General features: G+C 40.4%; 1 protein-coding gene across 1 annotated transcript; it reads left to right on the top strand.

Annotated features, from left to right (window-relative positions):
* Nucleotides 1-40,611: 40,611 nt before the first annotated feature.
* On the top strand, nt 40,612-44,214 carry irx6a (iroquois homeobox 6a). Its single transcript, XM_059993465.1, has 6 exons — nt 40,612-40,677; nt 41,554-41,817; nt 41,962-42,071; nt 42,220-42,530; nt 42,874-43,443; nt 44,102-44,214. The coding sequence occupies exons 1-6, from the start codon at nt 40,612-40,614 to the stop codon at nt 44,212-44,214; spliced, it is 1,434 nt and encodes a 477-aa protein (XP_059849448.1).
* Nucleotides 44,215-72,089: the final 27,875 nt, after the last annotated feature.

Here is a 72,089-nt window from a genome sequence, read left to right as displayed (position 1 = left end):
CTCTTTAACCAGATGTGTTATATGTACATATCAACTCTTTTTTGTTGGACTTCACCAATCCTTATAAAGAGAATTATTATACAATTCAAATTGTTTCTGGTTTCCTAAAATATATAATCCCCTCTAATTTGATGTTTTATTTTTGTTCTCAGGTCAGGTAGTGGAGGTTCAAAGAAAATCATTATTTTCTGCTGCTAGTCATTGAATCATGGAGTCAAACTGCAGAGAAAAGGGCATTTTAGTTCCAGAGTACTTGCCAAACACTAAGCAGGCAAGTACACTCATACTCACTCCACCTTCCTACCATCTCTCTCGGCCACTACCCATCCATCTCTTGTTTACTATGGAACTATTTGAGCCATCAGTGATGATACAAAGTTGTAAGTGCCCTGTACTCATAATAAATGCAAGGATTTTCTGATAATACTTCAGTTATAGCCTCTTAGAATAAGTTTATTGCATCAACAAAATATACAGAATTTAGATATTATTGTTAGAGCTTTTGGAAGCAGAATAGTTTATTAAGCAGTCTTTGCATGTTAGCATGATGCTTTACACTACATTTGAGAAATATTTCAAAGCTTTGCAGTTCACAATAACCTGAAGCATAAGTCAACGCATACAGAAATATTGTCCATCAACCACTCATTGTACATTCATTGGTCCCATATTAGAATCACAGAACAATACAACAGGGATTTAGGCCTTTCAGCCCATTAAATCCATGTTAACCGAAGTGCCACTAATGTCTAATGTCCTGCCATCAGTCCATATCCCTTTAATCTCTAAATCTCTATGTACCTATCCAATTACTTCTTAAATTATACTTTTGTACCTGCCCCAGCCACTTCCTCTGGCAGCTCATTCCATATGCTCACTTATCTCTTCACATAAAAGTGGCCCCTCAGATCCCTTTTAAAACTCTGGTCCTTTTAAATCTTTCCCCTCTCACCCTAAAGCTATGACCCCCAGTTTCAATCGCCCCTACTCTGGGGATAAGACTGTTACCATCCACTTAATCGATGCTTCTTATAAACTTAAACATTTCCATTGGTTCCACCCTCGTTTTTGTATAATCCAAGAAATAAAGAACCAGCCTGGCCAACCTCTCCCCATAACTCAGGACATTCAGTCCTGGCGACATCCTCATATATATTTTCATAACTCTTTCCAGTTTACCGACATCCTTCCTACACAGTGTGACAAAAACTGTATAAAGTACTCCAAGTGCAGCCTCACCAACAACTTGTGCAAGTACAGTATGATGTCCCAGCTCCCACATTCAGTGCTGTGACAAATGAAGACCAGTGTGCCAAATGCCTTTTCACCATCCTGTCTACCTGTGATATACTTGTACTAAATTTCTCTGGTCCATCTGCAATTTATAATACAGATCCTACACCGCTTTGACTTTCTGAGATGTACCACCTCACACTTATCTATAATGAAATCCATTTGCCACTCCTTGGTCCATCTCCCGAACTGATGACGATCCCCTTCTTTACCATCAACAGCACCTTCTCATTTTGTGTCATAAGCAAACATACTTATTAAGTTCTATACGTTTGCTTTCAAATGATTTACTGTATATAATTAGCAAATAACAAGGGTCCCAACACTAACTCCTGTGGCATACCACTAGCCACCCACACCCATTCCAGGAAACAACATTCAATATCACCTACCTCAAGCCACTTTTAAATCCACATAGTTAGCTCTCTCTAGATTCCTTGGGACCTAACCTTCAGGAGCAGCCTGCCACGTGGTACCTTGCTTAAGATCTTGCCGAAGTCTAAATAAACGACATCACGACCCTACCCTCATCTACCTTATTGGTTATTCCTCAACTAACTCTAAAAGTTCTGTCAAGCACTACTTCTCAGGCACAAAACCATGCTGACTCCTCCTAATCAAACTCTGTTTATCCAAATGCTGGTAGATATTAATTCTTAGAAGTCTCTCCAGTAACTTCCCCAGAATTGATGACAAGCTGACAGTCTGGTAATTCCCTGGCTTATCCTTGTTACCCTTCTTAACAGAATAATATTAACTGCCTTCCAGCCATTGGGAATTTCAGCAGTGCCAATGATAATGAAGCAGAGAATGAACCAATAATCATAAATATGCAAGGATCATAAAAATCAATTTTTATGTGATAAAACAGTTTCATTTTCTATGGAAGTTGTGAGAAAGGGACTGTGATCTGTTGGTCCAACGTCAATAAACACTAATTGCTCATTAGGCTCTTCTGCATAGTCACCTTTATATTATATGGTTATCTCAGCCATCACACACAGAATATTATATTTTCTTATTTTCATGAACTTATTCTTCACACCAAAGCCATGTTATGTTATAATTTCAAACTGTTGATGCTGAATGTGGCTTTCAAATATATTTTTATGTGCAGCAATGCCTTACCATGTGGCCATGCACAATTCAGGCCTTTGATGAATAGCTGCTAATGCTGGACAAGTAGACTACAAGGAGGAGAAAGGCATGTAACCCTTCAAGCCTGCTAGGCTATCTAAAAGTTATAACTTACCTTGTGCCTCAAATCTACTTGGCCAGCTATAAACCTCTTATCTCACAAATCATTTTGTTCGGAAATCTATCAAACTTAAGCTTGAACATATTCGACATCTGAGCTCCATCATTCCTCTTAGATTTATAAACCCCTGTGTAAGCAACTCTCTCTTTTTAAAATTTTGGTCAACATACTGTCAGCCTTGCTCAATCTCTCCCTTGGACAACACCCTCAACCTGCAAGGGTATAAGGAGCAATGACCATCTTTACTTAAAATGTCAGAAGCTTGATATTTCTTTAAATCTCCTACTCAGGTCTCTTATTCCAATGAAAAATCATGAACTAATTTGACACTCTAGTCACACTAATGGACTTCTGAATTTGGACTTAATTCTAAGTGTTGTGAAGTTATCATACAGTAATGTTATATTGCAGCATTAAATGCAAAGTCTTGCTTCATTTATCTTGGCTCACAGCTGTGAATTATAACACTTTAACAGGTCAGAAGTAAAGATATTCAGCACGCCACAGATTCTGGGAAATATTTGCTTGTGTAGCAGGAGAGAGATTTCAAAAGAAGCGAGTGAGGTCAGTCGAGACATTCTTTGCACCACATTTCCCAAGGCAATGTTTGACTGTGCATAGTTAGGCACTTAGCAGATACATCGAGTATGCTCCATCATTTCATCATGGCTGGTCCATTTATCCTCTCAATCCCAATTTCCTGCCTCCCGACACCACCCACCCCACCATGTCCCACTGTGCCCTGACCAATCAAGAATCTATCAACCTCTGACTTAAATACATATAAAGACTCGGCCTCCACAGCTGCCTATAGCAAGGAATTCCACAGATTCATTACTCTCTGGTTAAAGAAATTCCTTCTCATCTCCATTTTAAAAGGATGCCTCTCTATTCTGAGGCTGCGTCCTTTGATCTTGGACTCACCCACCCTAGGAAACATCCTCTCCACATCCACTCTATCAAGGCATTTCACCGTCCAACAGATTTCAATGAGGTGACCCCTCATTCTTCTGAATTCCAATGAATACAGGCTCAGTGCCATCAAATTGTTTTCATATGGCAAGCTATTTAATCCTGCAATTATTTTCATGAACATCCTTTGAACCCCCTCTGGTTTCAGTATATCCTTTCTAAGATAAGGGGTCCAAAACTGCTCACAGTACTCCAAGTGAAGCCTCACCAATGCTTTATAAAGTCTCAACATTACATCCTTGTTTATATATACTAGTCCTCCTGATATGAATACTATCATCCAATTTGCATTCTTCACTGCAGACTCAACCTGTAAATGATCCTTTTGGAAATCTGGAACAAGGACTCCTGAATCCCTTTGCACCAACAATTTTTTGTATCTTCTCTCCATTTAGAAAATATTCGACCCTTTAACTTCTTCTACCAAAGTGCATGACCATACACTTCCTGACACTGTATTCCATCTGCCACTTCTGTGCCCATTCTCCCAATCTGTCCAAGTCCTTTTGTAGCCTCTCTATTTCCTCAAAACTACCTGCCACTCCATATCATCTGCAAACTTTGCTTCAAAGCCATCAATTCCATCACTCAAATCATTGACATATAATGTAAAAAGTATCTGTCCCAATACACACCCCTGAAGAACACTACTAATCACTGGCAGCCAACCAGAAAAAGCTCCCTTTATTCCCCCTCTTTGCCTCCTGCCAATCACCCACTGCCTTGTCAATGCTAGAATCTTTCCTATAACACCATGGGCTAATAGCTTATTAAAGCAGCTTCCTGTGTGTTACCTTGTCAAATGCCTTCTGAAAATCCAAGTAAACAACATCAACCAAATCTACTTTGTCTATCCTGCTTGTTATTTCTTCAAAAAATTCCAACAGATTTGTCAGGCAAGAATTTCCCTTGAGAAAACCATGCTGACCACGGAATATTTTATCATGTGTCTCCAAGTACCCCAAAACCACATTCTTAGCAATTAACTCCAACATCATCCCAACCACTGAGGTCAGATGAACTGGCCTATAGTTTCCTTTCTTCTGCCTCTCTCTCTTCTTGAAGCGTGGAGTGTTATTTGTAATTTTCCAGTTTTCCAGAACTATTCCAGAATCTAGTGATTCTTGAAAGATCAATACTAATGCTTCCACAGTCTCCTTCAGAACCCTGGGCTGTGCACCATCTGGTCCAGGTGGCTTAGCTACCTTCAGAACAATCAACCTCCCAATAGCCTTCTCCCTTTTAATGGTAACTTCACACACTTCATGCCCCCTGACACCTAGAACTTTCACCATACTGCTAATGTCTTCCACAGTGAAGTCTGATGCAAAACACTTATTCAGTTCATCCTCCATTTACTTGTCCCCCATTACTACCTCTCCAGCATCATTTTCCAGTGGTCCAATATCCACTTTTGCCTCTCTTTTACACTTTATGTATCTGAAGAAACTTTTGGTATCCTCTTTAATACTATTGTCTAGCTTACTTTCAGATTTCATCTTTACCTTCTGAATGAATTGTTAGTTGCCTTCCATTGGTATTTAAAAGCTCCCCAATTCTCTAACTTCCCACTAATTTTTGTTCTATTATATGTCCTCTGGCTTTTAGATTGGCTTTGACTGCTCTTGTTAACCATGGACTTCTCTTTAGAATACTTCTTCCTCTTTAGGATGTATACATCCTGCGCCTTCTACATTGCTTCTGTAAATTCCAACCATTGCTGCTCTGCCGTCATCCCTGCCAGTGTTCTTTACCAATCAATTCTGGCTATCTCTTCTTTCATGCCTCTGTAACCTTGTTTACTCCACTGTAATACTGATACGTCTGACTTTAACTTCTCCTTCTCAAATTTCAGGGTATATTTGATTATATTATGATCACTTTTCCCTAAGGGTTTTTTTACCTTAAACTCCTCAATCAATTCTGGCTCATAACACCCAATCCAGAATAGCTGATCCCCTAGTGGGCTCAACCATGAGCTGCTCTAAAAAACCATCTCATAGGCATTCTAGGGAGTTCCTCTCTTGGAATCTCGTTCCAATCTGATTTTTCCAATCTACCTGAGTATTGAAATCCCTCATGACTATTGTAACATTGCCCTTTTGGCATGCATTGTCTACTTCCCATTATAACTTGTAGACTAAATCCTTACTGCTGTTTGGGGGTCTATATACAACTCCCATCAGGATCTTTTTACCCTTACAGTTCCTTAGATCTATCCACAATGATTCAACACCTTCTGACCCTATGTCACCTCTTTCTAATGATTTAATTTATATTTTTACCAATAGAGCCACACCACCCCCTCTGCCTTCCTGCCTTTCTTTTCTAAACAATGTTTACCCTTGGACATTAAGTTCCCAGCTATAATGTTCTTTCAGCCATGACTCAGTGATGACTACAACATCATACTTGTTAATCTGTGGTGCAACAAGTTCATTGACCTTATTGGCACTTGGCAAGGGCCAATAAAAAGAAGATAGGTTTAAGTAGAGCTGCAATTGTGTGACTGGGCCCATGTTAGAGACCGGAATTCAGGAGAAGTAGAGGCTACAGGTAGATTTCTTCTCTCATTTTTTTCTTTCTTTCTTTATTGAACAATTACAGCAGTGAAGATACCAGGCTGGATAGTGGAATGCTCCTCTTGCAGGATGTGGGAATGCAGGAGCGCCACAAGGCTGTGTGCTTAGACCCCTGCTCTACTGAATTTACAGTTACGATTGTGCGGCTAAGCACAGCTCCTATGCCCTAATTAATTTTTCTGATGGCACCACTGTTGTAGTTGTATCAAAGGTGGTGATGAATCAGCAAATAGGAACGGAGATTGAAAATCTGGCTGAGTGGTGCCACAACAACAACCTTCTACTCAATATCAGCAAGACTAAGGAGCTGATTATTGACTTCAGGAGGAGAAAATTGGAGGTCCATGAGCCAGTCCTCATCAGGGGATCAGAGGTGGAGAGGGTCAGCAAGTTTAAATTCCTTGGTGCTATAATTTCAGAGGACATTTTCTGGGCCCAGTAGGTATGTGCAATTACAAAGAAAAGCACGGCAGCGCCTCTACTTCTTTAGAAGTTTGAGAAGACATGGTGAAATTCTATAGATGTGTGATAGAGAGCATATTGACAGGCTGCATCACAGTCCGGTATGGAAACACCAATGTATTTGGACAGAATACCCTACAAGAAGTAGGAACAATGGCCTGGTCCATCATGGGTAAAGCCCCTCCCTACCACTGAGCACATTACTTGGAGTACTGTCACAGGAAAGCAGCGTCTATCATAAGGGATCCCCACCACCTAGGCCATGCTCTCATCTCACTGCTGCCACCAGGAATAAGGTAGAGGGGATTCAGGTCTCACAGCACCTAACTTCAGGAACAATTATTACCCCTTCACCATCAGACTCTTGAACCAGAAGGGATACCTTCACTCAACTTCACTTGCCCCATCATTGAACTGTTCACATATCCCATGGATTCACTTTCAAGGATTCTTCATTTCATGTTCTCAAAATGTATTGCTTATTTATTTACTATTATTATTTTTTTCATTTTGTATTTACACAATATGTTGTCTTTCACATACTGGTTGGCCACCCTGTTGCTGCAGTCTTTCATTGAGGTTATGTTGCAACTTCATAAAACTCAGGTTGGGCCACATCTGGAATATTGCTTACAGTTCTGATCACTTCACTATAGGAAGGACGTTGAGGCTTTGGGGAGGGGAGAAGAGGTTGCAGAAGTGGGTGCAGAAGAGGTTTACCTGGATGCTGCCTGGTTCGGAAGGCATGTACTATCATGAGACAAACTTAGTATGTTTTCTTTGGAGAGGTGGAGGCTGAGGGGAGATCTGACAGAAGTTTATAAGGTTATGACAGCATAGGTAGAGTGGACTGAGAGGATCTTTTTTCCAGTGTGGAAATGTTTAATACCGGAGGGCATGCTTGAAGCTGAGAGAGGGTAGGTTTAAAGGGGATGTGATGGGTAATTTTTTTACTCAGAGAGTGGCAGATGCTTGGAATGTGCTGCCTGGTACGGTGGCAGAGGCAAACACATTAGAGGCTTTTAGAGATGTTTAGATAGGCACATGGATGTGAGGAAGATGGAAAGACATGGACTTTGTAGGAGTGATTAGTTTTGGGTTATTTTTATTTACTTTTCAGCTGGTTCAGCACAACATTGTGGGCTGAAGGGCCTGTTCCTGTGCTGTGCTGTTCTGTGTTTTATGTTCGATGTTCTATTTTGGTTATTGGATTTATTGAGTTTGACTGCAAGAAACTAAATCTCAGGGTTGTATACTAAGATGTGTTCTTTGATAATAAATTTACTTTAAACTTTGATCTTTGAGGGAGACTGACTGTGTCCCTGATGACTACACCCGCCAAAAAACTGCATCCAGCTGCATCTTCTTTCAGATTGCATTAAAGAATGGAAGCTGAAGCTAGATGGACTCCATATCATTCGTTAGGCTGAAGGGTTGAGGAGTAGGGAGGGAGTTACACCATTGGTGCAGGACACAGGTAAAGGAAAGGGGATAGGCAGGAAGTGCAGAATACCCCTGCGGCCATTCCCGTCAACAGTTTATGATACTATTCAGAGGGATGACCTGGCTCCGTGGCTCAGAAAGGAAGTGGGGAGAAGAGGATTCGATAGTTAGGGGAACAGACAGGAGCTACTGTAGATGAGAACAAGATTCCTGAATGATACTTTGACTCCCAGGTGCCTGGGTCAGGAACATTTCCAATCGGGTCTACAGCATTCTTAAGTGGGAGGGTGAGGTCGTGGTCCATGTCAGACCCAATGGCGCGCGTAGAAAGTGTGACAAAGTCGGAGTTAAGGGAGTAGGTGCTAAGTAAAAGGACAGGACCTCCAGGGTTGTGAATTCAGGATTAGTACCTTTGCCATGGGCTTGTGAGGCCAGAAATAGGAAGATTATACAGTTTAACATGGGGCTAAGGAGATGGAATAGCAGGGTGGGCTTCAGATTTTTGGATCATTGGACTCTCTTCCAGGGAAGGTTGGACTTGGACAGAAGTGACAATTAGCAAATTAGGGTGGACAAATCCCTATGTTCCCTTGGACCCTGAATAGAGGTATTCAAAATTATGAGGGGTATCGACGGGGTAAATGCAAACACGCCTTTTCTACTTAATTTGGGTGAGGCTAGAACTAGAAGTCATGAGTTAAGGGTAAAAGGTGAAATGTTTAATGGGAACATGAGGGGGAGCTTCTTCACTCAGAGGCTGTAAGAGTGTGGAACCAGCTAACAGCCGAAGTGGTGAATGCAGGTTCAATATCAACACCTGAGAGAAATTTGGGTAGGTATAATACACGGATGGGAGGGTGTAGTAGGCTATGGTCCAGGTGGGAGTCAATGGGACTAGGCAGATTAACAGTTCAGTATGGACTAGATGGAACAAAGGTCCTGTTTCTGTGCTGTAGTGTTCTGTGACTCTGGGGTGTTGTGGGAGGTTGAAGAAGTACCAGTGAGTAGGCTGAACTCAGTACCATCCTGAAGGTGTGCAGAATTCTTGTCTTTGGTGATGAAGTACCAATCATCACATCGTGTCTGATGTAGATGGTCTTCGTTAAACTCAGACAGCTAAATGGATAGATGGGCTGGGACATCTACCCACTGATAATCAGGAAGTCTTACAGCTTGTCTTCCTCCTCCAACTCTACCTCCCATAGGAGCAACTACCAGGCAAAGACAACTCTTTAATAATAGGTTGAAGAGTACCTTTCTGATGCACAACACTTCTCTGAGCTGCACAAACATACTGAGTTGACATTGTATACATTACATTGGATTAACAGTAACCTATCTTCATTTTGTAATCTCATAAAGATTGAAGATATTTCTGAGCAGCATCATGATTGCCTTCACTTGCAAAGATGTTTTCTATGTTTCACTGCATTGTATGAACGTAGTATGAGGCCTTAAGCCCACATGCCTAGATACCTCCACTCTACCCAACCATTTCCACTGAAGGCCACATCAACCTGATTTAAACAAATGTACTACCTAGTGACTGAACTCAGAGAATTCCAGTTCTGTCAAAACATCGCCAACCAGCTGAGGTAACCAGAACTTCCATTGATGTGGTCTGACCAGCAAGTAGTTTGATAGAGTTATGGTTTTATTTCAGTTATCCTCCACATGCAGATTTCTGCATGTGGTGCTTTCCTAATGGGGAAACTATAAGAGAGAATAGGCTTAACTTTAACCTACCCAATATGGATTAAAAAGGGTTGGTTTGGATTCATTTAATTCTTGCCAATTTTAGCTTATCCCCTTTGATGTTGACAGAAAGCGAATTGTGTGCTGAACCCATCAGAAATCGAGGTTTCTTGCAAAGTGAAAGAGTTGAAAATTGTCATGTGCGAAGTAACAGTCTGACACTCAACTTCCCTTCATCATCTCTCTTCACTTCCTGCCACTCTTCCACCACTGTGTTGTTTGGTTCTTTGTTCTTGTGCACCAAAAGATATTATGGCGCCAATCCCAGGAGTAAACAAGAATAAATGGCTTTCCTCTAGAAGTGTTTCTGAAGTTACAGTGCCACCTCTGGGCCAAGTAGAAGTATTCTAAATAGAAGCAGTGGTACTATTCCCATTACAGTTACACATTACTCTTTCATTTTAGTCTGAAGTAGCAAGGCATCACCATCTAGGAGATTTCAAATATATCAGCTAATATCCTATGATGATTCACCATGGTGCTTCTTTCTTCAATGCATCCATATCGCTGTGTTCCGTCTGTCTCCATCCTGCATATTTCCTTTGTCTGCCTCATAGTTCAGCATCATTTCATTAATGGATGGTGCGAAAAGCTACCTTCAATTGGTTCAGGTCACAGAAAGACATGGATCTTATTGTCCCCTCTACATCTCCTGGCTCATATTCTAAAAGCTTTGACTGACTCTTAGTTCCTATCACATACATATTCTTGGCATTTCCACCTCCTGCTCGTGCTTACTACCTTATAATCTCTCAAGTATCCAATTATCCCCCTCCAGAATCTCCAATGCAAAATTCCAAAAATAGAGTTTCTCTTAACTGTAAGCACTACTTCAGCATTTCCCCATCTGATTTATTTTGTTCTTTCAAAGTGACTTCATGAACTTAAAAGAATTTTCAGGGTATCAGTACAGGGTAGGAAACCATCTGCTGATTTTCATTTCTATATTTCCATTGCCCTTCCTCTCACTGAAATTATAACTTGTGGTAACAAGTATTAACTTTTAACCTTTAGCAAGGCAACTAGCTGGCTTTAAAATTCACTTTTTGAATTGTAAAGCAATAGCACGTGAATTAAACAGTTAAAGTTGCCATTAATATTTCTGTTAAGAAAATGCTTCTAGGTATTAAATATTTTCAGTTACAAAGAAAAACTAAATCTTACCATGGATCATTTCTAATTTCTTTTTTCAACCAGATATGGGTATAATTTCTGGTACTATTTATTCATTTAAAGATTTTAGATTCTATGAATTTTGTTCCTCAAGAGCTTCTTTGTCAAATTTTATTTCTGTATTTACAAATTGAATATTGGACTATTCTGTTATAATTATCTATGATTTTTCTTATGTTTATCAACAAATCCAAGGATATATTATTGCTTCAACTAGAATAAATGATGACTTTCATCTCTTTCACTTTGCAAGAAGCCCCCTGGTTGCTGATGAGTTCTGCACATAATTCACTCTAAGTCATACATAGAGTATGATTGTTACCTTGTAACTGCAGTTATCAATTTTCAATAATGTGATAATAGGAATAAGACTGGATCGACTAGACTTATACTCGTTGGAATTTAGAAGATTGAGGGGGGGATCTTATTGAAACGTATAAAATTCTAAAGGGATTGGACAGGCTAGATGCAGGAAGATTGTTTCCAATGTTGGGGAAATCCAGAACGAGGGGTCACAGTTTAAGGATAAAGGGGAAGCCTTTTAGGACCGAAATGAGGAAAAACTTCTTCACACAGAGAGTGGTGAATCTGTGGAATTCTCTGCCACAGGAAACAGTTGAGGTTGGTTCATTGGCTATATTTAAGAGGAAGTTAGATATAGCCCTTGTGGCTAAAGGGATCGGGGGTATGGAGAGAAAGCAGGTACAGGGTTCTGAGTTGGATGATCAGCCATGATCATACTGAATCACGGTGCAGGCTCAAAGGGCCGAATGGCCTACTCCTGCACCTATTTTCTATGTTTCTGTGTTTACACATTTATGGGTAAGACAAATTTAAGCAATGCTTTAGTTTAAGGAAGACATAGTAAGTTAACACAATATATTCTGTTGCTGTTATTGTCCCTTTGCTGATACATGTCTCCTTCTAACCATTTTCCTTTCTACCAATTTTTTGGACTCTTTTTATAGGACTCATCCCAGATGTTCTGTGTTAATTGATTGATTATGATGAATCAAGTCAGCTACATTCAAAGTTCTGATGAAGGGTCGAGCACACAGCTGCTGACTGTTCATTTCCCTCTATTGATGCTGTTGGACCTGTTGAGTTTCTCCTTCATTTTATGTGTGTTGCTCAAGATTTCCTACATCTGCAGAATTTCTTGTGTGTACCCATGGAAACCACCAGTGATACCTGCCTCTGATGCAGAGCTCTAATCTTGCTTCCACACCTCACCCTCAGGTCCAGTAACAAGGACTCAGTGACAGCTTGACCCCGGGCAATATTGTGCCTTAACTCTCCAATTGGCTTTGACAGAAAGCAAAACTGGGGACAGAGTTTTTGTCCATGCCAAAGCCTGCAATTTATGTTAACATCTTTTACATGCTTCTGACATTCTGAGACATTTTAAAATCTAGTCTAATAAATAAATAATGCAATTAACTCATCAGATTTGCTGCAAGTTTTGTTGAACAGCTGAGAATGCAAAAAGCAAGTCAAACCTACTTTCTGATATATTTCAAAGGACAGTTTTATTAAAAGCAGAAGCAAAGAGAATGTAGCTTATAATACCAAATGCAGTTTCAAATGTAAAGCAGTAAGCGAAGATAGTCATTTACTAATATTCTTGGTAAAACTGATCCTGCAATAAAGTCACAATGATAACTTTGTGTGGCATTTTTGAAGTTGAATCGCATGTTGTTAATTGTCACCCTTACTGTTGCCGAAGAGCTGGTGAACTGGTAGCAATCTAATTGAGATACAGCCTGGTATCCTTTGAATGACCAACAGGAACAAAGGAAATCAAATGTGCCTCTTTCAAAATTAAAGAAAGCTGTCAATCATGCATATTATTAAAGATACAGACATCCCATTCACAGTTCCGGAGACGACCATATGGCAGCATAGTGACTGAGTACTTGGGCTAATAGCTAGAGGCCCAGATGATTGATCTGGAAGTACAAGTTGAATCCAAGCATGACAGCTGGGAAATTTAAAACCTGGAATGAAAAAGAAAGATCATATTAGTAATGGTAAACACAAAAATCACCAGCTTGAGATTAAAAATCCATTTGATTTTGGGAAGAAAATTTGCTATCTTCTCCAGTCTAGCCTACCTGTAACAACAGATTCAGGAAACAGGGAGAGCTTAATTGTCTTTGAAAGAGCCCAGCACCTTCCTCTGCTCAGGCATATTTAGGGATAAATATTAAATGTCAATAAATAGGACCTCCATGAAGCATTGAAAATGTTTGTTCCAACCAGTTGCAAGAGGGTTCCGTTCACTTGAACTGTTCATAACCTGAATTGCTTGTAAGTCAGAAATGAACTTACACAGATCACAGGAACGGCTGTGACAGGAGGGCGAACAGACATGGGAAGAATAGCCGCCTGCTGTCCCTACTGTCTCAGTGAGTGAGTGGGTCTGCTCAGTGTTCCTGGCCGCTCGTTGTTGCTGCTTAGGTGGGGGGGAGGGGCGTGAGGATGGGGGTGTGGGGTGAGGGTGGGGGAAAGAGAAGGCACGCAGAAGTGTTTCTTTCCCACTTGACAATAGATGCCTGCAGCTCCACTGCAACCAGCAAATCCATCTTCATTCATCCCAGTCTTCTCTCATACATGAGTGTCCATAAGCTATGGAGGCCTTAAAGTCCTTACTCTACCATTTCCATCAAATCAAAGGGTGCTATCGAAAAGTATTTGAGAACATTGGGCACAACAATAGTGTGAACTAGCAACAACACAGTGGCAGTGAAGACATGCAGCGTAGAACTAAACTGCAACTCAGGTCATCATGTTCCAGTACAATTACAACCGTGAAATTTATCCCAAAGTGTCAGTTCCACAAAAAGCAGCAAACTACTGCCCGAACAGTCTGATCTTCATCTACATAAAAGCAATTGAAGGTATTACCCACAGTGTTACTGTACAACACTTCTTCTCAAGTAATCAAGCTTCGCAGATTGACAAAGAATACACTCACTGGGAATGCAGCTTCTACACCACTCAGAGTGGAATACAATCCTGAACAATGTAGCCTGCTTGATTAGTGCCAGAACCTCCAGCGTAAACATTTCTTCCTCCACAATTGACACACTGCACCTACAGTGCGCATCATCATCACCCTGACTCCTCTGACACTCCCAACCTGTCAAGTAGGACAAGGGCAGCAGGAGTTTGGGAAGACTATGAATTACCCATTCACCTCCTAATTGCAAGCTAGTTGATTTGGAAGTACTTTGCCATTCCTTTATCATCCTTGAACATTCTCACTTCACCATTTCCATCAAGCCAGAGGCCCAAAAACGTGTGCAATCAAAACATGGTTAAGAACACTCAGTAAGCTATTGCCATGCAAACCAGCCACACCCAGCAGCACAGCTGGACACGTGTACTGTATTTGCCAATGTCTGTTCAGAAGCAGCAGTGTTTGGGTTTGATCATGTAGCATCATTTTCCTTTATGATCAGCAGACATCACTGGATGTACAGTATATCTGCCATTGATTTGGACTCCCCACATACAATTCCTGTTTAGATGTCGAAAGCAGTCAGTCCCATTTTGTCTAGAATTCAGCTTGGTGGTCCATATTGAAATGAGGATTGCATTGTGATTTAGTCCTGAGTAATCTTGGCAACAGCTTCTGAGCACATCAGATAATGTGTTGGTGTTCTGAAGTTCAAGTTAAGTGCCAACACCATGGTCTTCCATCCAAATATTATAAGGTCTCACATTGAACAATGTCAATTCCTGCTTGATCTCCTCTTAAGAATATTGCTATCATTAATGAATTTTAATCTCCCTCTCTTGCTGTCTCCACAGATACTTCCTAGGGCTCGGTGCCGGCTTCCACTCTAGTCCATCGTCATGCCAATAATATAACTATCACCTGAGCTTCTTCACCTACTCTCAGATTACCTTCTCTCATGGCACAGTTTTATCAATCTGAAATTAGCAAATTATTTGATCTTGTTCTTGAAATGATCAATTAAAAAATAATTCTTCTATATTTCAGCAAAACATTCTTAAAACGCCTTTGAGGACTGAAAAGCAGATGGCACGTCTTTAATCACTTCCTTTTTTTTTAGCTTTGCAAATGGACTTCCATTAGTCTCAGTTCCATTGATTCTCTTATCTCACCTCTACAGCATATGCTACTCTTCTTGTCTCCATTTCTAGTTCTCTTCATTGCATCTTGTCTTTCTCTGTTATGCCAACATCATTATCGTTTATTAGCACTGCAATTCCATCCATTAATCTCCCAAGCTTCAATACAAAGTTGTCTGTAACATACTTCTCTTTCTTGTTCCATTTTTACCACATTGAAAACCAGAGGAACTAATCCAAGTTAGTTGCTGACACCAAACAGGTTTGAGGGAATTTGCTGTTGATTGTACTTATCACAGATATGAACTCCTCACACAATCTATCACCCCTCCATCCCCATTTCCAGCCCTTTCCAATTCAATTGTCCCGGAATTTCATATATGTAGCTCCCATGAATTAATTTAATTAAATAGAAGGTTGGACTTTCAAAGAGGCAGCCCTTCATGAGAGGTAGGTAAAGTGATCCTGTTCAAAGGTACTAGCAGAAGCACTAGCTATACCAGTTTGAAAGTTAAGCTCTCATTTTAATATAATGGCCACACTGCACATGTTGAGCAACTGACTCATATTTAGCTCAAACTTTGGGCAATGGGGTGGATGAGAAGGAGGTAAGGCAAGATATTGATTAGTTGACTTGGTTAGTCAGGGTGTCAAAGGTTACAGGGAGGAGGCAGGGAAATGGAGTTGAGAAGGATAGAAAGTCAGCCATGATGGAATGGCAAAGGGGACTCGATGGGCCAAGTGGCCTAAGCCTGCTCTTGTGGCTTATGGTCTTATGGTCTAATAAAATAACTTATTGAAAAACTGGAATTGGAAATTACTTCTTAAGATAATGGGAACACGTACACTATATTAGAGTCCCATAATCAACAATCATCTTCAATGCTTTGCCTGAAGTTACTGGCTACCAATTTCAATATTTGCTTTAAAATCCAATAAGATCAGCTTTGGGTGACCAGTGAGCAGAAGCTTTGTTTAAATAAAACACAAACTTATTTATCTATCACTTATGCTATTCTCTGTTGAGAATGAGACAGCAAACCAAAGAAATAAAATCTAACGCAGCTCTAATTGACAGTTTTAAAAATTCCTGCCTTGTCATCAATTTACAGTCTGCATCATATTAAGCCTCACCTTCTATTGAACTGAAAACATGAATTAAACAATTGAAAAATAATGTTAAATCTAAAAGATGGTTTTAAGAAGAATGTGATTGATTGCGCAAGATTTTAGCACATACAGCATTGAAAGTAATGTTTTTGTTAGATGTTACACAGCAGAAATATTTTCAAATGCTGGACTTGCCAGCCATTATCAGAATTAATTACTTCATTGGCAGGTCTCATGTGAATCAAATAAGCAGTAAGCCACTTTTAATAGAGCTTTGTTTTTGAGTTAGAAGATTCTGGTTTCAGTTCCACTTGTGAATCAGAAGACATATTTTAAAGATACCATTGTGCATTGACTATATCATACCACTAGAACCGCTGGTTTGAGATGAATGGGTAAATTACTGGCTCATCTGCAAGTTCATAGACGAATGAAATTATGATCAGATAATTCTACATTTATCTCTCAATCCATATTAGTAAAGCAAGTTATTCCACCTTCAAATTAATTGTTCTTTCTGGAACTGTGCTAAGCTTGATAGACTTGTGGTTCTCATATTAATAAAGTAATTCTTTATTAAATTAAAGAACAAGTTATGAATTGATAAAGCATAACTTAAATGGTAAATCTTCCATTCCATTTGATGTTTCAGCAACACAGCTTTAAACATTTACAGCATTAAACAATACAAGTAAAAATTTTAATTTCCAATGAATTCTGTTGTGCACAGATTCCAAGTAGTGATTGTGTTGAGATTGCTTCTCCTGTTTCACTTGAAAGCTTCTATAACTAATGGAGACTTGCTTTCAATCACCAGGCTGACTGAAATTTGAAGCCAGAAACCAAAGTGAAAGGACATTTCATCATCTCTAATTTGTCTGGACAAAATAATACAGAAGAAAAGTTGAGGAAAATGAGCCTTGCTTTTCATTTTACAGAAGCATTTATTATGTATAAATCAAGATTTTGTTTTGCACATTGTTTCAGTATTATTGTGTCAAGAGAAAATGTAATATATTATCTACCACTTCATTATTCTCTCTATACATGTTTAATTTAATCACCAAAACTTTAAATAAAATATGAAATAAATCATCTGTGGCATATAATCATTATGAGTCTTTCAATAACATTCTCAAGCTTCCTATAACTCAACATATGTTAGTTTATAGTCCTTAGCACATTTTAATTATGCAGTGTCCTATTGTATTTTCTTAAATGTTATTTTCAAATGGCTGTCAGATGGCCCTAAACTTTGCACTGAGCTACTGTGCAGAATGTACCAAGGAGAACATATTCTGTTCAGAATTCCCAAGATGTGAAAAAAAATGAAAGGAAAAAATGATTGTGGAAACATTCTTGTCACTGAAGCACAACATAATGATAAAGGAAAACTTCTGTATAAAATCTCCAAGGATTCTCTAATCCATGCTTCTCCACTATAAGATGTCATAGGAGAAAACAACCAAGCAATAACAGTAAATGTGATGAGACATCAGGGAGCAAACTGTGTAGAGTTCCCACTTGGTCTTCTCTTCAGTATAATAAATGTGATAATACCCCTCCTAAATGCTTATTGGTAAATTGTTAGGGTTTGTTTTATATGCTTTTAATGTGATTTATTGAACTTGAATGCATTTAAAGCCTTACCCTTTGGATTTGTAAGAAAAATATACATCAAGAAGCCCTGTGAATAAAGTGATCTCAGCGATATTCTGTGGGACTGTTAACCAGTGGTTCTCAGACTGTATCAAGCAAAGCTTTTGCATTAAAAGTAATAGAACTTATTTTTTAAAGAAATGCAGATATATTACTCCTAACGTCCAATGATTGGGAAAGGATAATATTCAGACCCCTTGGAACTTCAGTCAATAAAGGCTGTATCATCAATTCAAAAATTTTAAACCAGCCGTCTTGTCACAATTTGGCATTGTTGCAAATTTCTGAATCTCTCTGTTTTAAGAACTGCAAAATACGTGATCGTCTACATGGTCGGTAAAAAAACATTATTGCAGCCAACATTGCATCAAATGCTTTGTTAAGAGATAACATGCTCCTTTCATTGAGAAGGGAACTGCTGAGTAATGACTAATGAGGTGCTGACTTGGATCCAACATTTTCATATCCTATTCCTTACTCCCAGCAATCAACAGGCTCAACATATTCTTACTTTTAATTCCTGCTCTCATCAATGTCAAAAGAGTAACGAGAATAGTTTACAATTTGTGTTGGTAATAGCAAGCAAACTGAAGAATAAGGGAGTCACCTAAAGTAAAGTGATTCATTTCTTGGAGATTATTAACAATTGTAGAAATAAAAATACTTGCTTGGAAGAAGGATGTGGCAACATTTATTAGTTTACTATAGGTTGGTATGTTTACTTTTTAAAAATCACTGCAAAGTCAACTAATGTGAAACAAATATTGTTTTAATAATATCTATGAGCAAATGATTGTTTTAAAGTAATTATTATATGATTATATTCTTGCTTAGCAATACCACAAAATTTTTGAGGTCAGTTAAGTGTATTTTACTTTAAAAGTAAATATTCTGGGATATGACAGATCTGAAATAGATAGATAGATAGATAAATAGATAGATTGATAGATAGATAGATAGATAGATAGATAGATAGATAGATAGATAGATAGATAGATAGATAGGTAGATAGATACTTTATTAATCCCAAAGGAAATTACAGTGTCACAGTAGCATCATAAGTGCACAGATATAAATATTAGAAGAGATGTAGAAAGAATTTTTAAAAATTCAGTTAACAGGAGGGGGTCATCATTTCCCCATCTAACGGTTGACTCATTATGAAGCCTAATGGCCGAGGGTAAGAATGACCAGGTAAGAATGAGAGTAAGAATAGTCAGTATTCACACAATTGGTGACCTACTATTATTTGTTACTGTCCTTCTGACAAATAAAAAGTTTGATTTTCATAAATTTAAGTAATGCCATGACAAAATGGATAAGTCAATACTTGATTTTGCTGAATCTAGCCTACTATAGCAATGCCAGTGCTCCCAGTGATTGTGAGTGTGTAAAACTGTTGCCACTAGCACACAGAAACATGGAGTCTGTCTCATTGGTAACCAAGCGTCAGTCATGAAGAGATGGCCCTGCAGTACCCTGGCTGGGTATGTCAGGAGGCAAAACTGGAATATAAGCTTGTCTTCTGTCAAAGCCTAGTGATGACTGGAACAACTTTCAATTGGTTCTGATCTTTGGGGATATTTTAAAACTGTTAAACTTGAAAGAAATAATGTTAAATATGTCAAAACGGTTAAATAGTAACAAGTGAAAAAGATTAATTAAAAGCATGTTGAAACACCTACAAATCATTAATGACCTTACAATAAAGTAACAAATAAAAACTTCCCCAGTCATTCTGAAATGGATGATCAGGGGTCTGTTTATTTAAAATGGGATTATCAGACGTCTGACTGAACACTGGACTGAAATTTTGATCCCCAGAGTAATACTGAAGATTCCTATGAAGTTTGAACTCCATGAGGAGTCCAGCAGCATTGTAGTGCCCAGTGAGATTAGCACTACAGATTACTGTAGAAAATTAGTTATAATTAAAATCATAAACATAAAATTTATGAAGTGTAACTTTTCCAATCATTGAGGTTGAAGAAGTGGTGTTCAAGTTGCACCAGAGCCTTTTTTTTTCGTTATCATACCAAATGTGATCATTTATTTCTAAGTGAACTAAGTACGTCTCTCTCAATAACATAAACACAAATGAAATTCTAGCAGACTAGAATTCCGGCACATTCTAGCAGTAATATCTACAGCATAAATCTGTACCATATAGATGAAAACACAGTCAACCATACCTTTGGATAAAAGCATTGTGGGTAACAAACATACACAGTAGGTATAATTAACAAATACCCTATTTGAACTTTTACTCCTTTTCAAACTTAACTCGTTTAAGTGATCTGTGTCAACACGGAAGTATGTGAAATTATCAACATGATGAAGAACAGAACAGGAAAGGAGTGCACTCAAGCATAAGACACTCAATTGCTTTTATAATCAGAACATTACCACCAGATCATCAGATTCCTACTTTTCTGACTTTCAGATAAAATCTTATCAACAAATTCCAAAGCTTTCTGCAGGCTTTAATATCTCCTTAGCCCATGAAATATTACTAACCACAATAGAAGTGTTACTAACCACAAGAAGTCGCACTTGCTTAGAAGTTTCTTGGCTGATTTTAGTATCAACAATTTAAAGCAAAAAAAAGTAATGCATATGTTGGAAATTTGAAATAAAAACAGACCATGCTTAAATCACTCAGCAGATCAGGCAGCGTTGACTGGAAAAGAGGCAGACTTAACACTTTAAGTCAAAAATGAAGAGTTGTCCATCCGTAACATTAACTCTGATTCTTTTAGCACTGCCTGGCCTGATGAGCCATTTTCTGTTTTTATACCAATAGTATTAGCATCTGGGTATGTAGTTTCAATTATGCAGAGAATATATTGTAGTGATAGTAATAGTCAACAACAAACTTCAACTGCAAAAGTTTTATCCAAAGAAATAATTGATTCCTTTACCTATTCCACTTTATTTTTCATGCAGTGGTTTGTCCAAGGAACTTTCCGATTGGATAAATCTCCAGGTAGCATTCAGATTAAAGTTCTCTTTCTATGACTGGGAATCATAGGAAGATCTTTTTAAAAATTCTTCCCCCTTGAGAATTGGAGCTCATTTTCCAAATTCATATGAAAATCCAGAAAACTGCATATACTCGGAATCTTTCTGTAACTTAAAATAAACTCTTCTTTTCTCTACCTTTCCCAGTTCTGACTGAAGAGCTCTGACTTGAATCATGTCATCCGTTTCTCTTTCCTCAGGCTCTGGCTTCAATTGGACACAGCAAAACTCAGTTTCTTGACAACATCAATGAAGGAGGGGGTTGGAGCAATAATTCTGCAATATGTTATATTGAATAAGAAATAATAATAACATTGGAATAAGTGAGATGAAAGATGTGAGATCTGTCAGAAGAAAGGAGAGGGTTTTCTTTTTTCCAATGAAGAAAAATAAGCATTATTTTCAGCCTCAATCCAATCAATTGGCGTGATCTTGATGGTAGGTGTTGGAAATTCCTTAGAACTTAGAGGTGTGCATGTGGAAGCCCTGAACTAATGGAAAGGCCAAACGTTTGTCCAGAGGGGAAAGTCTCCCTGCAGATCCAGCAGCAGTCAATGTCAACATGCCAGACCTATTGATTCCATTGAATGTGGTGACTCAGCAGCAGCACTGAGAAACAGTGCAGGCTGGGAATTGGAACATGAAAGGAACTGGGGCTGAAAAAAATTGTGCGACAGAAACCTGGATTTAGATAAAAACCAACCCCACCACACCCCAAGTACTAACAGCTTACCCTTTAGTTTTTATTTTAGTAATCTATTGACTGCTTTTTAACTTTCAAAAAGATTTGAATTTATGATTTTAAACTGCAGAGGCTTATAACAGATTTTTAAAATTTTAAGTAAGTTTAGAGCCACTGCAGAAGTCTGGTAAACCGCAGTCTAGGTCGGTGCCGTGGAGAGCCCTGACCACTTTTTGAAGAACGGCCCAGCCCACCCGTCATCTTCATTTGGAAGGGGCTTGAGGGGAGGAAAGGAGAGTTCAACAGGGGGCTAAAATGTTGGGGAGGAAGGGCAATGTTTCAAACAATGGAATGAAGGTTAGGGGCCAGTCTTCTCCCGCAATCTCCACATGTTCACTCACATCTATCATTGAAACAGTTCCGCTGAAGTTCTAACCAGATGTTATCAGTGTCAAACTCTGCAAGCAGGTTGAATCCCCAGGTTCTCATTGGGTGCTGTGTTTATTAAATGTATTGAGATACAGGGAAAATGGTTGGTGTGAGAATAGCAGCAGGACCAAGTGGCTCTAGGCCTGTAATACTTGTGAAGGTACTATTTATTCATTTCAGGATTTTAAATTCTTGCACTGCCATCCATTCAAGCAAAATCCTGCTCAATAACTAACCTTGCCAAACTTGCATCTAGCAATATTGTACATCAATGTCAAAAGGTGAAAATAATTGTCATTTGATCTTCGGGTCTGGATGGTGCAGGCAAAGTGACATGGAGATGGATTTGCACTGCTGTGGTCATGTCCCTCCCAAATTACTAATGTGGAAATGGCGAAAGGATAATTTAACATGGAATAGTACCTAACAGGAAACTGAATGGTAAAAGTATATGTACACTGTAGCTGTTTTTCATAATCACAGTGGTAGATGCCACAGGAGACAGAGATGTCACCTGAGTTGTTTCAGGGCATTTTGCAGATAATACATGATGCTAACTAAATCAATTATATTTTCTTCATCAGCAATGCAGGGGATAAACGCCAAGTCCAAGGCCAATGTGCCAATCAAACAAAGATATCCAAGCTCTCAGCTGTATTGGCACAGCCTTTTTGTACCAAGTTGCAGTGGCTGAGTGAGTTGCAGGCTACTGTAAGGATACCAGCTAAAAAAGAAGCATTCACAGTGGTGTAAGTACAAGTACATAAAATGAAATAAAGTGCTCTAAAAAGATAATATTTCATGAATTAGTTCCCATATTTTCTGAAATATCCAGAAGATATAACCAATGGGACTCAGCTGATTTTGTCTTGCTCCCCAGTAACTAGCACGGTGGAAATGTCCAAACCTTTTCATCTTCTGTGCGCAGTGCCCAGTGTACAGGAGATTTGTCTCGCTTGCACATTAATGAACTTACTGTACACCTTGACTCAAGCAGTATTACTAATCAGTATAAGCAACACAGTGACAAAGACAATACAGTTTCAGCGCGAGCTCAAAAAGTGAATTCAGAGATGTAGATCAAATCTAGCTCCTCCTAATCATATCAAGTTTTCAGCATCTATTAAACCTAAACACAAAAACAAACTACAGCAATATAATTTTGAAACAGAATAAAATCACTGAAACCACAAGAAAGAAGGCTGTTTATTCATTTGATAGATATATCCAATTAATCACATTCCCCTGGACTTTATTCAGAACCCTCAATTTCTCACACATATTTATTCCATTTAGCTTTGGAAGGCACTTTTGAACCTGCTTCTAACAACATTTCACACATGCATTTGAGGTCATAACCTCATGTGTAAAGCTGATTTGAATACAGAGCAGAAATTGGAGATCAATACATCAGTTAACTTGTCTATAATCTCCCATGGCTGAATAGACATTCAGTAGCAGGAATGATACCACCGCACATCCTGACAAAATGATTTAAAGGGATCACTGATTGATTCCATTGTTTGTTGTGATTCTAGAATTTTTCACCACATTCTAGAGTACTTAAAATTGCTAAAGTCTGCAATAAGTGGTGCAAGAGCTCCAAAGAACTTTGCCTTCACCGTTTCTGCAGAAACAGGTCATCTCAGATCTGAACACAAGAGATTCTGCAGATACTGGAAATCCAGAGCAGCAATACAAAATGCTGGAGGAACTCAGCAGGTCAGGCAGCATCGATGGAGAGGAATAAACAGTTTATGTTTTGGGCCGAGACCCTTCATTAAGACTGGAAAGAAAGAGGGAGGAACTCTTCTTCCTTTCCAGTCCTGACGTACCATGTTTTGGAGGAGGAGCAAAAGAGCAGATAGAAAAGGAAAGGTAGGTGATTGGAAGAGGTGGCCATTTCTACCATTCTCTACCCAGACCTCAAAGGCATTGTATGAAATGTGCATGAGTTATTTGAAGTAGAACTTGATTGCCTTCACTGAAACCTGCCGCCAACTCCGGGTATAATTACAACTTGCATCAGAGATTGAGGCTTTCATTGCAATGGTTCTCAAGACCAGTGCGGCCATAAACTTTCACAACTCAGTATCCTTCCAGGACAGAGCTGCAGATATTAGCAACATCCTGTAGCTGCGACCTACTGCTGCATATGGGAAGTCAATAACATTGTTTTCAAGCAGACCTCAAAACATTTCATTCTTCTTTATCATCACTCAGTTCCCACCTTCAGTGTACTGTAGGTCACCATAGATGAGAAATTCAATTGACCAGTCACATAAATACTGTGAGTGCAAGTCAGAGGCTGTATCCCCTGGGGCAAGTGTCTCTCCTTTTGACGTCCAATGGTCATTCTACCATCTTCAAGGGACATCAGGAATATGATGATACACTCCACGGGACCAGTTGAGTACACTGCCAACAATTCTCAAAAAGTTTGACACTACCTCAAACAACATAGAATCCTTGACTGGCACCTCATTAATCACCATAAACCTGCATTCCCTCCACTGCAAATCCACAATGGCTCAGTGTATATGATCTACAAAGTGCACATCTAGGTTATTAACATTTCCTGAACTCACAACCTCTTCACCAAGAAGGGCAAGAGCAGCTGGTGCATGAGAACACTACCATTTGTAAGTTCCCTTCCAGGTCACCCACCATCCTGATTTTGAAATATATTACCAATCCTTTATTATTACTAGGACAAATCTTGCAACTCCCTATCCAAAAGCACTGTGGCAGTAACATCACCATAAAGACTGCAGTGGTTCAAGAGCATTTAGCAAAGGACAAATAATTCTGGTTCAGTTAGTGACTCCCAGATCAAAAAGTGAGTAAGTTAAAAAAAGATATGACTGTAGGTAGAGTCAGTAGATGGCTCTGTAAAGAATGCAGGATTTCCCATGGGCAGTATTGATAACATACATATCCCTTTGGTTCTGCAACAAATAACACCATGTTTACATCCAGATGTGGTGCAACCAGGTACAGTAATTCATTCAGGGTGATCATTCTAGTATTCTGTCAGTATTCATGATGGCTTCATTATGCAGCATCATACTGTGCTCTTTGTTACAAAAAAAAACTTGGGTCACAAGATCGTCCTGCTGTGGATCGTCACTCTGTTCAATGGATTCATGGGGGACATGCATTAAAAGAAAGCCTTGCTGTTATATACAACACAATAGAACAGAAACCCGATACTTTTAAACTGCAAGCCCACTGTTCTGGATGAAGTCTTTAATAAATGGCGTGGTGTTCTACAGTAAATTACACAATCTCTCCACCTCCAGGCATAGACCTGGGCATCAGCTTTACTGCTGATAATATATAGACATAAGAACCAGAAACAGGAATAGGTCATTAAGCCCCTCAAGCTTGCTCCAACATTTGTAGTCGATATATTACCTCTGCACCACTCTCCTGCTCTGATCTCATATCCTTTGACTCCCTTCAAGGAATGGGATGTAGAGTTGCAAAAAGGGAAAAAAAGGAAAGGAGAGGAAGCACAGCAGAAACTGTGTTTTGGCAGCATGGTAAAATACTGTGGGCAATTCACCTAGTGCAAAATGAAATTTGGCATTCATCAATGCCACAGAATCTCATTTTTTTTTCTGTGTCCAACAGCCCATCAAACCACCAGGCCAACATAAAGTAAATACTTTAAAGATAAAATTATTGGTTATCTGGGGAAAGAAATAAATATATATACTAAAGCTATTATGAACTCCATGGAGCATGTGGGGATCTTCCGCTATCCAGGCATTCTTTCTTTCTTTCTTTCTTTTTTCTTCTCTCTTTTTTTTTCTCTTCTACAGGGATATGTTGGGGGGAGGGGTTAAGGGGATGGCGGAAGGGTTGATAATTTTTTTTCTTTCTGTAACCTATTTGAAAATTCAATTTAAAAAAATTATTTAAAAAAAGTAAATACTTGATATTGGCTTTATAACAAACTAATCAAAAGAGCACATGAACTTCATCTAATCACACTGGAGTACCCCCTTAATGCTTACCTTGCAGATGCCTCTGCCTGTTCCAGTGAGACACCCGTAGACACAACATTGCTGGTGGAATGGCATTGGATTCAATGGGGAAGATTGTAAATGACTGAGGAAAGTAGCCTCAGCGTGTAAGATGCCGTCTTTAAGCAGCGGCTACTTGATATGAGTGTTAGCAGTCTAGTCTTGGCCAGCAACAGGTAAACACCGGGGACCCTGTCAGAGTTACAGTGACTGGACCATGGATGCTTGTCAGTCTGACTGAGATTACCATGTATGTGTCCGTAGAGACTTTTACAGTTCACGTGAGAATCGCCCAGCTTTCCTCATCATCTATTGGTGGTCATATTACTAGACTGATGTGATATCCTGCTGACTGCTGATTTGTTGCATCACTTAGGCAAGACGTTCTGGAGAGGTTTGTCCCATTGAGGCAGGATGATAAAACCATTGTTGTCAAGGGGTGTGGAGCACCTAGCCAAGAGAGAGAATGATGGATACTTAAAGTTTAGGAAGCAAGGATCATACACGACTCTTGAGAATTACAAGATAGAGAAGAATGAGCTTAAGAATGTATCTAGGAGAGCTAGAAGGGGACGGGAGAAGGCGAGCAGATTAAGGAAACTCCGAGGCGTTCAACATGTATATGAAGAACAGGAGGGTGACTAGAGTGAGGGTAGCACTGATCAAGGAAAAAGAGGAAACATGCCTGGAGTCAGAGGAGGTAGGGAAGGTCCTTAATGAATATTCACCAGTGAGAGGGACCTTGATGAATGTGAAGTTGTCATAAACTTGTGACCTACATCCAGCTTATTGAGGAGGAATAAACATACACCTGCCCCAACACCCTCCACCATTTCAACTTTTATGCCACATCTTTTGTTCACAGTAAAAAGGCTGAAAGAGGTTGTGTAAAGGAGGATTCAGCAAAGGCGTATGGTGTGCTGGCCTTCATTAGTCTAGGGATTAAATTCCAAGAGCTGTGAAATAATGTTGCTGCTCTATCAAACCCTGATTGGACCACACTTGCCTCGTTAAAGGAAGAATGCAGAAGCTTTAGAGGGGATACAGAGGAGGTATACCAGGATGCCACCTGGATTAGACCACCTGTCTTATGAGGAAAGGTTGAGGGAGTTAGGACTTTATCTTTTGGATGAGATGAGACCTGATAGAGGTGTATGATATAAGCCATACGTAGGTAGAGTGGAGAGCCAGCACCTTTTTTTCCAGTGTGGCAATAGCTACTATGAGAGGACATACTTTTAAGGTGTTTATAAGAAAGCATAGGGGGGTGTCAGAGGTAGGTTTTTAAACACAGAGAGTGGTAAGTGTGTCATGGAACACATAGCCAGAAATGATGGCAGAGGCAGATCCCTTAGAAACATTTATGAGACTTGGATTGGCATATGGATGAAAGAAAAATGGAGGGCTATGGAGAAGGGAAGGGTAAGATTGAACTTATAGGTTAAAGTGTTGGCACAACATTGTTGGCTGAATGATCTGTACTTTGCTGTACTGTTCTATGTCCTACATTCAATTCAGAATTTAGTGGATTCTGTTTGGGCTGTGGTAGAAACAGCGGCACGCTCAGCAATTTTGATATGTTCACGACAGGCTGGAGCTCTTCTGATCTTCTTCCTCTGGAAGTAACACCCTGAAGGTCAAATCAACTTGGAATAAAAGAGAATAAACCTGGTGTTATTACTGGATCCATAAGTGTGCTAATGGAATTCATTGTTATTCAATCCATGATAGAAAGTAAAGACTGGAGAACATGTGTGACGTTAGTGCTGCAATCTTCCTTCACACTGCAGCCCTGCTTCTGACAGGACTGCCAGTCCAGCAAGTATTTCTTTGTGGATTGCCAGCAGTTCCTGTGGGCTTCGCCATGAAATACTCACACAGGTCCTTCAAGGCAAAATATGTGACCTCATCTTCCAGGCATCTGGCACCTAGACTCTTATAACCAGTCCTGGTTGCTTATTGACTCTAGGTGCAAGTTTTACTTCTAAATTAAACTCTGTACCATGCATTGACTAATAGCAACTTCCACTGTGGTGAGCATGGTCTTTTCTATGGAATAAGGTGGAACAACCATTAACTAATACTGCTTATTACAATGCATCACCTTATCTGGCAGTAGAGAGAAGATTGCTAATGAGTACCATGCACTGCATTCAAATGATAAGTCTTTGATGGTAGTATGTGTAAGGTATGAGAAGTGAATGCAAACATTGCAGTGATGCTAATTCAATGAAGTTCAGACGAGAGTCAGAATCAGGTTTATTATCACTGACAATATGAAAGTTGCAGCTCTGCAGCAACAGTAGAGCACAAATCATAAAAATCTATGAATTGCAAAATTAAATACATAAGTGCAAAGAAAAACATGGAATAGCAATAGCATAGACCATCCTGAAATCTGATAGAAGAAGGGAAGAAGCTGTTCCTGAAACATTGAATGTAGGTGTTCCGGTAAGTATAGCTCTTCCTTGATGGTAGTAAAGAGAATAGGGCATACCCTGGATGGTGAGGGTCCTTAATGATGATGGTGCTTGCTTGAGGTGTTATCTCTTGAAGATCTTGTTGACCATGGGGCATATTGAGTCTGTGATGGAGCTGTCTGAGTTTACTATCCTCTGCAACCCCTTCTGACCCTCATTGGAGCCCCCTTAGAGAGCTATGAGGCAACCAATCAAAATGCTCTATACCATACATCTATAGAAATTTACAAGAGTCTTTGGTGACATACCAAATCTTCTCAAATTCCTAATGAAGCAGAGACAACTGGTATGCATTCCTGATTGCATCAATATACAAGGACCAAGCCAGATCCTCTGAGATATTGGCACGCAAGAACTTTATGCTACTTTGCAATACTGGCTACTCAATGAGGACTGGTGTGCATTGTCCCAACTTTCCCATCATAAAGTTCATAATCTGTTCCTTCAGTTTGTTGACACTGAGCTTGAGACTGTTGCTGTGACACCACTCAACCAGCCAATCTATCATGCAATAAGTTGCATTAGAGATTGTGAGCTCAGAACAATTAGAAATTATGGTCAGAAGACTGATGGAGATGTATGGAGCACAGATATTGAATTGATGGAATATGGCATTGGAGAATACATCCACTAACCAAGACTGCTCAGGTGAAGAGTTTTAACATCATGAACACTGCATCTAGGACTTTACACTTGATCTCTGCCTGCTGCCTGCTCCCTCTGCTTTAGCAGTGCCCATTTGTAGGGTCTCCTTTGCAAGCATGAGACATTTTTGGCAGCAGGACATCTCATCTCCTCTCCACTTCCTACACATGGCATCAATAAACTGCGGAATCTACCTTCCCATTGTTTTTCAATGTTGCAAATTTGCAAGTTCAGATTGAATTCTGAGCCATCTTCCCCACTGGTTGCAAAACCACAAATCTCCTTCTTAAAAAAAAACAGGAACAGGAGTAGGCATCTGGCCCGTCGAGCCTGCTCCGCCGTTCAATAAGATCATGGCTGATCTGGCCATGATCTACCTACTTTTTCCACCTACCTACCTTTTCCCCATAGCCATTAATTCCTCTACTACACAAAAAATCTATCCAATCTTATCTTAAATATATTTACTGAGGTAGCTTCCACTGCTTCAATAAGAGGTTGAGGCTGCTTTAACTAGCATGGACACTCAAATAACTAGTCTACTAAGTGTAGTTAGCCACTAAGATACACGTTTACTGCTACTGCACTAAGCAATCTTTTAATTGAAGAGGCACCCATTTTGGGGGTTATCCAGTTTGTTTACCTAACTATGCATTGATAATTCAAAGAGTTAATTGAAAATAGAACCATAGAACCATAGAACATTACAACACAGAAACAGGCCTTTTGGTCCTCCTTGGCTGTGCCGAACCATTTTTCTGCCTAGTCCCACTGACCTGCACCTAGACCATATCCCTCTGTACCCCTCTCATCCACGTACCTGTCCAGGTTTTCTTAAATGTTAAAAATGAACCTGCATTCACCACTTCAAATGGCAGCTCATTCCACACTCCCACCACTCTCTGTGTGAAGAAGCCCCCCCCCCCAATGTTCCCTTTAAACTTTTCCCCCTTCACCCTTAACCCATGTCCTCTGGTTTTTTTCCTCCCCTAGCCTCAGTGGAAAAAGCCTGCTTCCATTCACTCTATCTATACCCATCATAATTTTATACTCCTCTATCAAATCTCCCCTCATTCTTCTACGCTCCAGGGAATAAAGTCCTAACCTATTCAACCTTTCTCTGTAACTCAGTTTCTCAAGTCCTGGCAACATCCTTGCAAACCTTCTCTGCACACTTTCATCCTATTATATCCTTCCTGTAATTAGGTGACCAAAACTGCACACAATACTCCAAATTTGGCCTCACCAATGCCTTATACAACCTCACCATAACATACCAACTCTTGTATTCATTACTTTGATTTATAAAGGCCAATGTACTAAAAGCTCTCTTTACTACTCTATCTACCTGTGATACCACTTATAGGGAATTACATATCTGTATTCCAAGACCCCTCTGCTCTACTCCACTCCTCAGTGTCCTACCATTTACCTTGTATGTTCTACTTTGGTTTGTCCTTCCAAACTGCAATACCTCACACTTGTCTGTGTAAAACTCCATCTGCCATTTGTCAGCCCATTTTTCCAGCTGGTCCAAATCCCTCCAAAAGCTTTGAAAACCTTCCTCACTGTCCACTACACCTCCAATCTTTGTATCATCACAAATTTGCTGATCCAATTTACCACATTATCATCCAGATCATTGATGACAAATAACAATGGACCCAGCACCGATCACTGCGGCACACCACTAGTCACAGGCCTCCACTCAGAGAAGCAATTTTCCACTACCACTCTCTGGTTTCTCCCATTGAGCCAATGCCTAATCCAATTTACTACCTCACTATGTATACCTACCGACTGAATCTTTCTAACTAACCTCCCATGTGGGACCTTGTCAAGGCCTTACTGAAGTCCATGTCGACAACATCCACTGCCTTCACTTCATCCACTTTCTTGGTAACCTCATTGAAAAACTCCAATAGATTGGTTAAACATGACCCACCACACATGAAGCCATGTTGACTCTGCTTACAGTGATAAACTCTGCATTCAGATAAATTTCTGGCTATGTTGAAGAATTTCTTTCATCGAGGGCCTGGAAGTTGACAAAATAACAAGCTACCTTTAATTGTAAATGACTTAGATGAGTGTGTCAATGAGTTATCAAACAAATCTGATTCCAAGGAGCTGAGGGAAAAAAAGACATTAGAATGTTTTTTCCTATCCTAGCTCCTAGCTCAGGAGATGCATTTTAAGAATGATACAATGTTTTTTACTGACTTCCACGTCTTCAGGCCTCAGCAGTTTAAGACATTGGTGCCAATGAGGAAATTTTAAATCATCGTTGTGGAAAAGCTCCTGAATAAGGAATGCAGTAATCAGAGGGATAAATTGTAAAGCTTCCTCTCAGTACAACTGTGCATTAACACACCTAACTAAACCACTGAAAAAACCAGGCATACTATGGATTTCCCACTTCTGCAAAATCTGTTGTGTTTATACAGGGGAAGGTGCAAGGCCAAGCATCTGCCTCAACAACACCTAAGTCAGCACAATTCTAGACAAAATGGCATGCATTGACATGCAATGACATTTAATTCTCCCTCTAAGTAGACACTTTGAAGGAGAAAACTATTGAAAGTGGAAGGCACATACATTTCCACACATGGGGACAATCAGTACAAAGATTCAGTACCTTATGAGAATAGGTTGAGTGAACTCGGCCTTTTCTCCTTGGAGCGACGGAGGATGCGAGGTGACCTGATAGAGGTGTTAATGATGATGAGAGGCATTAATCATGTGGATAGCCAAAGGTTTTTTTTCCTAGGGCTGAGATGGTTAACATGAGGGGGCATGGTTTTAAGGTGCTTGGAAATAGGTACTGAAGGGATGTGAGGAGTAAGTTTTTCCACACAGAGTCATGGGTACCTGGAATGCACTGCTGGCGATGGTGGTGCAAGCAGATACAATAGGGTCTTTTAAGAGACCCTTAGCAAGGTACATGGGGCTTAGAAAAATAGAGGGCTATGCGCTAGAGAAATTCTAACACAAGGAAATCTGCAGATGCTGTCTCAGCCTGAAATTTCGACTGTGCTTCTTCCTATAGGTGCTGCCTGGCCTTCTGCGTTCCACCAGCGTTTTGTGAATGAAATTCTGGGTAGTTTCTAGAGTAGGTTACATGGTCGGCACAACATTGTGGGCTGAAGGGCCTGTAATGTATGGAAGATTTCTATATTCTATGTTCTAATTACCTAAACAGAAATACAGGACAAACATTAAATTACATAATTTAAGTTGCAATCTCTCCTGCAAGAGCTGGTGGAAAGGAAAAGAAAGAATATGACTCTATTTATTCTTGTCCCTGATTTTATACTGATTTTAGTGGCTTCCTCCAATGACATATGGGGCAAAAGGAGGGCTAGCAACCATTTTGTTGGATATTTCTGGCACTAAAATTAATGTACTGTGTGTTACTTTCTGTGATGTTTTGGTAGTGACTAGTTGATGATATCCTGCAGGGGATTTTGCTCCTTGCAACTCCCTCATTGGAAAAATCCCATCAACAGGTATCAGTGGCTCTCAATCTTTTTCTGTTTAGAGCCCACTTGTGCCTTTTATTTACCTCTGAGAACCCCAACCATCATAGTCTCTGTTAGTTACTGAAGCTTTTTTTTGGTCAACTGTACTAATTTTTCTAATATACAGTCAATATTTATGTTTAACAGGTTATAGGCATTATTGTATGTTAACTATAATGATATAGGTGTACATGTATATGAAACATAAAACTATTTCAAACATCTGAATGGGATGTTTTATTTATAATATAGATAATATTCTTCCAACCAGCAATGAAAAAGAGCTTTATAGTCTTACTTTGGATATCAAATTAAGGGGAATTAAGGGTTATGGGGAAAAAGCAGGAAGTGGAGATGAGTCCATGGCCAGATCAGCCATGATCTTATTGAATGGCGGAGCAGGCTCAGTTGGGCCAGGTGCCCCACTCAATGCTCTTATTTCTTAGATTCTCATCTAGTGAGATCCTTGCAACTGTTGCAAGTCTGTAAGTTTTTTTTCGAGTATCTGGTTGCAACTTGGTGAAAGATAGTTGAAGATCAACTCTTCTCACAATGTTAGGATGGTTACCAGCTTTTGATGGGAAGGGAAGAGTTTCACTAAAGCCACATTCAACTGGATGAGAGGTGGGGAATCCAATTTAAAACAACTATGTTTCGTCCAAGAGCTGTGGAAACTTATTTTGAATATCACCAGTTATGCTGCCACTTTGTTTGCTGCCTTTGAGTTTTGCTTGAGTTGTTACATTCAAGCAAAAAAACTTTCTAGCAATGTGGCGACAACGTCCTTCACGTTCACCCCAAATGGATCCACCATCCAATCTGGAATGTGCTTCTCCAGCGGGTCTCTGACCTGAAGTTCCATATCAGTGACCAGTCGTTTCAAATGATCAAGATAGACAATCAGATCGTCATCTTGCAATTCTATTTTAACGGTAGCCAGTGAAGGAAATTACATAAGTTCGCGACGTCCAGTATTGCCACTGAAAAGTTTGTTTTTCCAAGTAAAACAGTAATCATCTCTTTGCATTGTGAGATTGCATTTTCTTAAAATGAATTCAGCTTTTTAAATACATCTGACAGTAAAATATGTCAGACAATTTTGTTCTTCAAGCTGCTTATCACTTTGAAATGCTACAATACTAGGAAGAAAAGCCAATTGAACTTCCTTTCAAAATATGATGAATATCAGGGATTTAATGGAGGTTGTAGTGGTAGATAGTAAAGTGTTGGCAGGTTTCATGCGTTCCCGCCTCTCTGCAGTTGAGCCGTTTCTGGCTGATGACCCCATTTCAGAAACTGCAGCCTTCATATGGCGTTTTATGAGTATTATAACACGTACGTGCAGCCTCCTGCTGCGTACTCGTTGAGTTGCCTTGCTGCAGACAGCCCCGCCTAACCTGCAGTTGGTGATTTGGGGGTGTTTGTGGAGCAGGGCTCAGCGGGCAGCCCTGCGGGGTTTAAACGGTGATTTGTACGTGGTCAAGCAGTAGCAGAGATAAAGCACCCTGTACCCCCAAAACAAACATGCTCAACTGTTTTGTTGTGTCGTTTGCATCATCTGGCATATTTTCCTACTCATTTTATCCAATTAAGTTACATGTATTCATTTATATATATTTTAGTAATATATACTATATTACTATATAGTGTCATGGCCCATTAAGACACCAATGGCCCCTAGTTTCTTGTTTTATTTTACTTGTGGCCCCTACGAAATCCGGCATGGCCCCCTGGCATGCCATGTGGCCCCTGCTGAGAACCCCTGTTTTAGATAACGAGGCGCTTTCAAGTCGAAGAAAAGAACTGCATTTTGAATTCCGTATGCCTTCTAATCTAACAATCCGAAGCAACCAGCAACTTCCCCACTGCTGGCTGATTCATAATCCACATTACAACGCCCGAAGATGAGCGCGGACGAAACCCCCTTTGCGCTGACAGAGCTCATACAACGATATAAGTTGACTTGAATTGTTTCATTACAGAGCTTTCAACGGCCAAGATGGTTCTGGAAAATGAGGAGTATTCTTAATGAGTTTTCTCAAGCGCGTCCCTGCTTACATTTAATGAACAGACGATGTATTAAATGCGACAGCTGGAATTCGAGTGTAATGTAAGCTATCTGGAAATGCAAATATCGTAAATTCAGACTTACGTATCAATTAGACAGAGCTGCATCATCCGTGCAGGGTCAATGAGCATCAACTTTCCAGAATACTACCTTAGCCCGTTTGGGATTATTACAATGTTCTTTACTGTTGGACCATTATGGTCCTGCGATTTATTTATATATATATATATATGGAAAAAGCTGCAGCTAAATGGCAGGCATAAGGATAATCTTTGTTTATAACAGCCCGCATTTGAATCACTGAGATTTCACCCTCAGTAAAAGTTGTTTAGCAGCTTGGGTTTTATTTTTCGCTCCAGATTCCAGCATCAGCAGTCTTCCTTGGCTCTTGTTTTCAAATCATCCCTATCATAGGAATCTATCCCCACTCAGTTATCATCTTCCAGTACAGGAATTTAAAATATGGTTTCCGATTGGGTAAAACCAGCATGTATTATCGCTGACACGCTCTACGGAAGGAAAGGTTATCTACCGCGCAGGTTAAAAACTATTTCCAGTCAGGACAAGTTTATATGAAAGAGATGTATTGTAAATTTTATTTTTAATTTGTGCAAAAGAATCCGAAACTGTTTGTGGACAGGATGTAAACGGGCCGTTTGCAAAAATCACGCAGTATGGTTTCATTGACACTAAGTATCACCTGTTTAAAAATACCACTTTCAAAAGTATATTCTACTTCTGTGCATTTAGTCCACTTCAGTGCAACGTGAGATAGACCAAATTCAGGTTCATTCCTTAAGTATCTTGTTCTCTTCTGATTACTCCCAATTACCTTGTTGCAAATTTTGCCTCCACTTGACTCACAATAAAGGCAGTGGAACAGCTCATTGTTTTTTATATTCTGGGTTTATGCGTCATCTCTGACGTTACCTGCTTATAACCAAAGTCTGGAGGAAACTAGAAGCATGCATAAATTGGATTCTAAGTCGTAATCAGTTTTGCACATTATTTATGGAAATCGAGAATTGCAGAAAAGATAGAAAGCACCGAGTGGCTTTCAAAAGGAACACGCATATTAGGCGATAAAAAAGAAACGTTCGGCAGAATTAATATCGTTATATCAAGGCACAGAATGTGTCCAATTTACGCTCATTAATACGACATCGTTTCTGAAAATTTGCTACTTTCTCTGGAGTAGGTTTAAATGGTGGTTTTAAAAACCTGTACAAGCAAAGGGTCATGTTGTCTTTAAGTTCACTCCCCGCCACAGTTTATAGTGCACAGACCTGATAGGTTTCAGGAGGTTCCGTTCACACTTAATGCAGTTGTGTGATAGATGTATAAGTGCGTTCTGATGTGATGCGATAGTATTCAAGTCCCTGACAAAAACAAAACGATTTCCAAGGTTTGGAAATCTGAAACCCGGCGAATACAGAGGTTTTCACAAACAGATGGGGATCTGACTTTTGTGTTTACCATTCGCCAACCGACAAGCTGTTCCTTCCATAATTCCCCTCAGAATTTTACATCTGTAATTGTCCCTATACAATAAAACGTCTTATACTGAGGATAGTTCAATTGTATATGGAAATGCAAACGTAACACCCTACTTGATTCTAGAGCTAAGGACAGAAGAATCAAACGCGGAATTGGGTTTGTGCACCCACTGTCAATGAGATCAATGCTGGTCTTCTGCCTCTTAAAGACTTCCCAGCCAGTCGCCATACACACTGCATCTCCTATCCACCGATCTCAGCCTTCAGTGTGCACGCTCCTCTGAGGGAGAAACTTGCAAACAATTTACAACTATCCTTGGAAAGAGGTAGCTCATTCCCCACCCCCAGTTCTGAATGCCAAGCGTTCTTCACGAGACCAGACCCCTGAGTGCCGGCGTCAATTCGATTGCCCCTCCTGCAGCATGAATTTCACCACTAGAAGCTGACCACGGTCCGATAATATCGGCGCGATATCCCGCCATATTTGACTCGTTTACCCATTGTCGCCCTGGCTTGCTAATTACAAGCACCATCACTTAAGAAAGACCGCCAAAGTTCAGGAGAAGTGAACATGTAAAAAGAAATCCAACCCTGATTATATATACTTGTAATTCTAAATGAGAATTTCTGAATGAAATGGCGCACGCTTGTATTCGGGATAGTCTTCGTTATTGTGATTCTATTATGTGACTTTGCATGATTTGTCAGACTGAAGCGGGCATTCCACAGATAACCCCGCTTTGAGGACTTCGTGCGCTGATAAAAGGAAAGAAAGCCGCGGAATGGATCTATCAACAGATCGAAGAATTGCGGGAATTCTAAGAGAGGCAAGGAATCTGTTACAAAAGCCGGCATTTGTCACTCTTTTTAAAAATATTTTTGTCCCCTGCTACCTACTGTACAGGGACTGGTCAATATAAATTATGCATGCCCTGTCCAGCTGCACTTGTGCATTCAAGAGCTATCTCCACGGCTAGAGCTGTAACATTAGCACGAAAACCAGTTCAAGTAATGTAAGCAGCACGCCATTTACTTCCTAACCAATAAAACTGGTGGGATGTCTCTGTACACACCATGCCACTGGACAGAAGTTTGATAGGTTTTCTTTCATTTCAGCAACGATGCGTATTCTTGAATTTATCTGACCCGATCGCGTTCTGTAAAGATTTCCGAAATAATTTAATTGCTATTTGTCAAGAAGTAAACTTTTAAGAGAAAGAAATATTTGCAAATTTGGAAGGAGCAGTTGCGTTTGAAAGCGATGGTTTATCACAGATAAGACAAAACATTAAGCCGAACAAGTCCCGTGCCTTAATTTCCGCACTTCTAATAGAATCTGTTTTGATAATCCTACTTTTAACCTAATAGTAATTTAAAACTTATTATCAGAGTCTCGGCATTAGCATACGTGCGTGGTGTTCAGACTTTGCTCGAACGGAAAGAGATTCTGAAGTGAAAACATGTTTTCTTTTTTCTCCCTTTGCCTTTTTAAAAATCTGACAATAGATTGTATGCGCTTTTTGGGGGTGTGTGGGGAGTTGGCAAGATGCTAGTAACTTCTGCATCTGCGTGTGGAGTGTATTCTTACTAATCCAATTAGATTTTGCTGAACATATGTCTTTGTTTTAGCATGTCGCACAGCAATTTTTTTTAGGACCTCGCTTATAACACACCTCTTTGGCTAATTTTTAGTCAGTGGTTCAGATTTTCTCTGACGTGATGTAGATTTTGTCTAATTGTAGACATATAAACCATATTAAGATCCATCCGACGCCAAAGTGTAACTGAATTCAAAAGTTAATTGGGCAACACAAATTAAATAAAACCAAACAGCTACTTTATTTTAAAACAGGTTGAAATTATTTCTTTCACAGAAATAGCAACAACCATAACTTCTTATCTAATGTTCATTGGGCGGGGGGGGCGCGTTTGCAAAGTTTATAAGTATCTTTGGTAAAGCCTATTTATTATAAGTGACCTCATAAAGAAATGAAAGGTTTATATTTCTGTCTTGCTATTCCTAAAACAATAATTTGGACGTTGATTTGCTCTTAAACCCTATGAAAAAAAGCACAGTTGCCGTCCTGCCTTCTGTCAACGGCTCTGCTCACTTAGGTTTTCCAGTTGTAGCTCTCTAGCGCCACTACTGGAGGAAGCTGAAAACTGCGACAAGCCGCGGCAGACAATGTCAGCGACTTTAGTTTGTAAAATGGGGTCAAGAAGAGCTAGCGGCACTCCTTTCAACCCTTTCGCTAGCCGGACACAACAAGTATTCAATGGTATCGGCCAGATCCAACTGCGCCCAGAGGGCGCAAAGAACAAACGCACTCTCAAATACGAGTCAAGTGCAAGGGTTCCCTTGTTTACCTGGAACTAAACGAGATATAATTTGTATACTGCAAAATGTGTCCTATTGAGCCAGTTAAGTTTAGGCCAAATGTATTTATCAGTAATAAGCACAGCGTGTTAATTATAAATGGATTATTTGGAGTGTCGGACAAGAGTAGAGCAGGTAAGAGTATGATGTTGGTATTTGTTAAAGAACTAAAATAGGTTGGATTAACCCTGTAACCACCGGGAGTTTGCACTCAATGATGACTCAAAATTCCGTAGAAGTTCGGGAATCTCGGGAGTGAAAACACGCAGGGAAATAGACGAAAGTGCAAAGAAACGAGAGAAAAAAAATTAAAGTAGGGAACACTGGCTGCACCGGTCATTGACATTTAGTAATGCGATCCGGAACCCATTGTTCACTTCAAAAGAAATTGCCCCTGAAATGATCCGCGTTTTAAAGATTCCAAGAGTGTGTACAAGTTTGAAGATGATGGATATTCATGCGATCTTTTGTCTCACGTGCAAGCCTAAAGCACTTTCATTAATTGAAACATATTCCAAATAGTTATTCTCGTCGGCCATAATTAGAGCAACTCAGATAGCTTCGAGTGACGAGTGAAAACTTTGTCTGGTGGATCGGAACTGAAGGGCTGATTTTTTTTCCTAGTGTAAATCGTTGGTTAAACAAGTCTCCAATTTCCATTTGTTAATTGATGCAATTACGCACTGCTCGTAATGGGCACGCCGGTCTCAAGGCAGCCATCAATCACCCACCATTGACCTGTCAAAGCCGTACATTTATTTCTTTGGGGACCATTTCTGGCTCTAATAGAGAAAAATGGATACATCATCATCATTAATTAGTGACTGGCCCTTTGGCCACGGATCGGACGGTTGGCGAGTGAGGGAGTCGGCTTCAGGACACCCAAAGGCTCCACTTCCATTTTTCTGATTATTAACTGTCATCTATTGGATGAGGTCAAATCACTGTCTCTCCTGGGTCCTGAACACCTCCCTCGCCTGTTTCGTGTCAGCTTGCGCTTTAATTTATTGCATCTCTACTCTGATTTTCATTTTGTTTAACGCCGTTAGAACTTTGATTCAGTTTGCTGTGGAAGGAACAGAAAAATGTGCTGCGATCTGTCACGAAACAAATCAATTAAGACGAAAAGAGTCAGAATTATGATCTCAAAGAAAACGGCGTGTGGCCCAGGTTCTGCAGCAGAACATAAACCGAACCAGGGCACGGGCTAGGCTGTATACATTGAGCCCCACTCAAATCAATATTGATGTTTTATAAAGAGAATGCCAGTATGAATCTGGATGCATAGATATATGAGATTGAGAGTAATTAAAAATCTCAGTCTGCTGTTTAACAACGTGAAAAAGCTACATTTGAGCACGTGACAATTTGATATCTTAGAAGTGATTTCATTGTATTTCATTGAACTTGAAGTAAACGAGGTCCAGATATATTCCTTTATGCCGAGTTAGGCAAGGAAGTGTCTCTTAATGCGTGCGGTAGTACATGATGCAGTAGTTGAGGAGTGCAGCAAGCTTTCAGATCTCCTAAACATTGTTGTGGCGGTGACCTTTAAATTTCTCGATATTTTCTATTGTTGCAAAGTGATATAAAAAGCTCCCAACTACTTCAGCATCCATCGATGTACATCACAAATCAACTTGAAAACATTAGAAACAAGTGTTGAATGAACCAAAGAATATTAGATGTTAAATATGATTGGCAAAGACATTATTATATCCTTTCTGTCATGTCGATTCGGGATTAATGTGACGTCACTTTGATACTCTTCCATGGATGAACGCTAAAGAACTATAGACCAGCAAATAATACAACTGGCAGACTCTATATCTGGAAGGACTTCCGTTATGTCTTTTAACCCTCTTCGGCTAAATATAATCGATAATTTTGCCTTGAGATGAGTACCGATAAGCTTTGAATGCCAGCTTACGGCGCCTTGCGATTTCCAAGTGGAATCATATATTATTAAGCGAAAGACCATGCGGGCAATTTTCTCTAGAAGGTGCATTTTGAAGTAGGTTTGATTATAATCAATCAGAAAGAAATATTGCTTATGGTAACAAAAGGAGCAGCGATGTCGTTCTCTCAGTTTGGATACCCTTACAATACCACTTCACAGGTAAGGCTGGCCATCAATTAGCATTCGTTTAACCCAAACTCTGCGCTACTCGCTATTCTTTTTACGCATTGACATTTTTGGAGCCTGTTTCACTTTCAATTTATAATGCATTTTCCCATACCCCCTTTATATAGTCGTCTGTTTCACCACGCTGCATTATTTATCCTGTGCTTGTCTTGAATAGACCACTTGTCTCGATACGCACAATATACTCTGTAACAGACGGTTATTCGGCTGGTGTTTACCGCCACTTTTGACTTATGATTCACCTGGAATCACTTCCACCTATTTCCGTATAGTTACACGTTTAACCATTCTCTGTCCATACTGATGCCTTACTACTTTAACTTGCATGGTATTGGTCACATAATTTCCTCCCGTCAGATATTTCAGACCTGCACATTTCTTACTAATATGTTAATACTTTGTGTTTGTAGGTTTATATACATCGTCATTCCTCTAAACCAGTCCAAGTGCATCTGACTGCAATATCTCATTATTATTTACCTATTTGCACAGCGCAAGAATGATTCAATAATTCCCCTGCATATTCCCATACGTTCGTGTGCCTTTAAATACTTCTATCTTCCTCCTAAACAGGAATATCAGGGCATTCCGCAATTGTTTGAGTACTAAATAATTTACACATTTTATTATCACGATTCCACTGTATAACGTTGCTTTGTAAACTCCCGATTCCAGTTGTACCTTCACTCTGGTGGAGTCCCACTTTATCCTGCTTTTGTCATCTATTTTGAATGCAGTTGGCTTCAAGGCATCTCGGTTGCTGCATGCATCTGTACATTTTTCTGCTCGTTGCAATGTGTGATCTGCTGATTCGTGTTCCGTTGCTCCTTTCGTGCTTTCTTCGTCCAGTTCTTCGTGTCAGCGAGTCCCAGCACGGCGTGTTGCGAACCAGGCTCCAGACCTGTATCCGAAGGCTCCGCTGGCCCGGCCCAGACTGCCATTTGCTGTCCCAACTACGATAACAGACTGCTGGCCAACGCCAGGACCGAGATCAACGCAGCTGCCGCGGCGCTGGGCATGTACAGCAGTCCTGCTTATGCAACCGCAGCTAGCCAGAGCTATGGGAACTACCTTACATACAGTACAGATCCTTCAGCTTTCTACTCTTCACTGGTGAGTTGCGGCCGTGGGGAACACCAGCCCGTTTTCCATCACTATTCCTTTATAGCGTGTGATATACCGAAGCCTCCCACGTTTGAACAATAGTAAAAACTTTTGACTATTTCGTGTGTTCTGCTCTACCTCCACCCCTTTCAGAATTCTCAGTACGAAATTAAAGATAGCACTGGGAGCTTGCACTCGGGAATTGCTCCGACAGCTACTTACTATCCGTATGAACACTCCTTGGGACACTACCAATACGACAGGTGAGCCCTTAGGTCAAGACAAGTAATGTCAATAGCATACGGTTCAAAACAAAACAGAAGCTGTACTTAGTGTCCATGATGAATGGAGTTAAATGTGTTGGTTTTGCCATATCCCTCCTCCAGATAACGGTTTCATCTGACTTTTTAGATGCGGCACCATGGACTTCAGCGGCACCACACGGCGCAAGAATGCGACCCGAGAAACTACCAGCACCCTGAAGACTTGGCTATACGAACACAGGAAGAACCCTTACCCCACCAAAGGCGAGAAGATCATGCTGGCCATCATCACGAAAATGACGCTGACCCAAGTGTCCACCTGGTTTGCGAACGCCAGGAGGAGGTTGAAGAAGGAAAATAAAATGACCTGGTCACCCAGAAACAAAGGAGGGGATGACAAGAAAGAGGAGAGTGCCAGAAGGGACAGAGAGGAACATGGAACGGACAGCATGGAAAACGGTGGGACTTCACCTATATTAACAGAAAATGTAATACATTCGCTGGCATAATATACAACTACTCAGAGCACGCAGACCGCCACTCGATGTTTAATTAAATGTAATTACCTTGTAAATAATTGGGGGGGGGGTGGGCAACTGAAGCAAAATGTAAAGTTGAAAAGAGTTTCAGAATCTTATCAGAATGAGCAAAGATTTGTCCCTGACAACCTCATATATAACTCGTAACAGACTATTGAGTAAAGTTTATTCAGACTATTCTTAAAATTGTGTTTGAAAGTAAATGAAAACAACGTAGATTAACATTGCAGAGAGAAAACATATTTTTGTTAATGTGCTCACAGATGAGAAAGAATACAGAGAAAGCAAAGAGTTGAGACTGAGCGATCTGGAAGATGATGAGTCAGAAAAACTAGAAAGTGACCATGAAAAGGCACCAAGTGAAATCAGATCGAGGAGAGGCTTGATCGAAACTGAAGGAAATGACTGCAATGTATCTCCTTCAAACAACCTGCACACTTCCTGTTCCAAAAACTGTTCTACCCCCGAGTCCGACTTTCTAGATACGATAACGAATAAGCCATCTGTTTCTGTCGCAAGCAACAGCCTCCCGCAGCGCTTCGGGACAGCGGAGAAGCCGAGGATTTGGTCCCTGGCGCACACGGCAGCCTCCAATTGTCTGGTGGGTTGTCAGAACGGCCAGAGCCGGATTGCGAGGTACTGCGCGGAGGTGAGGCCGTCCCAGGGCATGGTGAACCAAGTCGATGATATAATTTCCCTCGGAGACTCTTCACAAGCCGCCCGCATTCTGAGAACTTCTACATTCAACTTACAAACGCTTGTAGCGGCTGGTCAGTTGCACTGCGCTTCCTACCCTGCGCTAGACAACTGCCAGTATACATCAGGGACTGAAGGTACACTTGCACGTTGACTTCTCTCCAGCTGGCTCCCAAAATGTTTCTAATGGCAATAAATGCAACTGAAAGACGGTATAGCAATCATTATCCCCCCCCCCCACCCCACCCCACCCTCATTTTAATTCAGGGCGCTATGTTTTTGTTTTCAAGATGTAACTGTAGGTATCTCTTAATTACACCAAACATTCAGTTAACAGTTAACCCTCGTGACGTGGACGCCCTTGAAGTGCGCAACAGTGAAAGCTAAATATCAAAAGCAAATTGTTCACAGGACATCACCTAGCGTTATCCTTCTACAACCTTTGCCCCAGAATGGGAAAAAAGAACATTCTGGAAGAGTTTTCACGAAAACACTAGGGACCAAAATTTCTCCAGTCGTTGCCAAACCTGCTGAGTATTTGCAGCAAATTCCATCCCCATTTTCTCAGGTTAGGCAGAGGCGGCGGAGTGAAAAATAAGGCTTAACATTTAAGCTCGATATCCTTTTGGTGATGATCTTCCCACCTTTCTTGCTTTAAGATCTATAGCAGCCGCAGTATTTTGCTTAATTCTGGGAAGCACTTCATCAAAAGCTTAGTGATGTAGCGATATGGCCGAATTGGCCAATTAAGTGGTTACTTAGTGTTGATAATTAGGTATGAACGGTATTTTTCAGGATTTTTAAGAAATGTGAAATCTGATTTGGGGGCAGCAGATATTACGGAAACGTGTCTACTGCGCCAGGAGGAGAGAGTGAGAGCGGCCTTCAGACCTGTGCTGAAGAGGTGAGGTAAGTGACAATTTCCGCGCTCCACCAAGTTCCACATCTCCCCCCCCCCCCCCACCCCACCCCGCCTCCACCAAGTTCATCGGTGTTCAACCATGCGACGCTCTCTCGGAAAATTCACAACAATATCCACGTAAAAAAATACAAAGTGAACCAAGCAAGAGGCCCTAACGCCGCTGAGCCCCTTTGAGCTTGAAAGTTGCACCCCAGCGCTGTTTACAGTTGTTTAAGGAAGAGCTGCAGGTCATTGGATGCCCAATGTATCCAAAGCAGGATCTGACGTTTGTATTTCTATTTGCATAAATGGCTAGTGTAATCAGTGTACTCTACTTTTTTATGTATTTGGAGAATAAGATCATTTTCTTGTAATTTCCACAGAAGGTTCCAGGACTAGCCATTTTACTGTATGTTTAACTTTGTCATTTTCTCTTTAAAACAAAACAGGTTCGGTTAGTGCGGTGGAGATACCGAGGGTAATCTCGCGCAGCTCCTTCACTTTATGCACAGGTGATCCGACAATACCCTGGAAATAAAACAGGATGTGTTCGTTCTGAGCACTGGCATTGACTTTCAAACGGACGCGCCTAGACTCAGCCAACGTCAATGATTTTGTTTGCCAAAATCTGAAACGCCACTTCCAACCGTTTGTCCATGCACGAAGTTATAACACATACTTGAAAATAATATATATTTAAGATTCAGGGGATGCACTCGAGCTGTTGTGATAAATAAGCCTTCTAATGATTATGAAACCACTTGACACCCGGTCACACGTTGTTTTTGCTGTTTTATAGAGTTTAACGTGCACTCCATTGCCCTGGACGTGGTCGATTTTGATTGCCCCACTCTTGCGTTTAACGCTGACCTACTTTGTTTACTTCGGAGAAGACACCCCACCCACTTTCTTTTATTTGTTCTGTGAAATGCCATTAAAATACAGTTATGGTATTTAATAATAACTGTGAAAACTGCATATTCGCGGTGACCTACTTTTATTAATTAAGTTAACCATATAAGTTGCTGGGGCGTAAAAATAAATATTTTGTTCCGGTAAAAGACGGTTCCAGAACTCAAAATAAAAGGAGTCTGAAAATCTATTGATCTTGAAATGTCTGATATCTGCTGTATGAGGAAAGATTACATTCATGTAAGATTTCTTTAGTTTATTCTTTAACATACTCAACAGCTATGAAAGATTCCAGCACCAAATGAAAACTATATGAAGTTATTTGACTAACATAAAAGTTTAAAATAACAATTCCCAACATTTTTTTCTGTTGTCGAACATTACTAATTGGGGAACTGTGCGACGTGTAATTCATAGCAGGTGAAAGTTCAACGATCCGCCATCGACCACTTTGCATATGAGAAGCAAACCGACAAATTTCTCCATTGTTTGCCATTAATTAGGACTGACTGCTTTGCTTGTACACGCTTCCTCAGAATAGAGGAGGCGGGGTAGAATCAGGAGAATTCCGTTTTGTTTCAGAATGTAAAGAAAGTTGCGTTGTAAAGCACACGCGTGCGCCTATTATAATATTTTGTGAAGGTTGCCTGATAGAATTTGTAACAGTTAAAGAAGAAAAGTTTCATTCAAAATTTGCTAATCATGTATTGTAAAATATAACACAAAAACAATACAATATGATAAATTATATAAATCCATGCTTATATAACGTATCTGTGAAAATGATCCCCTTCACCTAAAGCGGGGGTGCCTTACAAGCAAGCACTACAGAAATCTCACAACTTCCAAATCCAGCCACGTCGCTGTCACTTATAAATACATAAAATCATGGATGATGTTTCGGAAAGTCATTGTCTAAAATCTTCCCTAGTTTCAGATGTTCATTTTACGAAGATAGATTCGCAACTATATAAAAAAACAGACTCGAATAATGCGCAGGGAACAAAACCTAATCCAATTCTCAATAATAGAGTGCGTCCAAATCACAAGAGAACATTGAAAATAAATAATGTAACGTGTCGTAGCATCATAGTATATTATTCTGGCCCTTCACTTTCCTGCAGCTTTGCCTACGTTTGGTACAGTATTACTAAGTTTCAGGTTTATACAGTGAACTTGCCCGCGATCCGTTGAGCAAGGTGGATGTTTTGCGTAATAAAAACATACTAGAAGAAGCATTCTTATCTTTGTGTTGTCATTTTTCTCTTTCTAATCATACCAGCCCCTTCAAACACGCTCACAGTGAATGGCGCAGGGGGGCGAAGGGTCACTTTAATGAGAGTCCAAAGCAAACGTTCAGAGTGTAGTACCACAAGGTCCAAATCCGATTGCAGTGTGTTAGCAATAATGACCAGTGTGTGGCTGGTGGGAATCTCATTACACAAAACTATCCTTTTTCTCCCCCGACATCTTAATAGACACAGTGATTAAAACAGTACACGGTTTCCCACACAGAGCACATAATCCCAAATGGACAACGTTCTTTTACCTTCAGAGCTCCAGATTCGCCTGCCGTGACTCTTAGTAGAGTTCACTTCTTTAAACCGCCATCCAAATCACAGAAGTGTACACTTTAATTTTTCGCTGAAGCCCAGTGGTGTTGTTACGCGTGAAACGTGTTTTATTCAGAATTAAATCAGAAATATTCGATCTTATAACATAACACCGCACTTAAAAGGAAAAGATGCCGTTAATTTAAATTCAGAATTGCCTTACAGTGCACCTCTGTGACTACACTACCCAGAGAAATTGGTTTAAATCACATCTTCCTGACTTTATCCATAACAACAGAATTTATTTTGTTTTCAATTGTGTAGTTCATCTTCCACAGGGCTACTTATTTTGTACTTATCATTTTCATAATCTTTGGGCTTGCTTTAATGTAGGGACACTGTGCACATTTCGATAGTTTTGTTTAAAGACACCCTTTCTTTAAAATACTGAAATGGTACAATATCTGATGCTGGGACTGACCCCGAGATTTCAGTCTGGGAAATTAAGCTACCAAAAGATAAACATTATTTCAAGTCGGATTTGGAAGGATTAGTTCATGTAATAAAGGGTATTAGTCCGATTCGAGGCTGCTTGCAAGTTCTTGCGTGATTTTGACACTGGGGGACGTGAATAGAATAAATAAAACAAATAACTTATAACCCCCCCTTTTCCCTTGTATTTACCATACGGTTTAGTTGTGTTAAACTAGTTCCAAGAAACTCTCAATAATACGAAATTTTAAGACTGTTTGTTTTCAGAAGCAAAAAATCGGACCAACACATAATCTTGTTTGAAGTACCCGACGCCATCCGAGCACTTTTGCTCCTGACATATTGATGGTCTGCTCGGATGTATGGGGTCTCTGCGAAAGGAGGGATTTGGAGACCTTACACCAACCCCCCACCGTGGATCGGGCTTGTTGTTTGTGAGGCCAGTGGGCGAGGTCAGAAGCCTTGCAGTTCTACAGAAGGTCCCCGGAGCAACACAGGTTCAGCGGGCCAGTCAGCCCAGGCTCTGTGGATATTCAATAAGGGACGGAGGAAAAAGGAAGTACAATGCGGAATCTGCTGGTTATCCCTTCTTGAATGCTGACCGCGTTTTTGAAAGCATTGCGATCTTCAGCGGTAAACTGAAGAGACACCGCAGTAGCACTCAGTAATTTTCAAAAAGAAACACGCTGTTCATTCCTTCTCCCTTTTCTTACATTCACACATTTCCCGTGCTCCTAAATCAGTAAAGAGGACATAGTTCGTCCCTATTCAACCTTCAATTCGGAGCATCAGCTTTATCCTGTAGACCCTCAAGCTCACTGATTTATGCCTATCCATAACGCCCAAATCTGGGAAGGAGGCTAGATCAGGAATGACATTTCTAAGAATATAACAGTACTTTTTGTCTGGACCTGGCTTTAAAGGAACACGCTGAAATTGCAGTTAATAGGAGGGATGGATATGTACCTCCTAGCAGACTATGTTAACCAGAACTGTCCAACATTTGTATTCAGTGACCTATTCATGTTCATCAGCACTGTATATCTGTGTAATTTGGCAACAGACCAGTGCCTTCTAGTACTGTACCCCAATGGTGTACAATCACAGACATGGGACCAACACTATTATAATGTCTGGGCCTTGAAGCGCATCTAGATATAAATCTGAAGTTGGATCTAAAGGATCAGACTAGGTGCACCATTCTCTCTCTGGCTCAGCAGTGTCAGGCCCAGACTGGCATCAGGAGGGGATTGCTGATTGGGTGGACAGTTGGGAGGGCCAAGTCTTACTTCTAAACATTTAGCAATCTTTTTGGAGTAATCCTCATGGTTCCCCTATGGTGCAACATGTCTCCTTTGAAAAAGGCTCCATCTGCTCGGTGACTGTCCTCTCAGCCTATTGCTTTAATGAGGCAGTTAGTGTGCCAGACCGTAAGGGGCTGATGGCAGCCTTGATCAAGTGTATGACCCATCAGGCCTCTGCATGATTTTCCCTCAGATGACAGGGCCCCACAGGCTTGGGCAGTGCTATATGACTTGATGTCTATCATCCTGTTCTTGGGCTCCTTGAATTTAGCAGGACTTTTTACACCTATCAGTAAACTGGAAACCTTAGTTTCTCCCCTTTAGTTGTGTTTTCATTTCCCTTATACTCTTTGGCTTGTTCTGCAACTTCAGATAGATCATTGACTCAAGGAATGAATTAGCAGTCACACCAAACTGTTTGTGGTCTTGCAGGCTCAAGGAAATTGTGGCAACTCCTAAATACAGACTTAATTAGCTTGTAATTTTGAATTCATGTTAAAGCATATCGGCACAGATTTCCTTCCACCAAGCTTAATGTAGCTTTAGAGGTTTCTGATGCAAAACAAGCTGCATAGTTATTTTGGTATCTCTCTAATCAACAAACTTGGTTAAAGTAAAAGTTTTTAAATATAACTTCAAGTTTCCTTAGCAGAAGTCCTTGAGCAACACCAGTCTGTTGAATCAGTTGAGGTCTTTGCCTTTTCTATTGAAAAATAAATGGCAAATCAATCTAAATGCTTAGAAATGATTCTAAATGGACCCCATAAATGTTTTCTGCAAAAGAGTCTAGGAACCAGCTCTCAGCACATCCCCCCAACTTTGTAATAATCTTACCTATGGCTACTGGTTTCAAATTGCAACATAAAACAGTGCTTTGCCTCACTTTAGAGGAAGCCTTTGATCTTTTATCTTGCTTTCAGATAAAAAGGGACACTTGTCGTTTCTTACCATAAACACAATTATGTTTAAAACATGGAGACCTGTAGCAGTTTAAATGCTATTAACCCTGGACTGATGCTCAGTTATTTCACACTGAGGCAACTATGGAATCCAACATGAATGCCTCAGGTTGTATTGCAACAGTAGCCTGATCCGCTCAAACCAATCAGAATTGCTCAAACTGAATTATACTCTATCCAAATTTAAATGTGCTTGGAGTTGTTGTTTAGAATTAGTTTGTCTTCTAAAAGCAGGTACATCATAAATTAAGATGTGTCTTTTGTCACACCAGAGTAAATGGAAGCAAATATGATAAAGTGTTCTAAGTTGGCTTTAAGCACCAGACACACAATGATGAAGGAGCTCAGGAGCCCAAATGAAGGATATCAGACTGAAACACTAACTGATTATTCCCCTCCATAGGTGCTGTCTGACTTGTTGAGTTCCTCCAGCATTTTCCATGTGTTGCTTAAGATTTCCAGCACCTGCATTTTTTTTGTGTTTATTAAATTGATTGAAATTATTTGAGAGGAGGAGATGGGAAAGGAGGTTAAAAGCCTTGAAAATCTTAGATTCAAACAAGATAGTTTCAAGGCTTTAATAATAAGAATTACATAGCTAAGACACAGATATACTACCTCAAGGTATTCTTAGAGTGTATTCTGAAATAGGGAAATATTGCCAAGTGCCACAAGGAAAAAGTTAAAGGGTCTAATTAAGAAACATAAAGTTAAAATAAAGTTTCTCAATAAATGGGAGAGTTTGTATGAGTTTTCTGAATTTGTAGTGGAATACAGTTAGATAATAGATGATTGGAGTTCTTGCTGTGAAATGTAATTAGAGTAACCATTTCTGAATTGTTTGCATTTCCTATCTGTCAATCAATATGAACACACAACTTCAGTGTAACCAGAACAAACAACACTTCTGTTCTGTAGAATTGCAAAGCAATTTATGGACGTTTCAATAACCTGATATCACTGAATCAAATTTTCACCTCAAAGCAGAGTGGACTAGGCTGCTTGTTGTTTTAGGGGGCGACAAAAGGGCCCTTTCTTCAATAATCCTTTCAAGTCTTGTAAAGTACACAACAACAGCTGGGAATTTTTGATATTGAAACTGAGGTAAGATTGACATACAGTAGGTGATAAAATTGGTTTCATGCACCTGACAACTAACTGGACATGTACTGAAAATATGAGCTGTTAGGAAAGAGCTATGGAAATTTAAAAAACAAATGCACAAGCAGATTAGTTGTGTTAAATATGATATTCAAATGACACATCATTTACATGCTGCTTGTAAACATGAAACAGAGGGCAATTGATGGTCTGATGTGAGAGGAACAAAAAAATTGGCATCATGTCATCTGGCATATGTAGTCAACCTTTCCTTCTCCCTTGGCAGTCCGTCAGTTTCAAGGATGACTTGCTTCCAGATGCAGTTGGGTGTGTTCTGAAGTGGTTAGTGAGTCCATTGTGACATCCACAGATTCTCCAATTGGTGAGTAATCTGTTTGTAGCAGGTCTGGCAGGAAGTAGTTTGTGAAGGGGTGTTCCCTATCTGCCAGTTACATCAGGCTTCTATGTGTTCCTAATCAATGGACTGAATGTTCTTCCTGAACACTTCTCTACTTTTAGCAGTCATTGACAAAAGATTTCCAGGAGTTGTTGACATAACTCTTTCAAGGAACCTCTGGGAACATCCTTGAAGTAAAAGTATTCAAATGACTGCCAAGAAGCCTTCCTAACTGAATAACACAAATTGTGAGGCCATAATGGGTAAATTACTCCTGATCCATCAGTTCAAATAGTTAAAGTCCATTACCTAGAGATCAATGTGCACGTGAAACTGAAATATCCAGGTTTACAAAGGATTGTCACATCCTAAAAAACTCGTCGTTATTGGCTGTTCTTCAATTTTTAAACTGTCTTACAGAGAATGCATGGCAGCACTCCTGCTTTAAGAAGGTTTGTGAAGATTTGGAATGTCATCTAAAACTTTGATAAACTTCTGTAGATGCCCAATGCATCACAGACTGGCATTGTAACACTAATGCCCTTGAACGGAAAAGCCTTTGATGGATACAGACCAGTCCATCTGTAAGGGTCACGAGAGAACTCAAGTGCAGGAATCACATAGACTTCAGCAAACCAAACAAAAAAAAAGACTTATTACAGAAATTAACCAGCAAAACTAAGAAGAACTCAGGCAAACTATACAGAACTGAAATCATTCACGATACACTGAAGAACTCGGTCTGAGTTTTACCAGACAAGGATACATAATGATCAAGCAAAGAGGGGTTGGCAAGCCCCACCCCTCAAAATACACCCTGTATCCTGTAGGAATTCAGAACCAGACCACATAGGTGTCCAGACAAAGCAGCAATCTCCAAAGACAACAACTACAATACAAAATATTGAATATACTGTGCTAATTAATTGAATAGAAGTAATAAATACAAGAGCTTAAAAATCCCCATGATCCCAGATAAGACACCTGCAAAACAAAGTGAAAACCAGAGCTTGTCCAAGGACAAACATTAGGACATAAAAGGTGAACAATCCAAGGAACACTGCATACCCATCGTATGATGGTGAGAAAATACAATGCATATACAAACAGAAAAAAAACTACTCTTTTTCTTTTAAAAATGACCCTTGGTTGTGTCACCATCATAGGTAAAGCTCTCCCTACCATTGAGCACGTCTACAAGGAGCACGGTCGCAAGAACGCAGCATTCATCCTCAACAACCGCCAACATCATGACCATGCGCTCTTCTCACTGCTGCTATCAGGAAGGAGATACAAGAGCATTAGGTCCAATACTAACCGGTTCAGGAATAATTATTACCTTTTAACCATCATGCTCCTGAACCAAAGTCAACAACTTCATTCACTCCAACAATGAACTGATTCCACAACCCATGGACTCACTTTCAAGGAGTCTACAACTCATATTCTCAATATTTATTAATTTATTATTTAGGGTAGCGAGGTAGAGATACATCGCTACCAAAGGAGGTGTAAAGTGCTCCTTCACTAGCCTGCAGGTCACCCTTGGGAAAGGTGTGGCACTTACTAAGCCCCTTAATCTGGGTCTCATGAAGCCATGGGAGCAGGTGGTGGATGGTCGTATGAGCAATTGGTGCATATAGTAAATCTTGGTTATGTGACCAGTGACGCCAAGCAGACAACTCTGAAGAGTATTGATAAACTGAGGTCACCCATCCACCTGTCTTGTAAAGACACTGCCCAAAAGAAGGCAATGGCAAACCACATCTGTAGAAAGATTTGCTAAGAACAATCACGATCAAAGAGATTTCCATGAGATCCTCTCTTCCACCCACCCCCCTCACCCCACACAATGAGTACAGGTGCAAAGCCATCAAATGCTCCTTATACCTTAACCTTTTCATCCTGAATCATTTTTGTAAACATCTTCTGGACTTTCTCCAGTGCCAGTACATCCTTTCTTGATATGAAATCCAAAAGAAGGTACAAATCTGTTTTCTATCTATCTTCAGTTTACCACCTGCACAATTTCCCACATCCTTCAACAAGGAAAAGGTTCATTTTGATACTTCGCCCATTTTGATTTTCCATTATTCAGTACTTAATGTAGCCCAATTGACAATTAGCAAAACATTTTCCAACCAGCTCATAATAGAAATGGAACAAGATGTGCTGTGATGCAATGTATTTCAGCACAACGCATTGTACCAGTTACAAGCTCTTCACATCTGCTTTACAAAGCCCTAGTTGAGTAAGTGGTGCAACTGAATTCAATGTCATCAAACTTCAATTATGCAAGGAAGTTCTTTGTTTAATTCTCTCTATTTTACTGCATCTTGTTTTGTATTATTTCCTGACATCAAAGATGATTTAAATTAAATTCATAACTAAAAAACCTGTTTCTATTTCTCCCTGATGACTCAGATCATATTAATGATAGAAGATTGTCAAAAAGGGTACTTTGCAGTGGGTCTCAGGATCGGCTTGCTCTGCTTCACAGGATGGCGAAGGCATCCAGACCATTGGGTTGCTCAATCCCACAGAAGAGTAATAGGAAGTGTCACAGAGCATGGCTACCAAATCACAGATGGTTCAGCCAATGTGTCTTATCAAAGGTTATAAGTACAACATCATGTATTGCCTCTCTGATACCAGGATAGAAGAAATAATTTGACTTGCTTATTTAAATCATTAAATCTTTGAATTACACTAGTCTCAATCTGCCAGCTCGAGAACAAAACACTTATACCGACTCTCTCATCCTTATCCATCAACCAATTTTTGCTCATGCTTGCAATGTTGCCCTAGTCTCACACACTTTCATTTCACACATTAATCTTGAAATTGTTGCTTTTTCAAAGGTCTTCTGAAAGTCCAAATACAGTACATCCAATGATTCACTTATACCTACTCTATCCATTAAATTCTCAAAAAAAAAACACCTGCAGGTTTATTAAACAGGATGCTTTAGTAATGACATAGGATCAAATCTACAGGCAAATTTCAGAGAAGTATGACAAAATAGCAATATAGTAGAGGGCTTAACATATTATAATATTAGGATAAAATATAGTAATAAACAAGGAGAGTGAAGGATTGTTAAAATATGTTCAGGAGAATACTCCTGACCAGTATATTTTAGCTTCACAAATACAGTGTTTTTGCTGGACATAATACAATGGATGAACAAAGTCTGCATGTGTCATCAAGGCAGATTCTTTGGCAATAAATTCTCAGATTTTATACGTGATAATTTTGCGATATGAAACCACTTGTGCTTCATTTAGAACATGCTGGCTTTGAAACATGAAGAAATTTACTATTTGGAAAGGAACTGATATATCTTTGGAGCCAAATTTGCTTTGATAACTTATCCACTTATTTTTATAGGGCAAATATCCTCCAAGACAAATGTTTATTGGGAAATGCTGGCAGTCACAGCTATTATCCAATAACAGAGGCAAGGAGCATAGAAGCAGAGCTCAAACTTAACAGTCAGTGGCAATTGATCCAAAGGCTAAGAATGGGTTTGGAGAAGTTTGAATCCTAAATTAGTTTAATGGTCAGAGACAGCAGATCCTGGTCAAGCATTGTTTTGGTAACTGGAGGCTTCAACTAATGGTTCACTATAGGGATTGTGTATGACTGTTGTTATTGCACATGACACAAAGATTGGTGGTGTTGTGAATAAAGATGAAGTAATATATGGCTACAGAGGTTTGATCAGTTGGTAAGATGGACAGAGAAATTAAATTTAATCTTGAAAAATATGAGAAGCTACAGCTTGAAAGAACTATTAAGATCAGGACATATAAAATGAATAGGGTCTAGGAACCTCTGAGGAATGGAGAGTTCTATGGATCTCCAAAGGTAAGCAAGAAGGCTTAAGTGAAACTTGCATTCGTTATGCAGGATGGAATATAAAAGAGATTATGACAAAAATATATAAAATATATAGTTAACATAAAAATAAATAAATATTGGAAAAAGAAAGAAAAAGAGTGAAATAATATTCATAGGTCATGGACTTTTCAGAAATGTGATGGCGGAGACAAAGAAGCTGTTCCTAAAATGTGGATATGTGTACTCAAGTTAAGTAACCTCTTCCCTGATGGTAGTAATAAGAAGATATTGTTATTTGTATAGTTTTAATACCTAAGTGTGTCTTCCATCCTGTCAATACAGGTCAATTCATTACATAGTACATTGAGATTGAACAAAATTTAAACAATAAAAATGCTTAAAGCTGTTAAATAATTCAACTGCCTGATGGAGAGGTCGTTCAAAGAATGGTATTCCCTTTAAAAAGGAGATTATTCCTGACCTCTTGTTTGAAAAAGATCTGAAGTTATCTGGATTAGAGTACAGATCTATCCATGGTTTTAGAGAGATTTAGATTTAACTTTTCCTTCACCAGGCCCTTGGGATTGAGTATGGTTTCCACTCTATTCCTGTGGTGGCCACAGGTCAGGCTTGACATGATGAGTAGGCAGTATGGGAACTGGTCAACTCCATCTCCATTGACTTTATCTGCTTCCAAGCAACAGACTTGAGGTTCTCATTGCTGTCCCAAAAGTCCTTTTCCACTTTGAGTTATTGTGTGTCAGGGGCTTCTGCAAATTGTTGAGGATGTTGTACGATTTCCCCAGAGGAGTATTGAGAACCTCCATAGTCACTTGGTAATCTCTTGCCACAATGGAACTTAGAACAGTACATTTTAGAAGTCTGATGTCAGCCATTCTATGCTTGTTGCTGGGGATGTTTGGCTGGAAAGGGCATACAAGTTGACTCACTTGCTCTTCAGAGGATTTTGTGGAGACAGTGCTGTTGGTATCTGCCTCACCAGGTATGTGCTCTGGTATGTTCCTCAGCACGTTTGCTGTATCTTAGAACCTGGCATGGTGCTGCTCGGCAGGCCGTGGAATTTCTGCCAAAAGTCTTGATTTTTCCGATCACCAAAGGCTATGCTGGTATTGTAGGTGATGCTGAATTTCTCATCTGCCTTTTTTCCTGACTCCTGCAGTATGGTCCATGTTCTCCAGGGACTAGTTGAAAGCTTATTTTTGGAGGCACAGTAGTACTAAAAGGGTAGGTTTGTATGGATGGCCTCTTCTCCTTTGTGCCTCTCACTGAAGATGGACTGAGCACATTGGTGGAATGGAAGCAACATCAGTACCGTGGCATATGAACCAAATGTAACCAATGGGCCCACCTTTCATTGCTCTATAGATTACCTCTACTCCACTGGGCAGCTTCTTGGAGGTGAGACACAGCTCTAGACCTGCTTGATGCCATTCTTTACTGATATCTAGACTCTCTTGAGTATCTGATGATGCAGAGACTGTGATCCTACCATAATGTTACCTCACCTGTGACCATTAATATAACCTTCTGTAATTTTCTTCTTGTAGGCTTATCAAAGTTCCTTTCTGTTGCCATCACATGATGCCCATAGGGAGTAGCATTGGAGGATACAATCACATCTCCACAGACCCAAGAGTTAATGATGAGTGTTCCCTGTATCTGCTTGAAGTAGGTAATTATGAAAACAGTATTGTAACAGTGAGTCACCGGGTTAAAGTCTGGCAGCACTGCTCAGAAGGCAAACTCTGCCACGGATTGCATTTGTGCTGCTTGCCCTGATTTGTTATTCTAACCACTACCTGGATAAAGAGGTTCACCTTGAAATTATTGAATTTTTTTAAGGAAAATTATTGTTGAAAATATTGGATTTATTGTTTCCTGCTGTACGTATAAGGCCCTTAGTTCTAGACTCAAAGCAAGTAGAATTATTTACTGAGTATCATACTTTTTATGCTCTTTCCTGAGGTCTTTTCTGTGAAGGAAAATGCCCAATCCTTTTTCTGATCGAATGACTTCTCAATTATACCAAGGGTAGCCCGTGTAAAGATTCTGCTACAGCAACTTTTTAGTTCACTTTCCGGCTACACGAGCTTCTGTTGGTGTTCACTGTTTCATTAGACGCTGCATTTTCTTTCCACATACTACATGACTCATGTACTCACATCACTCAGTTGTCTTTAATGTTGATTTCTCTCTCCAAAAGCAAGCATCAAATGAAAATTCACTCAAGGAAAGAAGGAGCACTTTCACTGAAATCTGCATTTCATACGAGATGAAAATATTGACAGGGTGCAAATCCACGTCACCAGCACTGAATAAATGAAACAGACTGACAGATGGCAATGTTCCTGAATGACCTTGAAAACTATTAGGAATGACATTTAAACAATTTTGACATCATTGTTTTTAAAATTGATGGTGTAGGAGGTAACATTTGGAGCATGGATGGAAGATTGGATGGTTTACAAGAAACTGAGTAGGCATAAACTGTCCCTTTTCTGGTTGGCAGGATGTATCCAGTGGTGTACCACAGGGAATGGTGCTGGGTCCTTAACTTCTGCACAGTTTCAGTAAGTGACCTGGCTGAAGTTAGGAAAGCTAACTAACTTTGTTAAGGGCATGAAAATAGACAGCAATATTAGTTGTGAGGAGGATACAGGGAAACTACAAATCTGAGCAGGTGTGTTAAATGAGTAGGCAAAGATAAGCAAATGGAGGAGGAGATGACATGAGTGAAACATATAAGTTTCTTTGGGATCTGGAAGTGTAGTAAGTATTTCCTCTTATGAGTGGAACAGGAAGCACTGTTTTAAAATAAAGGGTCACCCATTTATGATGGAGATTAAGTTATTAATTTTACTCACTTGGAGGGCTGAGTAATCAATGATGATTACTCATCTTCTTCAAATGATGATAGAAGCAGAATCTTGGTATATTTTAAGGAAAAGGTAGATAGATTTGTGATAATAAAGGGAGTGAAAGGATCCCATACGCTGTAAAAAAATGCAGAGCTGTGGTTACAGTCAGGTTAATAATAGCTCTTATCAGTGTTGGAGCAGAATTGGAGACCTGCTCCTCGTTAGTATGATTTAATTTTTGTTTGTTAGTGGTATATTGTGTCAACTATGAACTTTCAGATAGTTAAACACTATACACTAAATGCAATTAGTTAAACCAGATTCACTAAGGAATATCCAGGAAGGTGTATAGGCACCATTGCATTCACTGTCCCCTATCTGGAAGCCTAATTGAAATCAACACCCATGACTTTGTGCAGAAAGAACAATGCTTGAGGTTACAAATGGCTCAGCCAGCCTTTTCAGTAGATAACGAATCTCTTCCTATCAGGATAGTCCAAATGTTTAAGCAACTGATATCAGTTGATGTGTTTGTGGTGGTGTGCAGAGCTACAGTATGATAGGAAGGGTTGAAATAGATAGATTTTTGTTTCCTAAATGTCATTCAGCATTCCTTACTGGAAAGGTGAATGCGTAAGTGTCACATCAGGTAGCAGAATGTCTCTTATTTGTTTCCACGTCCCTTCAACATTCTCAGTAAGCATCTACATGGCCGTAGCATTAGGATGTCAAAGAAAAGTCTTCTCCAGGAAGCTGTACCTGAGAAGGAGTTACTGATTTCAGAAAAAAGCCAAATAACAGAAAAATATATTAAAAATCCTGTACCTTTTAAATTTATGGAATCACTATCCCTCTCAAGTTCCTTGACGATGCCAATCATGCACAAGTTCTTTCAAAGAATATTTGTTCTTGGCATTGGAAACCATAATCTGGTACAAAGTCTTTTTTCCCCATAACTCTCAAGGAAATGACTACATAAAGAATGAACCATGGATGTTGGGGCACTGAAAAGGTTTTTTCATTCATTTAACACTTCCCTGCCTGAATTGTGCATCATGTTCATAATCAGGCTGATGTTACTGGAACACAGCAGTGCTCATATTTCCCATACTCATCCATGTATCTGTAAAGGTCTGTTAATATATTTGAGAGGTTTATACTTAATGATTTATATTTCCACAGATGCAGTAATTTTAATTTGAAATATAATGATTAGGATGAGCCTACAGTTCTAGCATTTCTTAGGAAGAGAACGTGACTCGTTTGCCATCTCTTAGGACATTTTATTATTTTCTTTTATTAAAGGTCAACCACCAGTCATTCAGATTATCCAGACAGATCAGAAGTCTATGCAATCTGTCATACAGTGAAGATATGTATCACAAATCTCCAAAGATATAATCTTTTGAAATCATATTCTGAATACTGTTTTTGATTAAAATTGTAGCTGGGTTAGATGCAGAACTAATATGAAACATGAAAAAATTGAAAAAGGTAGAATTTAAACTTAATAAAAATGGTACACCCTGATCTAAAGTATGCACAAAGTACGAGCACCAGGAAATTAAAGCTAAGCAAGGTACAATTCTTGGGATAATATAACTAATATAAAGACCTTATGTGTTTCAAATATTTTGTTTTGCTTATTACTTTATTGCTTTTGAATTGCTAACTATTGATAGCTGAACTGTTCAATTCAGTGCACTTTTCCACAGTACTGTAAGGAGAGCTGTTCAAGATCACCAATGCTGATTTTATTTGACTGTCTAGGCGAAATATTTGGTCAGCCTTCATATGTGCAGCTGCATCAATATTTTATTAAGGCATTTAGCTTCTCTCCTTGAGACGTGACAGATTGCTGGCTGGGTCTGAATTAGGCAACTTAAATTAAAAGACAAATCAGAGAGATATATTTTAAGTTCACATAAATCTAGTATTTATCTATTTATAATACCACTTATTACTTGGAAGCATAATTTTGTGTATTTGTATTTTTTCTGTAATCATAACTTTATTTTATTTGATTTGATGATTTAATAAATAAATAAATCTCACCACAATTACAATTTGGTTTAATTTAGGCATAGCACCACACACACTATATCACAAGGAAGTGAGTGGTTCCACTATAATTTCAACAAAGAGAGATAATTTTTGACCCTTGTGTTTTAATTCAAAGCAAGCGTGATGGCTCGGATAGGATACAAGAGGAAAATTAAACTCCATGGCAGCTGGCACAGAAATTCATCATGTTGTATGGTGTCCATACAATATGTTTTAAAAATTCCACAAAACAGAAGTTCCAGTTACCTGACATGGAATGTGTATAGTGTCAATGCAGAAATTTATTTCTATAGTTTCAGACAACTAAAATCAACAGATCCCCAGGATGTGTGCTGGAAATTTGTTGCGAACACACATCCCACAGACACTGAACAATACTTAGGAAAGTAGCTGCCTGTCGAGATAGGGCCACTCTCAATATGGCAACGTTATCTGACCCTGAATAGACTGACTCCCCAAGCTAATAACTAGCTTCCTCCCTTGGGTTTCATAAAGATGGCTGATCATCTAAACAATCACAAGGCATGCCATAGACCCACCCAATCGGTTATTGGATTACACCCGTGAATGTTGGTTTAGTTGACACCATACAATACCATACATTATTTTAAATTCAATTCCATCTCAAGGAAACAACTGATCATGGATGGGATGAACTGTTCATTTTACAACTGGATGTGGTTACCTATGTTATTGTTGTGCAGTTTCTGTGTGGATTATGTTTTCAAAATCACAATAAAGGAGACTTAAACTCCTTCGTCACCTTTTGGCAAACATCTGGCAACTCACTCAGGCAATTTGCAGAGAGCCAACGTTGTAATGTTCCAGGCATCCAAGTACAATAGTTATTGGATATGCCAGTTCATTGGCTTAAGCAACATGCTATGTATGCAGTCAATTGAAAGACTGCAGATGCTGGAAATCTGGAACAACCCACAAGATGCTGGAAAAACTCAACAGGTCAGGCAACGTCTATGGAGAGAAATCAAGAATCAACATTTCAGGTCAAGACCCTTTGTCAGAACTGGAAAGGAAGAGGGGAGATAGCCGGAAGAGGGGAGATAAGAGGGTAGGGGAAGGGCGTGGAGCAAGAGCTGGATGATAGGCAAACCCAGTTGAGAGGGAGATAATAGGTGGGTGAAGATAGAATCTGATAGAAAAGGACAGTTTACCCTGGAATAGAGGAAAGGAAAGGAATTGAAGGGAGGAATGTGTGGATGGTGGACAAAAATCAAGAGCGTGAGGAAGAGGACAGAGGAGAAATGTGGCCAGTAGGATAACGGGGGGCAGAACAAAGGGAAGTGGTTACTGGTTAGAGAAGTGCATATTTATCAGGTTGGAGATGACAAAGGTTCAATATGGAGCATAATCATCTAATCTGCATCTAGCTTCAACTTGACAGTAGAGGAGACCATGGACAGATGTGTCGGTGTGAGAACGGTAAGTGGAATTAAAATGGCTGGCCACTGAGTGATACTGTTATGGCAGATAGAGCAAAGAAGCTCACCAAAGTGATTTTGCCAAATATGTGTTGGGTCTCCGGTTACAATAAACAATACTCGTAGATTCACACTCACCCCTGAAGAACTGTTCAAGGCCTGAATGCTGATGAGATGGAAGGTGCTGAGGCAGATGTAACTAAGCATGGTTGCAGGGATAAATGCCGGGATGGGGAATAGTAGGGAGGGAGGAGCGCGCGAGGGAGTCACAGAGAGAATGATCCCTACAAAAAGCAAAGAGGGGAGGGGAGTGGACAACATGAGATCCTACTGGAGATGGCAGAAGCTGCTGAGAATGATATATTGGATGTAGAAGCTTGAAGGGTGGGAGGTGAGGAAAAGGGGAACTCCATCCCTGTTATGTCTTGGCGGAGGGTGGGAGTGAGGGCTGACGTGCAGGAAATAGAGAAGTTGTGGGTGTAGGCCGCAATGATAGCAGTGGGAGTAATCTCCATTTCTTTTTCTCCAGATAGTAGTTTCTGATCATTCATGGCATCCCACAAATGGTCAGCTGCATCATGAGCAGTGGAGACAGAGGAACTGATGCAAGGCAATAGATTTCGTACGAGTGATAGGGTGGGAAGAAGTTAGTCAAGTATGCAGTGACTGCCTTCCTTTAAGTAAGGAATTATATTCCACTTCCCATTGACTACATTCAAAGGATGATGACTCACAGCCACAATCCGTTTGGCTCAAGTGACCTATGCCTGCATTCAAGTACCCAGGAGTGAACCCCCACTTACCTTTGACCTCGTCTCTCTGAAAATCCTTCTATTCTCCTTGTCCTCATGTATTCATCTTGCTTCTCCTTAAGATTCACATTCCAGCTCCCCGGGTAAAGTTATTTGTCCTTAATTCTTCATGGGATTTGCTAGTGATTATCTCATTATTATAGTTTGAACTATCCCTTATAAACTTACTCAGCTCCTGATGCTAAACCTGCATTAAGCCATGCATTAGTTTTCTCTATATGGGGGAGAAAATAACCAAGCTTCTGAACAGTTTTGCATAATCAATATTGTATGATCCTTGAACACCTTCCATGGACTATGCTCAGTGACCCAAGGCTCAGAACGCAGCCAACACCTGTCAAAGTCCAAATGCTAAAGAACATTTATCATCGAGGTACACATATGTCACCATATACTACTTAGAGATTCATTTTCTTGCAGGCATTTACAAGAAGATAAAGAAATACAATAGAATTTATGAACACTATGTTAACAAAGTCTGATAAACATCAAATATGGAAAAGAGGGCAAATCGTACAAATATTAAATATAAGAAGTTAATGTATTAAATACATGAGTTGCAGAGACCTTGGGAGTGAGCCTTAGTCTGTGGATTTATCCCGCTGGTTCAGGATGCTGACAGTTTAGCATGACAACTCTTCCTGAACCCGGTGGCATGGGACTTAAGGCTTTGGACCTCAGGCCCCGTGGTAGTAGTGAGAAGAGAGCATAGCCTGAATGATGATGGTCCTTGATGATGGATGCTGTTTTCTTGAGGCAGCGCTTATTGGAAATGTGATGCATGGAGGGCTTTGTCTGTAATGTATTGGGATAACTCCACCATTGTTTGTAGACTTTTCCAATTTTGGGCATTGGTATTGCAACCAGTCAGGATACTAGTTGCCATGCATTTATAGAAGTTTGCCAATGTTTTGGATGACATACTGAATCTACACAAACAAAAGAAAGTAGACGCACTATTGTGCCTTCTTTGTGATGGCACATATGTGCAGAACCCAGCTCAGATCAAGGTAAATTATTCAATCGGTTCAATGGCAGTTAAGCAAACATCTTATTCGTGAAGCAACACACAGAACTCTGGAGGACCTTAGCAAGTCAGTTAGTATCTATGAAGGGAAATGGACAAACTGATATTTTAGTTTGAGATAGTCCTCCTTCCGGACCGAGACCCATTACCCATTTCACTCCATAGATGCTTCCTGTTCTGCTGAGTTCCTCAAGTGTGGGGTTTCAGATTCCAGCACCCGCAGTCTCCTATGTCTCCATTCTATTTATGGGTCCAGCAAGAAACTCAGTCAGTCATGTGGTTTTCAACATTCTTCACTGTACAATCAACTTCACACAAAAAAATTAGATAAGCCAAGATCTATGGGGGGTTGGCAGGGGGAAGTGGCTGGAGTTAGGCAGAAGAAGCTGGAGGTATGGACAAGGATCTGGATGGGAAGGTTGGATGAGAGTCTGGTGCAGGTGCTAATTGGAAGGATGGGGTGAGGAGCAATTCTGGGATGGTAGGTTGAGTAAGAATGGTCAAGATAGGAAGCTTTGATCACAAGTTAGTAACTGGGGATGGTCAAACTGGAGGGTGAAATCTGCAACCTGTGAAGGTGATTGATTGTTGTGTGAACACTGAGTCAGGGTATAAAACAAGGATCAGAATACTTAAAGGGACCTACTTAAGTTACTTAGGTGGTGTCTAAAAAGAGGATGCTGTCCAAGTTGCATGCCATCTTGAACAATGACTCCTATCCACTCCATAATGTACTGGTTAGGCACAGGAGTACATTCAGCCAGAGACTCATTCCACCGAGATGTAACACTGAGCGTCATAGGAAGTCATTCCTACCTGTGGCCATCAAACTTTACAACTCCTCCCTCGGAGTGTCAGACACCCTGAGCCAATAGTCTGGTCCTGGACTTATTTCCACTTGGCATGATTTACTTATTATAATTTAATTATTTATGGTTTTATATTGCTATATTTCTACTCTATTCTTGGTTGCTGCAGCTGTAACGAAACCCAATTTCCCTTGGGATCAATAAAGTTTGTCTGTCTGTCTGTCTTACATTGCGTGGAGAGGTTCCTTTTAAATCATGTTGATGGGGCTTGTTAGGCACTGTGAAAGCATGCCTTTATGTGAATGGACCATGCGTACATGATTGAAAATTATGGAAATGGTATCCACTGTTAAGTACCCTGCAACTGGGTCACTTACCAGCAAAGATAGAGAGGTCCATTGAAGTCTGATGGTACTATTTTTAACAGTATTTATTGATAAAAATACACAAAAATAATATCAATACCAACATGCAGATAATATACGTCATCAATACTAAATCTAAAAGCACGGGTATAATAATAATCAATAAGAAATAGCTCTATCGTTGTCTAGGGGTAATGTATTGTCTGATGGAAATATAAAAGTCACTAAGTTCATTCAAGCTGCAGCTTTTGGTTGGAGAGAAAGATGGAGGTTTAACTTGCCCATTCCTTTTATGATGTCAATCCTTCGAGAGTCGTTGGGGGCTGATTTCCCCTTTGTTTTAGCTAAAGCCGTTCTCCTGTGGCAAGGCCCACCAATTCCGAGGCAAATGGAAAAGGACGCACGTGGCTTTCCACCGGCTTTCGCTATTACGCTGTTACAGGATTTCGAGCGTTTCTTCTGGTGCGAATGAGGGGCTGTTCCCACAGACCCTCTTTTATTCCCACTCACGGGGTCTCAGATGTCAATCAGGTTGGGGAGGATGCCATCCCCCAACCAGCCCACGTTGCCTGATTCCTTGAGGGCATCGATGAATAGCACAGTGCTCAATACACAATTCCGTCTCCAAGAGACAATAGCAGTTGTCAATGGTTCCGCCTTTCAGAGGCCAGGACACATTCCAAACTCTTTGTGGATTCTGCATGTCTTTCTCTCATTTCCTGGGTCTCCTGACCTGATTTAATAGCGATCTTGCGATTCTCAAACAGGAGGGGGGGGGAGCACAGGCGTAACACCCCCTTTCTTCAACGCGTTTTTTACCATCGGAAAAAAACCGGAGTAATACAGCATCTTACAGGATTTTAGAATCCAACGCCATACAAAAGTTTTTCTTTTAACAGGGTAATACAGTTATACATTCAATTCAGTATCTAGATGGTTACTGATTACATTGCCACTTCCTTTAATATCTTAACATTTTGTACCTTACTAAAGTCTTGTAGCATCAGACTCAAATTTAATAACCACCTATTTGTAGGTCTTATTTTTCTTTAGCAAACAAAAACTAAAGAGTTGTGATCTTAACTTACGGGTATACTACAAAAGTTCATGCAAATACTAATTCTTATGTTGCTTTCAAACTTAACAGGCAGGCTTCCATGGGGTTGTCTTTATTATTCACATGCTTTGTCGAAATCCCGTAAAACTGGCTTTTGCTATTTAAAAATGGCGTCCCCATTAACCGTCGCCTCTTTTCCAGCTAATTCCCATGTGGGGAGCTTGTGCACCCTGGCAAAATAGGCTTTCGTCTGCTCCTTCCATAGGAATTATTTATCAACAATGTGTCCCAAACTTAGACCATCTTCTGAATTTCCACCCAATTCTTTAATTTTATGCAAGTTGCTAGTTTTCTCTTCAGGACCCTTCAGGCTATTAGTTTTCAGTTCAAACTCTTTGTTTAAACAGCATTTCAAATTCTGCCTTTTCACACCACACTCTGGAATAACAATAGCATGTGGGGCCCCGTTACCTTCCAACTCAACCTGTAATTGATTCACAGGCATTGTGGTACCATGCCATTGTCTCTGTTGCCTGGTTGCTGCCTTTGATATCAGTCCAGCCTTTAAATTTTCTTCATTCAATTTGGGAACTATATATTTCCCTTTTCCTTCAATAATAATATGCATCTTCCCACTAACTTTTAACACACCTTCGAGCACAAACACCTGGGAACTCTCACTTCCCACTATGACCAAGGTTAACCCTTTCTTCACTGAACCAAGTCTATCTGACCCACAAGGACTGCATTCCTTTTCAACTGAATCAAATACCTCAGACTTTTTCTGAGCTCCATTATATGTTCAGTACCATGTGCATCCACATCTTGGACACACTCAAATGGGACATTTGCCTCTTCCAGGCTTTCAATACCCGTACCCGGTCCAAATTCTAAATTCCTCTGATCCTCCCAGCTACTCTCTGGGCAACTCCCTTCCAGAGTAAACTCAACCCTGCGGGCTGAAACAACCTCATCTGCCAACCCAGCAGACTTCTTCAAGGTAAGGGCATCCTTTTCATCTAGGACTGCCCTCATTTCATTATTGGGAACACCTTTAGAATTTTCAACTTCTTCAAACAGTTCTGCCAAACCAGACAGATCATCCATGTCCAACTCTGGACCTTTTAACAGCTCTATCTGTTTCTCTTCTTTATTTCGTGCCTCTAGAACTTTTCTCCTCGCTAAGGGCAGGTCTACCCCCTCTCCCTTACTCTCTTTCACTTTCCTATTCTCCGTTTTCCCACCTTCCTGGTACAGGGTCAGTAGAAACGTCTCAGCCAAATCAATACTGGCCTGATTTAAACTGATCTCTGTCTCAGCTGCCTTTCTTGACATGTTGCGAGTGACTGCACATGCGGGGTAGATCTTGGAATCTAGGGGCGGAGCCTCAACACTCACAGGCTGTTTTGTCAGCGTCATTGCTGTCCAAACCTTACCACTGGCTAAATCATTACCCAGAAGGACATCCACGTCAGTTCACGGGAATTCTGATCGCACCCCCATTTCAACTGGTCCAGAGACTAGCTCACAATTCATAATGACCCTATGCAAGGGCACCATTTCCATCCCTTTTCCTATTCCTTTCACAGCTACCATTCCCGTCTTGTGACCAAAATCTAGTACCTTACTGCTGATCAATGCTAGTTCAGCTCCCCGTCTCTCCAGATCAGTACTGGAACTGGTGTGTCTCCCTCCCTCACAGACACGGTTTCATTTGACATACAAGTCTCAGACCCTTCTCGTACTCTGTCTACCCGGGGCTCTCTTGTCGACTTACTGATTATCATGGCACATCTGATAGGGACCGCTGCTCCCCCTTTTCCTGTCTCCTTCCTCAGAGCAAAGTACCGAGATGCAATATGTCCCCCCACTTCCACAATTAAAACAGGTCAAGCCTGGAAATCTCTGGCCGTCTGGCCTCTCCCCCTCAATCTTACCACTAGCTCCCGGCACGACGTCTGCCTCAGCCGGCGGGCTTTCTCTAACGTTCCCACGGTCTCTCTGGTAACTTTTATTCAAGGAAAACTCTGTCTTGTGGTTTAGGGCATATTCATCTGCAAACCTAGCAAATTCTGAGATGGACTTATTCGGCTTCTCATTCAAATACATCCAGATATCCTCTGAAACACAACCTTTAAATTCCTCAATCAAAATTAGCTCCCTGAGATGCCAAAAATCCTCTTCCACTATCTCTGCTGTGTACCAACGGTCCAAGAGCAACCCTTCTCATAGACAAACTTGGTATACGTCTGATTCCCCCCTTTCTTTAAATTTCTGAACTTTTGTCTATACGCTTCAGGTACCAATTCATAAGTACGGGGAATTGCCGCTTTTACTTTGTCATAACTCTCCGCCTCTTCCTCCTCCATGGACAATGCCGTATATGCTTGTTGTGCCTTCCCTTTTAACACACTTTGTAACAATGCCACCCACTGCTCTTTGGCCCACTTCTGATTCACTGCCACCTTTTCAAAAAGCAAGAAATAACTATCAACATCCGTCTCCTCGAACGGAGGTACTAACCTCAACTCCTGACTAACATTAAACCGCTCCTCTCGGTCTGACCCTTGATCTCTTTGCTCTTGCTTTAACTTCTCCATCTCCAAGTCATGTTTCCTCTGTTTCTCTGCCTCCCCATACTCTCTCTCTCCTTCTCGGCTCTCTCCTTTTCTTTCTCAGCTCTCTCCCTCTCCTTTTCAGCTGCTTCCAGCTGTTTTAACTGAATTTCATGCTCTCTTTGTTTCTCAGCCCTGTCCTGCTCCCGTTTCACCTCTAACTCCTTTAACTGGAGCACATGCTCCCTTTGTTTGTCAGCCCTTTCTTTCTCTCTCTCTTTCTTTCTCTCAGTTCTTTCTTTCTCTTTCTTGGCTCTTTCTTTCTCCTTCTCAGCTTCTTTAACTTAATTGCATGTTCCAACCTTAATTTCTCCAACTCTAACTGAGCCATCCCACTAGCTGGTACCTTTTCAGGGATATTTTCCAATACCTCAGCTGCAAACACATTCTTCCCAATATAATACTGAGTTATGGCCCTTCGCACCTCCTGCTTTTTCATGGACAACCTCACCTCTGCGAGGTTTAGCCCTTTCGCCAGATTTATCAAGTCCAATTTGGTGGCCGCCTCTAGCGCCTCTAGAGTTGGGTTTTCTATAAGTTCATCCACGTCCATCTTTGCTGGTTTCCCGTCTGGCTACCCGCGTAACCAGATCCAAATTTGGACTTACAAGCCCGATTCACTGGCCTCCCAATTTGGTGTCAAATCTCGAGACGAGAACCCCAATTGTTACGTACCTCGTAACTGGGTCACTTACCAGCAAAGTTAGAGAGGTCCTTTGAAGTCTGATGGTGCTATTTTTAACAGTATTTACTGATAAAAATTCACAAAAATAATATCAATGCAAACATACAGATAATATAATTCGTCAATACTAAATCTAAAAGCGCGGGTATAATAATAATCAATAAGAAATAGCTCTATCGTTGTCTAGGGGTAATGTATTGTCTGATGGAAATATAAAAGTCACTAAGTTCATTCAAGCTGCAGCTTTTGGTTGGAGAGAAAGATGGAGGTTTAACTTGCCCATTCCTTTTATGATGTCAATCCTTCGAGAGTCGTTGGGGGCTGATATCCCCTTTGTTGTTAGCTAAAGCCGTTCTCCTGTGGCAAGGCCCACCAATTCCGAGGCAAATGGAAAAGGACGCACGTGGCTTTCCACCGGCTTTCGCTATTACGCTGTTACAGGATTTCGAGCGTTTCTTCTGGTGCGTCTGAGGGGCTGTTCCCACAGACCCTCTTTTATCCCCACTTATGGGGTCTGAGATGTCAATCAGGTTGGGGAGGATGCCATCCCCCAACCAGCCCACGTTGCCTGATTCCTTGAGGGCATCGATGAATAGCACAGTGCTCAATACACAATTCCGTCTCCAAGAGACAATAGCAGTTGTCAATGGTTCCGCCTTTCAGAGGCCAGGACACATTCCAAACTCTTTGTGGATTCTGCATGTCTTTCTCTCATTTCCTGGGTCTCCTGACCTGACTTAATAGTGATCTTGCGATTCTCAAAAAGGAGGGGGGGAGCACAGGCGTAACACCACATATTTGAACAACACACACAAAATGTTGGTGGAACACAGCAGGCCAGGCAGCATCTATAAGGAGAAGCACTGTCGACGTTTCGGGCCGAGACCCTTCGTCAGAGCTAACCGAAAGGAAAGATGGTAAGAGATTTGAAAGTAGTGGGGGGAGGGGGAAATGCAAAATGATAGGAGAAGACCGGGGGTGGGATGAAGCTAAGAGCTGGAAAGGTGATTGGCGAAAGTGATACCAAGCTGGAGAAGGGAAAGGATCATGGGACAGGAGGCCTCAGGAGAAAGAAAGAAGTGGGGGGGAAAGCACCAGAGGGTGATGGAGGACAGGCAAACAACTAGATATGTCAGGGATGGGGTAAGAAGGGGAGGAGGGGCATTAACAGAAGTTAGAGAAGTCAATGTTCATGACCTCAGGTTGGAGGCTACCCAGCCGGTATATAAGGTGTTGTTCCTCCAACCTGAGCTTGGATTCATTTTGACAGTCTGCTCTCAGGATGAGGCTTTTCATTCCAGGACGAAGGAGATGTCTTCCTTTTTTAAACAAAGGGGCTTCCCTTCTTCCACCATCAACTCTGCTCTCAAACACATCTCTCTCTCATTTCCCGCACATCTGCCCTCACCCCATCCACCCGTCACCCCACTCGAGATAGGGATCCCCCCTTGTCCTCACCTACCACCCCCCAGCCTCCAGGTCCAACGTACAATTCTCCCTAACTTCTGCCACATCCAAAGGGATCCCACTGCCGAGCACATCTTTCCCTCCCCCTCTCTTTCTGCTTTCCGTAGTGATCGCTCCCTACGCGACTCCCTTGTCCACTCGTCCCCCCCCCATCCCTTCCCACCGTTCACCCTCCTGGCACTTATCCTTGTAAACGGAACAAGTGCTACACCTGCCCTTACACTTCCTCCCTCACCACCATTCAGGGCCCCAGACAGTCCTTCCAGATGAGACATCACTTCACCTGTGAGTCGACTGGTGTGGTATACTGTGTTCGGTGCTCCCAGTGTGGCCTTTTATATATTGGTGAGACCCGACGCAGACTGGGAGACCATTTCGCTGAACACCTACACTCGGTCCACCAGAGAAAGCAGGATCTCCCAGTGGCCGCGCATTTTAATTCCACATCGCATTCCCATTCTGATATGTCTATCCATGGCCTCCTCGGCTGTCAAAATGAATCTAAACTCAGGTTGGAGGAACAACACCTTATATACTGGCTGGGTAGCCTCCAACTTGATGGCATGAACATTGACTTCTCTAACTTCTGTTAATGCCCCTCCTCCCCTTCTTACCCCATCCCTGACATATCTAGTTGTTTGCCTGTTCTCCATCACCCTCTGGTGCTTTCCCCCCCCACTTCTTTCTTTCTCCTGAGGCCTCCTGTCCCATGATCCTTTCCCTTCTCCAGCTCTGTATCACTTTCGCCAATCACCTTTCCAGCTCTTAGCTTCATCCCACCCCCTCCGGTCTTCTCCTATCATTTCGCATTTCTACCTCCCCCCACTACTTTCAAATCTCTTACTGTCTTTCCTTTTGGTCACTCCTGATGAAGGGTCTCAGCCTGAAATGTCAACAGCTCTTCTGCTTATAGATGCTGCCTGGCCTGCTGTGTTCCACCAGCACTTTGTGTGTGTTGTTTGAATTTCCAGCATCTCCAGATTTCCTCATGTTTGCTCCACATATTTGATGCAGGTTGTAGATTCGATTGTGTGGGTCCGGAGGTGACAGCATTGCATCACATCAAACACAGAGAGCACCAGGAACAAAATTGCCAACTTTGTGATCCAGGCAGTTAACTCTTGATCAGCAATAATGTTTCATTGTACGTAGAAATTAGACAGCGTAATGTATAAAAATGTTAAATGATCAGATTTCTAGACGGACTGTATGTATTTTCTTACTTGAAGTTCTCTACTCCAGATGTGATTTCACAGCAGTTTATTGTAACTCTGGTACCTCTCATTATATTTGTGAAAGAATAATCCAAATGTTTTTCAATCCATTGAGTATTTTGTCATGAAATATATAGTGCTAGTAAATTTGTTCTCCTTTTGCCTTACACCCCATTTGGACTCTAGTTTATGAGGCAGTGTTTTACTTTCCTATCCTGGTTACCAAAATGTATTCTTGCCTCCTCTAAAGCTTTTATTCATTAAACTAACTAGAAAACTTAACCCGGATGTTGGAAAAGAAAGAGGTTGCATGAATCCTATGTGTTTTGCAAGTTTTGAATCGTCGAAAGCTGTTTGACTAGATATCTTACATCTCAGACAATGAATCTAATTGATCTAATTTAGAGTAAGTAAAGAGATCAGAGTACACCTCCCACCTAGACCTTTCACATGTGATTGTAAACATTACAATATATTAAAAAGAGCAGATATTCTGGCAAATTTTTACTGATGTATTGTGAAGAGCGTTCTAACTGGTTGCATCACCATCTGATATGGAGGAATCATTGCATATTTCTGGGATCCATATCTAAGAATGGATGTGCTGCCATTGGAGAGAGTCCAAAGGAGGTTCATGAGAATGATCCTGGGAATGAAAGGATTAATGCAGGAGGACTCTAGGTCTGCTCTCACTGGAATTTAGAAGAATGAAAGGGGATCTTGTTGAAACTGACTGAATATTGAAAGGCCTAAATAAAGCGGGCCCGGAAAGGATGTTTCCAATGGTGAGGAGGCTTGCACCAGAGGACGATCCTTTAGAACAGTGATGACGAGGAATTTCTTGAGCCAGAGGATGGTGAATCTGTGGAATTTATTGTCACGGACAGT

This window comes from Hypanus sabinus, chromosome 17, assembly GCF_030144855.1.
Source record: "Hypanus sabinus isolate sHypSab1 chromosome 17, sHypSab1.hap1, whole genome shotgun sequence".
NCBI lineage: Eukaryota > Metazoa > Chordata > Chondrichthyes > Myliobatiformes > Dasyatidae > Hypanus > Hypanus sabinus.
This window is presented reverse-complemented; position numbering and strand designations above follow the sequence as displayed.

Coding starts and splice junctions, on each gene's coding strand:
- irx6a (XM_059993465.1), top strand. CDS start 40,612: ATGGTAACAAAAGGAGCAGCGATGTCGTTCTCTCAGTTTGGATACCCT. Junction 40,678..41,553: donor CTTACAATACCACTTCACAG/GTAAGGCTGGCC, acceptor TTCTTCGTCCAG/TTCTTCGTGTCAGCGAGTCC. Junction 42,072..42,219: donor GGACACTACCAATACGACAG/GTGAGCCCTTAG, acceptor CTGACTTTTTAG/ATGCGGCACCATGGACTTCA.